General features: G+C 47.6%; 1 long non-coding RNA gene across 1 annotated transcript; it reads left to right on the top strand.

The window, feature by feature from the left end:
* Window positions 1-42,417: 42,417 nt before the first annotated feature.
* On the top strand, window positions 42,418-43,608 carry LOC129340593 (uncharacterized). The gene is made up of 3 exons (XR_008598037.1): window positions 42,418-42,657; window positions 42,980-43,031; window positions 43,392-43,608. It is a non-coding gene; the product is annotated as an uncharacterized LOC129340593 (long non-coding RNA).
* Window positions 43,609-72,089: the final 28,481 nt, after the last annotated feature.

The raw sequence follows: 72,089 nt of genomic DNA, 5'->3' as shown, positions 1-72,089 counted from the left end.
ATCACTACAAATGTATCTGACAGACCCCGTTCTGCTTCCCCGCCCCCTCCCTCCCCTCACTGTAACGTTAGGCAGAGGGTTGGGGCCGGGCATGTCTGCGGGGAGAGGGGAGCTACCAAGGGTGTTCAATCCCTGGTAGGGTGAGCAGCTGGCATCTGATAAGCCAGGGAGAGGGTTGCCAGGGGGCGCTGCCAGGGGGAGGAGATGGCAGGGGAAACGGTCTGCTCACTCGAACCCTAGCCCCATCAGCGAAGAAACTAGGGTGGGGGCAGGCGGATGCCATATCCCGGGCGCCCGGGGAGGTGGTCCCGCGCGCCCGGGGAGGGTCGCTCCCGTTGCAGCCGCAGCTGCAGCAACACAGTCCCATGAGCAGCCACCTCCCAGAGTGGGTCCGGCCCCTTGGGTGCCTGTGGCAGCCTCATTGGTCATTCCGACACCCTCCGCCCCACGGTGTACCGCCTCGGATCCAATCCTGTGGGGCAGTTGCCAGGCTCCCACGCCAACACGGCATGGTTGTTGGGAGGGGCGGGGTGTGTCCGAGGCTGTGAGTGGCTCCACCCTGGCCTAGTGCCGTCTCCTGCTTTCAGCATCTGGGGCCGCTTGTGTTGCCCTGCCGGGGCATGGGAGCCACTCCTAGGCTGCCGGCCCCACCAATCCTGCAGGGGAGGCCGCAGGCCCCGCACACAGGGGCAGCGGAGGAGCATGCCAACCACGCAAAGTGGCCGAAATGCGGGAGCCCAAGTCCCTCGGCTGGCAGCCACTGTGCGCCCCCCCCCCCCGCCCGGGCCATGCAGGCTGGGCGGCCAACCAAGACCCCAGGAGGGCTCCCCCCACTGGCAAGTTGCGCGACCACCCCAGATCAGGGCGGCATGCCAGGCGGGGCAGGTGCAGTAGGGCGGTTTCGAAGGCATGCCAGAGCAGCCCCTGGCCAGTCCTTGTGCATTCTTCACATCCCCCCCCTCTCGGAAGGGATGTGCTGTCAGCACGGGGCTGGTCATGTGCTCATGGTGCCAGGCCACAGACGGCAGGATATGGCTGGCAGATATCTGAATTATTGCAGGAAGACACGGGCCCATGGGCAGATGAGCTTTATTCCCAGACCCACGGCACGCCATAGGCACAGGCCCAAGGGGTTGGCATGTGGCAAGGATGTACCTGAGCAGCACAGCATCCTCGGAAGGGACAAGGGCCCAGGGTCCTGGGGTGGCCGGGGGCAGTGAAGCGGGGCTTGGCCGCGTGACCTGGTCGCCGCAGCCGGGAAGGCTGGGTGGAGGGGCAGCTGCTTGCTTCTGACCATGCACTCGCACAGGTGCCGGACGGCACAGGGGGCGAGCGGGGGGGGGCTGGCAAAGCAGCACCCAGGCCATCGTCAGGCCCCTGGCTGCCTGTCCTTCCAAATGGGCTCTCCCCGGGCATGCCTCCCCATGGCCCCTCGACGCCCTACTCCTCCTACACGCCTCCCCTTCCTCACATCTGCTGGGGGGTATAATAATAAAGACTGTTTTCTGTGCAATGGGTGTCTGTGGTCTTTGCTTTGGGATGGGGGCGGGGGCGGGCCCGCTGTGTCTGTCTGTTGGTGGCAACCTCAAGCCAACCCTCCCCTTCGGTGCCACTTGGTGGCTGTTCCCTGCTGCCGGGACCGCCTGCTGCCCTGGATTCCTCATGGCCTGCCCGTCCCATGCCAACATCTCTGGACGTGGCCACCATGGACTTGACGCTGCATTGGGCAAATGGGGGAGAGGCTCCTCAGACCATGCCCACCCCTCCCCTTCCCAACTGCGAGCCCCGCCCAATGCACGAGCCGAGGCGGTCTGCCGGCATGGGCGCAGTTTGCCTGCTGCTCTGGGGCCTGGCTGGGATCGCGTGCTGCCCATTGGCTGCGCCTTTCCTGGCCCCTCCCCCTGCCGCTTGTCAGGAACGGCACCCTTTGGCTGCGCCTGGTGGCCGCCACGCATTAGACCCACCCACAACACTTTCTGGTTCTCCTGATTTGCATCTCTGTGCTGCTGCCGCCAGCGCCGCCGCCACACTTTGCTGGCACAGGATCCGACCTGGCGCCGCCGCTGCTCCGCCTGTGCAGCCACACTGGTGTTGGGGCCGGCCATAGGATTGCGCTGTTAGATAGGTTTCCTGCAAGAAAAGCAAATCAGGATGGTGTTACCTTAGTGTCATTGATACCTTCTTACTCTTAACTTTGTTGTTGAGGCCTCTACAATTAAATGAAATTAATTTGTAAGACATAGTCCAAGAAAAATTAGCTTGGATCACAATTAGGTTTGCTGGATACTCAAACATAGGTAGATATATATATACAGATGTTGTTTCCAATAGCATAAAAAATTAGAAAATCTTGCTTTGTTTCTATTTACCACATTAGCCATCATTAATATAATTGAAAGTAAATTTACCGCTCAATCCTAAACCATGAGGCAGTGCTGTCGCTCGTGCATGGATGTAAATGCAGCGCCACCCCACTTCTCCCTATCGACTTGCTGGAGAGTTCTGCCACCGGCCAAGCTTAGTGAGGCAAGGCACAGCTGCAGCCAAGAGCACTCGCCCACCATTCCCCTGACAACCCCACCCACACCAGCCAATGGCTGCACTGCTCCCCTGATAAGTGGACGAGGGGCAAGCAGAGGTGCAGCCAATGGGACCAGCGCTATTCCTGCTGCTCACCCTCACCCCCTTGTCAGGGAGCAGACATCCCTGCCAGGGAGAGGGGGCAAAGGTAACACTGAAGGTGCGGATCGGACACCCACCCTCTTGCCCATCCAGCCACCATTTCTGATGAGGACCTGGCTGGTGGCTGCAGCTTGGCACATCAGCAAATCCCCTCATTTACACCTCCACCACCACCACCACAAGAAACAGGTTCCCCCTCCCTGAAAAGTAGGGCCAGATAGTAGGGAACTGATCTCTGTTGCCTGGAGATCAGTTGTAATTCTGGGAGATCTCCAGCTACCACCTGGAGAGTGGCAACCCTAATTAGTCCCCAAGTTCTGGAGAGACAGGTGGGGGGAGGCGAGTTCTTCAATGAGTGACAGGAATGCCCACTGGAAACCACGTGGGAGGCCAGAAGGCCCACTGGAAGCGAGGGGAATGAAAAGCTTCCACAAACTTGCTGTGGCGCCACTTGAACACATCACTGCATCTCTACGATGCAAGAACACAGGTTGGACCTGGACCTCGACAGCCATGCCCCCCCCACCAGTGTGGACTGACAGCTCCTCCCCACGCCAGATCTCCCAAGTCCATCCCTGCTTCCGCAAGTGGTGAAAAGGAGGGGGGCCCAGTAACTACACATCCCCTACCCCCTGGCAGCCACTTCCCACATGCAGCGACCATCTTCCTGGCTTATCAGATGCCAGCAGCTCAGACTAACAGAGAATGAAAGACCTCAGTGCCCCCCCCCGCAGACATTCATGGGCCACACCTCAATTCCCACCCCACTGCCTGCAGTTACACTGAGGAGGGGAAGTGGGCTGAGAGGCTGGACAGGGAGCCACTTGAAACATTTGCAGGGATGTGTGAGAGGACATTCCGACAGAGAGTTGAGGGGACAGTTACTGGCAATGTCAGGCAAGCATGCAACTACAGCAGTTTGTTGTTTTTCAACACATTTTATTAAACTGGATAAAGTGCCAATGTCCCTTGGCTGGAAAGGGAGCCAAGGCAGTTTGTGCAGCCCTCGTTCTGCGCTCCCAGGGGTGAGGCTGAGATGGGGACTGCCTTGGGAAACTGCTCCCTGGGCTGAATCTGAATGGCACTCATGGAGGATTACCGGGGGTGGGGGATGGGGCTGAAGCAGACATGCTCTGTCATCTCCCAGACGAGTCATGACGTGCCTGCAAGGAAAAGAGACACATGTGCTGCAAGTAACCCAGCCCAGTCCATGGCTGAGGCCAAGCCCCCACTCCACCATCTGGGAAGATGCACATAGTAGAGAGCAGCAGTGGCAGGCCCACAGGTGCAGCTAGCGACCAGATGATGCCTGACCCTCTGGTGAGGAAGTACTCTGCCTTGGGGTGATTTTACCTTTAAGGGAGAAAGTCAACAGATAGTTACAAACACCTGGTCAAGAGTAGTTTTCTGGGCAACTGCCTCTGGGGCAGGCAGGGGCTGCCGCCACCGTCCCTTCCACCGCCAAGCCTCATCTGAAGAGGCTAGTGGTCAGGCGAGTTCAGGTGATGGGGCAGCCAGCCAAATCAGTGAGCGAGGTTAGCTGCTGCCCCATCTTCTTACCTGTAAGTGCTCCCTTGCTCCTTACTGAGCTGGAACGTCAGAGTCAGATAACCTGCAAGGAGACTTGAGTGGTTATTGTTAGTTAGCCAGACAATCTGGACTTTGCCCTTCTTCCCTTGAGCAAGTGCAAAGTTCTCCCAGTTTTCCCACTAAATCCCCTCTAGTGCACTCTCCCACCTTGTGCACAAAGTTCCCATGGCAGAAGGCTGACAAGCAGAGCCTTCAGCCGTGTACTCACCAACCTGAGGTCATCAGCAGAGCAGCCAACATTTTGTAGGGTGCGTGAGCAGATGATTGGGTGCAGGGATGGGGCTCACCCACCCCAGAAGTGCACATGGATTGGCCCCCATGGTAGTTCCAATCCTATGCTCCTTTAGGCCACAGGGGTGGAGCTGGGCACCGGGAGAGGGGCCTGAGTTTTCCCTGCTCAATTGGCGCCTATGGGCTATGCCTCCCTTTTCGTGGTGTAACTTTCCGCCGCTGCAGGGGGCGTTCCTGGGTCTGGAGTGGCTTTGGAAGTGGACTAACTTATGCCCGCCCCCAGCCTAGGCTAATCTAGCACCTGTGCTAGCCAGTTTGCTAAGAATATGGCTAAGCTCATATTGCCCTCCACCATCTCTCCAAACCCTCTAAATTTGAAGTTATTAATTTTTGTTTTATTATCCAGTTTGATCAGTTTGATTCTGGCCCAGTTTTCACTAACTTGCAGGCTACAAATATCTTCCTGCGCTGTTAGGCTTAGCTCCATTGCTGTTTCACCCGTCTGAGAGACTTTCTGGAGTGAGTCTTTGATTTCAGATCATTGTTCATTCATTGGTTGTAGAAGTTTCTCTCTCCAGTTGATCGATTTTCAAGATTTCGTTGTCTAGTGCTTGAATTTCCGGTTTTTATCAGCTTTGTCAGCGACGTCATCAGCTCTGTCAGCGGCCATTTTAGTTGAGCTTCACCTTTCTGTGCTGCTTCTTCCCTGATGTCTCTGGGAGGGAAAAATGACTTTAACAAGGCCACAGTTTGTGCTGAGGGCTTGCTGCAGCTTGTGCTGGTTTTCCCCATTATTTGTGGGAGATTGGTCATCTTGAACACTTTATTTTTGCCTGGTTTGGGGGCACAGAGGTCAGATCTCTGGTTCTAAGCATCCACTATCATTCCACAAGGCACTCCATGACGATGACAACCATCTTCAAGTACTTGAAGGGCTGCCATACAGAGGATGGCCCGGAGTTGTTTTCTGCTGCCCCAGAAGGTTGGACCAGAACCAACGGCTTGAAATTAAATCAAAAGAGTTTTCAACTAAACATTAGGAAGAACTTCCTGACAGTTAGAGCGGTCCCTCAGTGGAACAGGCTTCCTCGGGAGGTGGTGGGCTCTCCTTCTTTGGAGGTTTTTAAGCAGAAGGTATATGGCCATCTGATAGCAATGCTTATTCTCTGAACCTGGGCAGATCATGAGAGGGAGGGTGGGAAGAGTTATATTAGTGCTTAGTTCTTGTAGCCTGTTCTTACATGCCCAGGGTAAGGTTGATTGCCACCTTGGGGTCAGGTAGCAGTTTTCCCCAGGCCAGTTTGGCTAGGGATCCTGATGGTCTTTTGCCATCTTCTGGGCATGGAGTAAGGGTCACTGGGGGTGTGTGAGGGGAGGTATTTGTGAATTTCCTGCATTGTGCAAGAGGTTGGACTAGATGATCCTAAAGGTCCTTTCCAACCCTATGATTGTATGATTCTAGAGGAGTGGATTCCAGCCAACAGAGAACATGCATTTTGCATCTTGTGATGTAGCTGGTGAAGTGGATTGCTTGCAAAAGGTCCTTAGCATGTAGAAAATGAGGTCATTGGGTGGGGGGGAAGGCTCTGTTGTTGATGCACGATGTGCTTCAGCACCAACTTCCTCTGCTTCTATCACAGTCCCCCTGCTCTTCCTCCTGCTCTGCCCTCTAGGCTCAGGTATTTGCTGCTTGCCTTGGATCTTGGCTTCCGCTCTGCCCCCAGGCTCTACTGGTCAGTGTTATTGCGCCATTACTAAAACGTAAAATGATTCTGAAGGCAATTCCCTTTTCATCTTTCCATGTGCCACTCTGAAACTGCCCAGAAGACACTGAGTTGGAAGGGGGCATTAATTTTTGCCAAGGGTACCCAAAATTTTGCATCTTCAGTCAGCCCTGAAAGCGGATCAAGGAGGGTGAGGGCAAAGGAGGAGTGTGGCAAGTTCAGTCTGTTCTTCAGGGAGCCTGTTTTTGCTTCAACAGCCCAGGAGAAGCCAGCAAGCAAAACACTAAGCAACGGAAGTGGGAAACACCCAGGAAAACACACCAAAAATGTCTACAATGCAAACAGTAATAATATATTCAAGCAACTCATACAATACATACACAGCCACTAATGTGCAACGTGCTTTTTTTTTTTTTTTAGAAAATTTTATTGGTGAGTATACTTTTCAAATTCAATACATACATTCCCTCAATATCTAATTAACCCTATCCCCCACCCTTTTCCTCCCCCCTCTCTATCGACTTCCAACAGCTTTCCAACCCTTACCCCCTCTTATTACTTGATAATTCCCTTAGTCTAAGCTCATTCAAATTTTTTTTCCAGGTATTCTATCATATATATCAAATACCCTATCAATATAGCATACTTCTATCAATTATACTATCAAATATTCTATCAGTATAATATACATCTATCAATTATACTATCAATATAGTATAAATCTTATACCCCTCGATATAGACCAGTATGATATAATATAATATATAACAAAAGTCTTAGTTTAAACATATTCTATTTCTTTTAAACATATATTATATCAAATATACTATTGTCATTATAATATGTATTAACACCCCTACTGTGCACCCTGCCACCAATGTGGCACCGCACATAGCACCATACTGCACATTCATTATATAATATACAATCTAATCTACCAACATAATAGTATATATAGTATGCCCCATCAGTATATTTGTTTAACTATTCCCTTATTCATATACTCTGATAAAGGTATTACTTATCATAACCTCCCTATCTTATTCTTTAAAAAATCAGTTCTAAATTTCATCCCTCTTCTGCTATATTATAATCCAAGCTTAGATTAAAATAGATATAAATTCTTAATGGTAAAGTCACTTCTCTCTTCTGTTTAAAATGTCTTGTTTCAAAAGTTCTCAAACTGCCACAGTTCTCCTTTCACATCCCATTTTTTTTCCAAAAATTGTTTCAGTTTCGCCCAGTCCGCCAAATACTGTCCCGGATCTAGGTCTTTAAGTTTTCTTGTCATTTTATCCATCTCTGCCATGTACAGCAATTTGTAAATCCAGTCCTCTACAGTAGGTACTTCTTGCACTTTCCATTTCTGCACATACAGTAATCTTGCTGCAGCTGTCATATAAAATAACAATGTTCTATTTTGCACTGGAACATTCTCCATTCCCAAATTTAGTAGCAGCAGTTCTGGGTTCTTATTTATTTGGGTTTGTAACACCTCATTAATTACTTCTATTATATCTCCCCAGTACTGCTTCGCTACTTCACAAGTCCACCACATATGGTATAATGATCCTTCGTGCTTTTTGCATTTCCAGCACTTATCTGACATTTTAGCGTTCCCCAGCGCAATTTTCTTTGGTGTTAGGTACCATCTGTATATCATCTTGTATACATTTTCTTTAATATTCGTACACGTTGTAATCTTAATTGTATTCTTCCACAAGTGCTCCCATGCCTCCATTGCTATTTCTTTATGAAAATTTATTGGCCACTTCACCATCTGTACTTTCACTGTTTCATCCTCAGTGTACCATTTTAGAAGTATCTTATAGATCTTTGAGATTTGTTTCTTGCCTTCTTGTAGCATTACTTCTTCCAATTCTGTATTTTCTTTTTTTTTTTAAAGTTTTTTATTGGGTTAGAATATTATTATTTTTACATTACATTCAATTTTCCCCAAATTTTTCATTTCTAACCCCCTCCCTTTCCCCCCCTTTTGTTGACTTCCAACAGCTTTCCCCCCCTCTGTCCCTTTTCCCTTACTTCTATTAAATTCCTCTGTCTAAAACAGATATACATTCTCCATTATATTAAGCAGTACATCTTTAACTCCTTTACTTATTATACACCCAAACTGTACGTCTTTGGATAAACAATTTATCCCATTTTCCAGTTTTGAATATTTCTATATATCATAAACCTATATATCATAAACCATAAAAATTTCCCACATTTAAATCAAACAAATCAAACAATTTGATTTGTTCTCTATATATTACTCATTTCATCTTTTTATGGTAATTCTATATAGCTCATCACATAGTCAATCAATTTAACTCTTCTGTACATTCAGTTTGGTGCATATAAATCTTATCAAAGAAAGAAAATATTGTTAGTTACTCAATCCTCATGTTTAAACCTTATCATTAATTATTCTCTATCAATGTTCTATCAGTTAACCTATACATATCTATATATATATCAATCTATTAATCTAACTGCTTATAAATTCACATTTCTCTTCCTCCCCCGGTAAAGTCACCCCTCTCTTTTATACTTTTATTATACTTCAGTAGTTCTCAAACTGCCACAGTTTTCCTCCCACCTCCCATTTCTTCTCCAGATATTGTTTCAGCTTCTCCCAGTCCGTGTTAAACTGCCCTGAGTCCAGATTTCTCAGTTTCCTTGTCATCTTGTCCATTTCAGCCATATACAGCAATTTGTAGATCCAATCTTCAATAGTTGGCACTTCTTGTACTTTCCATTTGTGCGCATACAAAAGTCTAGCTGCTGCTGTCATATAAAATATCAACGTCCTATGATGGGCTGGAATTCCCTCCATTCCCAAGTTTAGTAGTAGGAGTTCTGGGTTCTTATTTATTTGAAACTGTAAAATTTCACTCATTTCTCTTATTATTTCCCCCCAGTACTGCCTAGCTACCTCACACGACCACCACATGTGGTAGAGGGAGCCCTCATGTTTCTTACATTTCCAGCATTTATTAGAAGTATTCGAGTTCCCTAGCGCAATCTTCTTTGGTGTCATGTACCAACGATAAATCATTTTGTAAATGTTCTCTTTAATATTAGTACATGTCGTTATCTTCATTGTAGTTTTCCACAAGTATTCCCATGCCTCCATTGTTATTTCTTTATTGAAATTTATAGCCCATTTCACCATCTGTGTTTTAACTATCTCATCCTCAGTATACCATTTCAACAGTACTTGGTATACCTTAGATATTCTTTTCTTGTCTTCTTTAAGAAGGGTCTGCTCTAGTTCCGAGTTCTCTGTTCGTATGCCCCCTTTTGCAGAGTCCGAATTGTATAAGTCTCTAATCTGTCTATACTGGAACCAATCATAGTTAGGTGATAGTTCCTCTTGCGTCTTTATTCTAAGTTTAGATACTTCAGTTTTAGTTATTTCTTTGTACGTTAAACATTGTTGTTCATTATCAACAGCTCTCGGGTCTATCACCTCATATGGAACCACCCACAAGGGGGTTCCTTCTTGTAAGTAAATTCTATACTTCTTCCAGATTGTATATAAACTTCTCCTTACAAAATGATGCAGGAACATCGAGTTGACCTTTACTTTGTCATGCCATAGGTATGCGTGCCATCCAAAAAATTTTTTATATCCCTCTAGGGCTAATAGTTTCTTATTCTTTAATGTCATCCACTCTTTTAGCCAAACTAGGCAGATTGCATCATGATAAAGTCTCAGGTTGGGCAGTTGCATTCCGCCTCTTTCCTTTGCATCTTGTAAAACTTTTACTTTCACTCGAGGCTTCTTGCCTGCCCAAACAAAATCTGATATTTTCCTCTGCCATTTTTCAAATTGTTTAGAGTCTCTGATGATTGGTATTGTCTGTAGCAAAAACATTACTCTTGGTAACACATTCATCTTAACTGCTGCAATCCTGCCCAACCATGACAAGTTCAATCTATTCCATTTGATCAAGTCTCTCTCTATCTGAGTCCATAATTTTTCATAATTATTCTTGAACAAATCTATATTTTTTGCAGTCAGCTCAACTCCCAAGTATTTCACCTTACTGGTTACTTCACAATCCGTTGTTTCCATTAACAATTGTTGTTTCTGCTTAGTCATGTTTTTGCATAATATCTTTGACTTCTTTTTGTTAATGAAGAAACCTGCCAAGTCTCCAAACTCCTTGATCTTATCTATCACTTTTGGCATGTTCTCCAGTGGGTCTTCTACAATTAACATTATGTCATCTGCAAATGCTCTGACCTTATATGAATAGTCCTTTATTTTTATTCCTCGTATTTCCTCATCTTGTCGTATTTGTATCATCAGAATCTCCAATACTAAAATGAACAACAATGGAGATAACGGGCAACCTTGTCTTGTTCCTTTACTAATCGTCAATTTCTTGGTCAGTTCATCATTCACTACAATTGCTGCAGTCTGGTCTCTATAAATTTCCTTAATTGCTTTGACAAATCTTTCTCCCAGTTGTAGCTTTTCCATAGTGGCAAACATAAAGTCCCAGTTTAAATTGTCAAACGCTTTTTCAGCGTCTACAAAGAAGAAACCAACCTCTTTGTCACAACGCTTGTCATAATATTCAATAGCATTGATCACTGTCCTTAAATTGTCTCTTATTTGTCTGTCTGGCAAAAAGCCTGCTTGTTCCTCCTCTATAACTTCCGAGAGCCACCCCTTCAATCTCTCCGCCAATATCTTCGCAAAAATTTTATAGTCATTGTTAAGTAGTGATATAGGTCTGTAATTTTTCACGTTGGTCAGGTCTTGGCCCTCTTTTGGGATCAATGATATATTCGCTTCACTCCAAGTATCTGGAATCCTTTGATCCCTAAAAACTCCATTCATCACCTCTTTTAGGAATGGTGCCAGTTCATTGGCCATTGTCTTATAAAATTTAGCCGTAAGTCCATCTGGCCCTGGCGCCTTTCCTAGATTTGCGGATTGTATTGCCTTACTTATTTCCTCATCAGTTACTTCACTGTTCAACTTGTTTCTCCAAGCTTCCGAGATTTCTGGAAGTTTGGTTTTCTCCAGATATGATGCTATTGATTCTTTGTTTACTTCTTTTTTATTATACAGCTTAGCATAGAATTTATAAAAGGCTCTACTAATGGTAGTCTGCTCCAAGTACGTTTTATTTTCTTCACAGATTTTATTTATTATTTTCTTTTCCCTTTTCTTCTTCAATTGCCATGCCAAATATTTCCCAGGTTTATTAGCACCCTCAAACGCTTTTTGATTCAGTCTTTTAAGGTTCCACTCCAATTCTTTATTACTCATTGCTGTTACCTGTTCTTGAAGAATTTTGATTTCCTGGTATATTTTCTTTTTTCCTGGTCTCTTTTTTAACTGTGCTTCTTTGGCTTTTATTTTCTCCTCAATCTCTTGTCTTTTCTCCTCTTTCTTTTTCCTTGCTCTGCCATTTAAGTCCATTAGTATGCCCCTTACAACCGCCTTGTACGCATCCCAAACTTTGTTGGTTGGTACTTCTTTATTCACGTTGTATTGTATGAAAAACTTTGTCTCTCTTCTCAATATTTCCATATTCTCTCTTTCCTGTAACAAGTCCTCATTTATTCTCCAGGCTTTCCTTTTTCTCCTTTTTCCAAATTTCCACATAATTGGGTTGTGATCTGAGCCTACCATCGGCATTATTTCTACCTCCTTAGTCCATAACGCTAAGTCTTTTGAGGCCCAGATCATATCAATTCTTGATAATGTAAGATGCCTTGCAGAATAAAAAGTAAACTGTCTGGTTTTAGGATATTCTCTCCTCCATACATCTTCGAGAGTCTCTTGTTGAATCAACTCAAAAAAAAGCTTTGGCAACAGTCCTCTTTTCTTTTGTGCTGTTGTAGTCTTTTTGTCTAGTTCCAAATCTGTCACTCCATTGAAGTCTCCAGCAAGAATTATCTGGTCATATGCAAGATCGTCTAAATGCTTCCTTAAATCCTCAAAGAAGCTTTCCTTTGCACCGTTAGGTGCATAAAGTCCGACTACCAACACTCTCTTTAAATTCCAATTACATTCCACTGCTACAAATCTAGCTTCCACATCTCTCATAACAAATTTTGGCTGCAGCTCGTCTTTTATGTACAACACCACTCCTCTTTTTTTCTTGTTGGAGGCCGCTACAAATTCTTTGCCCAATTTTCCAGATTTTAAGTATTTTACATCCTGTTTTCTAATATGGGTCTCCTGCAAACAAACAATATCACATTTTTGTTTTAGTAACCAATGAAAAATATTTTTCCTCTTATTCGGTGAGTTTAGTCCATTTACATTCCAAGATAATACTTTACACTCCATATTCATAGTTTTGTTGGTAAGTCTTTTTCATTGTCCTTAATAAATCGCTCCATCTCCCGCTCAGATCTGATGCGTTTTTTTGCCCCTCCAAACTCAAAGGACACTCCTTCCGGTAGCTCCCATCTGTACCTAATATTCATGTCCTTCAAAGTCTGAATTAGCACTTTATATTTTTTCCGGTCCAATAACACTGATCTGGGCAGTTCCTTCATTATGATGATCGTCTTGCCATCAATCTCCAATGGATCTTGAAACTGTTTTGTCACAATCCTCTCTTTCATGTTTCTAGTTGTAAACTGCACAATCACATCCCTTGGTAATTTCCTCTGGGTTGCAATTCTCGAGTTCACACGGTACGCCACATCTAGGATAGCCACAACTTCCTCCTCCTCCTTCCCCAGGTATTCAGCCAACACCTCAGTCATCTGTTCTTGCGCTGACTTCCCTTCCACTTCTGGCAGACCACGAAAACGAAGCTGCTTCTCCATGTGTTTAGTTTCTGCAACTGACATCCTCCCCTTCACCAGTCTCATCTCCGTTTGTTGCGTGTCTATTAAATTCTCCATCGCGTCTTCTACTGTTTTAACTCTCTGCTGCGTTCCTTGTAATTCACTACTAATCGTTTCCATACCTTTTTTCACTTCTGACAGCTCCGACTTTACTGTCTGTGTAACCTCTTTAACCTCCTTAATAAGCTCCAATTTCGTGTCCTTAAGTTCTTTAATCATGTCTACAAGTTTTTTGTCCAGATTTTTATCCAGATTTTCTATTGCCGATTGCCACTCTTTTTTCGACATCGTGGGGCTTGCTTTAGCTCGCTCCCACGAATCTGCTCTCTTCCTTAACTCTGTGGCGTATAATTAAACGTTTTTCTTTTTTCAAATGTCCCGATCTTTGCCAAAATTAAATTTTAAAGTGTCCAAAATGTCGGGCGTCTTTTCTCTATGGTTTCTCTATGTTGTTGTAATCCAAAATGGCCTACTTCCTCTTCCGCTGAAGCCGCGACCCTTCCCCTTTCAAAAATGGCGATTCCCTACTTCCTGTCCTTCGGCAAGGGCCGCTTCTCTCCAGCCACTCTATTGTTGTTACGCACTTCCTGTCTCCCGTCTTCCCACAGCAGGTCTCGCGATGGTGTCTTTTTCCCACAGCTCCAAAACCACAGGTATTCAAAACAATTGTCCGATTTCTGTAATAACTTCTTTAAACTTAGTCTCTTTTAAAATACAACTCCTGCCGAGTCTTCACCTCCTTTTCACTAGTCTGTTGCAGTTTAAAAATCTACTTTCTTTCCTCTCTGTTTTTGTCAATCTGTCCCGTTTCAAAAGATAGCGATCTTTACCTTCTCTTCACCTTTCTCGGGTTGTAATCGCTGTTTCGATCTTAAATTCTCCTCTCAGCTTCCTTCCCCAATCGAAGCTTGGGTATGTAGGTCTTATGCCAGCCGAATTGGCCCCAAAACTGCCGCAGAGATTATAGCCGACCCGTCGCAAGGTGGGACCTCAAGGATCGGGGGGAGACTCGTTGGGTAGAGCCCCCCCTCGTCCGAGATCTAACTCACCCTAGGGTCTTGAGCGTTCTTTGCCTGCTCCCCGCCTGAGAGCAGTCGGCCGCGGGCTATTTTCACCCCTCCGGCCGGTTAAAACGGCAGTCCGGTCAGCTCCGCGAATGGAGCTGCGTTAGACCTCCATGAATCCCAAACCAGAAGTCCCAATTCTGTATTTTCCATTCTTATTCCTCCCCTTGAACAGTCCAATTTATAAAGATCCCTTATCTGTCTGTATTGAAACCAACTATAGCAAGGAGACAATTCTTCTTGTGACTTTATTCTTAATGTTGAATATTGTATTTGTGTTATCTCCTTATACGTTAAACGTTGCTGTTCATTCTCGACAGTTCTCGGGTCTATTACTTCATACGGGACCACCCAAGAGGGGATTTGATCTTCCAGATACATCTTATATTTCTTCCAGATTGTGAAGAGGCTTCTTCTAATATAGTGATGCAGAAACAGAGAGTCCGCTTTTATTTTATCGTACCATAGGTATGCATGCCATCCAAATATTTTCTTATAACCTTCCAATTCCAGAAGCTTGAGATTTTTCAACGTTATCCAATCCTTTATCCATGTCAAACAAATTGCTTCATAATACAGTCTTAAGTTGGGCAGTTGCAAGCCACCTCTTTCTTTCGCATCCTGTAACACTTTCATTTTAACACGTGGTTTCTTGCCTGCCCACACAAAATTCGAAATTTTTCTTTGCCATTTTTCAAATTGTTTAGAGTCTCGAATAATCGGAATCGTTTGTAACAGAAACATCACACGAGGTAGAACATTCATTTTTATTGTCGCGATTCTGCCCAGCCATGATAAATTCAACTTGTTCCACTTTATCAAATCTCTCTCTATTTGTATCCACAATTTCTCATAGTTGTTCTTAAATAAGTCTATATTTTTTGCGGTTAGTTCAATTCCCAAATACTTTACTTTGTTTGTTACCTCGCAGTCCGTTAATTCCATCAGTTCTTGTTGTTTCTGTTTGGTCATATTTTGCATAGTATCTTCGACTTCTTTTTATTTACAAAAAAAACCAGCCAGATCTCCAAATTCCTTTATCTTCTTTATTACCTTTGGCATATTGTCAATTGGATCCTCTACAATCAACATTATGTCGTCCGCAAATGCTCTGACCTTGTAGGTAAACTCTCTTATCTTTATACCTCGGATTGTGTCGTCCTCTCGTATCTGAATCATCAATATCTCCAAAATCAATATGAACAGCAATGGAGACAATGGGCAGCCTTGCCTTGTGCCTTTGCTTATTTTCAGTTTTTTTGTCAAATCGTCATTCACTACAATCGCTGCACTTTGGTCTTTATAAATTCCTTTAACTGCTTGTATGAACTTTTCTCCCATTTGCAGCTTTTCCATGGTGGCGAACATAAAGTCCCAGTTCAAATTGTCAAATGCTTTTTCTGCGTCTATGAAAAAGAAACCAACCTCCTTATCACGATGCTTATCATAATATTCAATAGCATTTATTAGTGTTCTCAGATTGTCTTTAATTTGTCTATTAGGTAAAAATCCCGCTTGTTCATCTGCAATAAATTCCGACATCCATCCTTTAATTCTTTCTGCCAAATATTTTATAATCATTGTTCAACAATGAAATTGGTCTATAATTTTTAACATTAGTCAAATCTTGTCCTTCTTTTGGAATCAATGATATGTTAGCCTCCTTCCAAGAATCAGGAATCTCTTGATCCTGCATAACACCATTCATCACCTCTTTCAGGAGAGGAGCCAATTCTTGGCCCATTATTTTATAAAATTTTGCCGTTAGTCCATCCGGGCCTGGCGCCTTCCCCAATTTCGTTGATTGAATAGCTTCTTTTATTTCTTCTTCTGTCACTTCCTTATTCGATTTCTCTTTCCATTCTTCAGAGTGTCGGAAGTTTCATCTTATCTAAATATTCCGCTATTGAATCTTTGTTCACCTCTTTTTTTTGGTATAATTTTGCATAAAATTTAAAAAAGACTCTACTAATAGCGACTTGGTCACTTAATAGCTTATCCTCTTCTCGTATCGTACTGATAATTTTCTTCTCCTTCCTCTTTTTTAGTTGCCATGCCAAATATTTCCCAGGTTTATGTGCACCTTCAAACGACCTCTGATTCATCCTCTTTAAATTCCACTCCAATTCTTTATTGTTCATTGCCGATAACTGTTCTTGCAATATTTTTATATCCTGATATATTTTCTTTTTGCCTGGTCTCTTTTTGAGCTGAATCTCTTTGGCTTTAATTTTTTCCATAATTTCTTGTCTTTTCTCCTCCTTTTTCCTCCTGTCTCTCGCATTCAAGTCCATTAGTATCCCTCTGATCACGGCCTTATATGTGTCCCAAACCTTATTTGTCGATACTTCTTTATTCAAATTATATTGCAAAAAGAACTTGGTCTGTCTTCGCAGCAACGCAATATTCTCTTCCATTTGTAACAGGTCTTCATTTATTCTCCATCCCCTTCTTTTAGTATTCTTACCAAATTTCCACACAATTGGATTATGATCTGAGCGCCTACCTTTGGCATTATTTCCACCTCTTTAGTCCAGAGCGACAGTTCTTTGGAGGCCCAGATCATATCAATTCTTGATAGTGTAGAGTGTCTTGCAGAGTAATATGTATATTGTCTATTCTTGGGATACTGTCTCCTCCATACATCCTCTAAACTTTCCAGTTTCATGATTGCAAAAAATGACTTTGGTGATAGTCCTCTTTTTTTGTGTGTAGTCTTAGATTTCTTGTCTTCCTCCAAGTTTGTAACTCCATTAAAATCGCCTGCCAATATTATTTGGTCATAAGACAGTTCATCTAACTGTTTTTGTAAGTCCGTAAAATTTTTTTCTTTTGCACCATTAGGCACATAAATTCCAATCACCAATGTCTTTTTTGAATTCCAAATTATTTCCACCGCCAAATATTGAGCTTCAACATCACTGAACACCACTTTAGGCTGTAGTTCCTCCTTTATATACAACACAACACCCCTCTTTTTCTGTTTGGAGGCAGCTATAAATTCTTTTCCAAGTTTTGCCATTTTCAAATATTTTACATCTTGCTTTCTAATATGTGTCTCTTGTAGGCATACAATTTTACATTTCTGTTTTACAAGCCAGTGGAAAATAACCTTACGTTTACAAGGTGAGTTCAGTCCATTTACATTCCAAGATATAATTTTACACTCCATGATCAAGGTTTTGTGGGTTTTGGTAAGTCCTTTTCATTTTTACTAATAAAATCCTCCATTTCCTGGCCAGATCTGATGCTCTTTCTTACTCCACCAAACTCAAATATCAGTCCCTCTGGTATTTCCCATCGGTATTTTACTTTCATTTCTTTTAACATCTGGACTAGCTCTCTGTATTTCTTTCTTTCCAACAACACCGATCTGGGCAGTTCCTTCATAATTCTTACCGCCTTTCCATCAACTTCTAATGGATCCTGAAACTGTTTGGTCACAATTAGTTCTCTTGTATTTCTTGTCGTAAATTGCACAATCATATCCCTTGGTAACTTCCTCTGAGACGCAAATTTTGAATTAATTCTGTACACCATGTCTAGGAGAGCTACAATTTCCTCTTCCTCCTTCCCCAGGTACTCTGCCAAAATTTCTGTAATCTGCTCTCGGGCGGTCTTTTCCTCTGTTTCCGGGATCGAACGAAATGTTAGCTATTTTTCCATTTGTTTACTTTCCGCGATGGTCACTCTCGCTTTCAGTCCTCTCATCTCTGTCCTCTGCAGATCCATCGTGTTTTCTACTACCTTCACTCTCTGCTGTGTATCTGATACGTCTTTTACCAGCTCTGCCATTTCCAATTTAAGTGTCTCTTTAAAGTCTCTAAAGTCTTTTGCCATCTCCTGTATCATACCTTTGAGCTCTTTATTGCCTTCTGTAACTTCAGAAACTTTTTTATCCAGATTCTTCATCGCAGCTTGCCACTCCTTCTTCGACATCGTGGGGCTAGATTTACCACGCTCCCACGAGTCTGCCCTTTTCCTTAAATCCATGGTGCTGATTTATTACTTCCAATTGCTTTAAAAAGTCCCAATTTACTCAGTTTTTGTTAAAAGTTGTTTTGCTCAGTCCAAAATGTCGGGCGTTTTTTCTCTATGGTTTTAACTTGAAGCAAACGCCCTTACCTTCTTCCAAGATGTCCTACTTCCTGTTTCCTTGAAGCCAAAACTTTGTGCCCTTCTCTGAAATGGCGAACTTCCACTTCCTGTATTAACACAGAATGCCTCTTGCCATTCTCTTTATGGTCCTGACGTACTTCCTATTTCTTTAATGTTTGCAGCAGTTCTTGCGATATTCAAGCTTTCCCACAGTCCAGTATCTCTTCCCACTTCAGGTATGTAAACAATATCCAATTTTCCGCCTTAACTACTGTTTAAAATGTCGCTTTTTAGATTTTCCCTTGCCGGAATCTTCCCCTTCACTTAATCAGTCTGTTGCAGTTTTTAAGTCCAGTTTTAAACTTTATTACTTGCTTAAATCTGTCCCGGTTTGAGAGATAGCAATCTTTACCTTCTTAAGCGTCTTTTCTTGGGTTGTAATCGCTGCTTCTTTTAATCAAACAAATCCGTTTCCCTTGCTGCTTAATGAAGCTTGGGCATGCAGGTCTTATGCCAATACAATTGACTCCAGAGCCGCTGCAGAGATCTTGGCAAACCTGTCTTCGGGTGGGATCTCCAGGGCGGGAGGGAGCTTGTTGCTTAGAGCCCCCCACCACCCGAGATCGACGCGCCCTCAGATGCAGTGCGTACTTGCCTGTTCTCCGCCTGAGAACAGGGGGCCGTGGGCAATCTGTGCCCCTCCAGCCTCCACAAACAGCAGCACGGACAGCTCAGCTCTTAGAGCTGCTTTAGACCTTCATGGATCCCGAACCGGAAGTCCAAGTGCAACGTGCTTTTTTACAGATATTTGTGCAACTCTACAAGCCTTCAATATACTTATGACCATGTATGTCAGTTTAAACATAACCAGGAGTTTATAGTCACTGTGAAAGCATGAGCCCCACTCAGAGAGACTCTGGGACAAGCTGAAGAACAGTTCTCAATTATTTCCAAGATAAGTGTCTTCTTTCCTTATCTTCCTCAGCTGAAACAACAAAGTGGAGACACAGCTGCTCTGCCCGAACTGGAACCTGGAATCGCCTTCCAGTCAGCGTCGTGCTCTGGGTTATGATTGGAGAAATATACAAATGGGTAAGCAGCATGCAAAGAAGAATTCTTTATTTTATTTAGGCACGTTTGGGTGCTGATTGTAACTTGTCATATTATAGTGGATCAACTGTGTGTGCTGAGGAAGTCCACAAGATGAAAAGCTGCGTGATTGATAACCGGTTCCAGTTCGGGCAGAGCAGCTGTGTCTCCACTTTGTTGTTTCAGCTGAGGAAGATAAGGAAAGAAGACGCTTATCTTAGAAATAATTGAGAACTGTTCTTCAGCTTGTCCCAGAGTCTCTCTGAGTGGGGCTCATGCTTTCACAGTGACTATAAACTCCTGGTTATGTTTAAACTGACATACATGGTCATAAGTATATTGAAGGATTGTAGAGTTGCACAAATATCTGTAAAAAAGCACGTTGCACTTTAGTGGCTGTGTATGTATTGTATGAGTTGCTTGAATATATTATTACTGTTTGCATTGTAGACATTTTTGGTGTGTTTTCCCGGGTGGTTCCCACTTCTGTTGCTTAGTTTGTACTGGGATTGGCCTTTTTGGTTACAGCAAGCAAAACACTGGCAGCAGGTCAGAGGAAGGCCTAATTATTAGTGCAAGATAATTCAATCCATCTGGAGGAAGGAGGCCTCAGTTGGCTGGCCTGGGCCAGGGCTGCTAACCCTTGCTTGGAAAATCTCTGGAGAATTGGAGTAGTGACTGGGGAGATTGTGGGGAGAGGGAGCACAGCCGGAAAGCACCCCCATAGAGTCTGCAGTCCTCCAGACCTCCCATTTCTGCCAGGAGAACTCAACTTTCTTTTCTAGTCTGGAAAGAGTTGGAATTTGGGGGAAGCGCCAGGCCCCAGCTCCTCTCCAGCCCCTGTATCCAAGAGGAGGGGCAGAGGATTGCCATTTGAGAGGGGAGAGGGCAAGACCTCTCTGCTGGTGAGAAGCGGCCCATGAAGTTTCTCCCAAGTCCCTTGGTGCTGTGAGGATCCCTGAACTACAGCCAGTGCCTGAATGAATCTCTTCTCTGTCCCCTTTGGGTTCCGGGGGCCTCTGGCAACTCAAACCTGGGAAACGAAAAGAATGTACCCATTTGCAGCCGAAACTTCAGGGCACCCAACCTGCTTGGCCCACAGCCTCTGCCAGCCTCGCCCCCGTGCTGCAGCTGATTCTAACAGGTATGACAGAAGTACAAATCAAGAGCTATGATTGTGTTTTTGCTTTTCCCTGCTGCTCAGTTTCTCTAGAAGCAGAAGCTCAAGCCACAGCTAACATGCTCTCTGTGTGTGCGTGCGCTTATGTGTGTGGTCAATTATTTGTGAATGCTGTGAAATTTTTATGAAAGATTGAATCAAAGCTATGATTGGTATGGCACTTGGTAATGACTTTGCAGTTTGCTTGAACAGGGTTTTAATGTTATGTTTATTATTTGGAGACTGGCTGAAGGAAGACACGGTATGGGCTGCACTTTGGCTTTGTGCTGAGAAGATGCAGGCAGTCAGCAAAATGCTGCAGGATGCCTTCTTAAAGGCGCATCGTCTCCCCAGGCTTTGCAGCAAAGAGTGAACTTAATTAAAATCGATGGAGAGAAAGGATTGGAAAAAATGTTACCAAATGAAGATTCCCACCGTCTTGCACACCAAGTAGGGGAGGAGACCTCCTCCCTGCAGCTGGTCTCCCTCCTCACAGAGGAGCTGCACTACTTGGAAGAGGGCCTGGTCCAGCCGTGGGCCCTTTCCTTCAGCAATGCATCAAGGAGGCTGAGGCCTGAGGCGAGGAGGCGTGGCATGCTGAGACCAGGGAAGTTGAGCCTTTGCCTGAGGCCTTGAGTGCCACTGCCAGGCTGGGCTTGCTGGACCAACAGCTGAACTCACAGCAATGCTCCGATGTGTGGAGACCAAACCCTGAAGCACTCAGAGAATCTCATTTGCAGAAGTGCCAACGGCCCATCATGCATTCCGCAGAAGAATCTCTGAGCAGTGAAACGTCTGTGGCTCACAGGCTCAGAATTGCTCCAAGTCAGCCTCAGTCCTGCACCTTCAGAGACTCATAGTCTGGGCCTGGCTCCCTGCCCAGCAAGAACAAGTCATAGGAATTCTTCTGGATATTAGGAAAAACTTTTTCATGGTCAGAGTAGTTCAAAGGTGGAATCAGCTGCCTAGGGAGGTGGTGAGCTCCCCTTCACTGGCAGTTTTCAAGAAGAGGCTGGATGAATATTCGTCAGGGATGCTTTAGGCTCATCCTGCATTGGGCAGTTGGTTGGACTAGAAGGTTCGTATGGCCCCTTCCAACTCTGGGATTCTGTGATTCTTGCACTCTCGGGAACCATATTTAGTCTGCTGTCCGGTGACGCCGGCCTTTTGTCCACCCTCACCACCAGCCCTGCAGCAGCAGGCACCCCCCTTAGGTCCTGCAGCACAGCCTCTGGCAGTACCTCAGTTGCAGGAGCCCCTACAGGCCTACAGGCCTCTCCCACCCTTAGGCCAGTTGCAGCCGACGCCCAGGCACCACTCTGGGGAACAGCCTGCAGCCACTCAGCAGACTCACCTGTCTCCTGCAGTTGCCCAGATGGCTACACTTCATCCAGGCTCGCAGGAGGTTGCCATCAGCACAAGGCAGGCAGGCGCAGGCCCCAAGATGCCAAGGGAGCCACTGGGGAAGGTTCAGAAGCAGCAGAGGCGAGCCAGGCAGAGAGCAGACCAAAGGACCCACCCTAGGTGGGGATGGAGTGGGTGGGGCCAGGAGACTACAGAGTCTACCCAGCCCTCCTATCAGATAGACTGGGAGCAGGGCCAGTCAGGGAGACGGGGTGACGATTGGGGGCAGAGCCAGGGAGGTGGGGCCAGGGGAGGCCTTTAAATTCAGGTTCCTGTGAAGGCCGAGGAGGATTTTGGAGGGAGAGACAGCTGGAGCACGCTGCTACTCCCAGGGCAGGAGAAGGAACAAGGTGGTGCAACCCCCTTCCCTGCCCGGCTGAGGCCGGAGCACACCTGCCTGGAGAGCTAGTAGGATGGCAGGCCATCAGGAGAGGGCGCCAGTGAGGGAGGATCCTCACATCTGCATGCATGTTAATGGTTCATTCACCAGGGGCTCAGTTATGTGAAGCACTGGGTGTCAGGCCTGGCTAGAGGATTCTCTCAGAATGTCCACTTCATCAAACGCAGTTGTAGAAGTTAAAGGTCTTTATTAGAGATTGCTCCCTAGAAGTGCACTTATACATCATAATTGCCTGGAATGCCAAAGCAAAGTCCTCCCAGAAAGGATGAAAGGATTAACTACCCCCCCCCCTCCATTATGCAGTCCATGCAGACTGAAGACTGAATCCCCCGGCCACCCATTGAATGCAGTCACCCTCACTGACAAATGCTCCAGCTCTCCCCTGTAAGCCACTGGAAGATTTTCCTAGGACAAAGGATGGAGGATCCAATTCAGCTGTGGTCACCAGACCGCAGTTGGGATTCCACAAAATGGAGTCTCCCCCCCCCCCAAAGAGCCTCTGCCTGTGACACTCCCACTTTTGTGCCTTTGCTAACCCTGTGGCAGTTCCAAAATGATCTCCGGCAATCTGGGGGATCAGAACTCCCAGGGGATTTGGCACGGGCATTTGCTCTGCTCCTTTTTCTAGCCAGCTGCTTACTTTCAGTTAGCTTCTCTTTTAACAGAACTTGTTCTTATCACAATCCCTGCTGAGGTCCTACAATAATGGAAAGGTTCTCTTCATTCCAGCCATTATCTTAGTGACAGACTTAAACTATGAACTTGTCCTCTGACCCTCCAGTCCTGCTGATGGGTCAGATAATGGTTCTGAGGCTCACTGGAGAGCAAAACTGCTTGAATGCATATTTGCCATTGTTAGGATCTGCCGGTTGAATCTCAGTGACTTCACTGCAAGAGTCCAAGACTGCATGAGTTAAAGATTTATTGATTATCCCAGTTCAGCATCCCAAAATGTTCTTTGTTAGGAATAAAGTCTGGTTCTCAATACCCAGCATATATAGACATTTAAACACAGCCCTGTTCCCCCCCCTTCTGTCTACAGCGGATCTATCTACAGTGAATAGGAAGGAATCTAGCTACAGTAGATATCCACAGGAATGCGAGCAAAGAGAATGTTTTATAAAGTCAAGGTTATGTCTCTATGGCAATGGCTCTTTTCTTGCAAAAAGTTCAGCATAGTCAGATAACATAGTCTCTGTCATGTCAGCTAACAGGATCCTTTACACACAAGAATTTACATAGCATGTCAACAAATATCGGAGATGTGGCCCAGTCTGGACTCGATGAGAGTGAGGACTCCTATGGAGGAGAGGAGCCTCGTGTAACCAGCCAGGACTCCTCAGGAGAAGCCAGTGATCAGGAACAACAGCTGCTGGCTGATCAGAGTTCACAGCCAGCAGCTGAGGCAGAGGTACCAGCACCCTCTGGCCCCAATACCACAGGGGAAGCTCAGCCAGGGACATCTGAGGCCACAGGTGAAGCCCAGCCAGGGACATCCGAGGCCACAGGTGAAGCCCAGCCAGGGACATCCGAGGCCACAGGTGAAGCCCAGCTGGGGCTTCCACCCCCCAAGTTCACCCACACTCAAAGAGCACTGCAGACAACAGCAGAGATGAGAACTGCAGGAGAGACGGCGCAGTGCTCATCTCCTGAGCCGACACCAGCTGCTGGAGTGTGATAATGAGTAAAGTCAGGGTGGAGCCCCAGCAGCTGATGATTGAGCCAAGGAATAGAAAATCTTGAACAATTTCAGTTCCCTCATTGTCAACTTTAAAATTGTGTAATTCCTCAGCAGTCATTACTTTTGTCTTCTTGATGTTCAGTTAAATAGTAAAGAGTCCAGTAGCAACTTTAAGACTAACCAACTTTATTGTAGCATAAGCTTTCGAGAACCACTGCTGTAGCTCTCGAAAGCTTATGCAACAATAAAGTTGGTTAGTCATAAAGGTGCTACTGGACTCTACTATTTTGCTACTACAGACTAACATGGCTAACTCCTCTGAATCGCTGTTCAGATGTAATCCTGTTTTGGCACTTTCTCCTATAACCTTTGTAAGTACTCATGCATATAACCCTCCTTATTTAGGCTTATTTTTCATTGATATCCCGCTTTTCTCCCTAATTGAGACCTAAAGTGGCTTATCACATTGTTCTCCCTTCCTCTACCTTATCCTCACAACAACCACCTTTTTTAAAGTTTATTTTTTACTAGTTTGATGCCCATGCTTTGCTACGGTATTTAACTACTTTAAATCCAGTTATAATATTTAAGTGTATGTAGCATTTTTTGGTTGGGGGTGGGGTGGTTGAGTTGGTTTTGTAGTTATAATAGCATAGTACCCAAGCTTCACAAAGGTGTTTGAATAAAGCAAAGCATGTTGATGCTGAAAACTGGTGAATTTTGAAATGTAACATTTATTGAAGAGATTTTTAAAAGATTGTAGTGCAATAAATAAAGTGAAAAATATGTACAACCTTTTTTTTCTACTGAAGGACCTCTTTGTAGACCTCATTGGTGGTTTTTCCACACTTTGGAGCCCCCACTTTGAAGAGAAGTTTGTGGGCTTGGAAGCCAGGAGGGTTGAGCATGTTGAGGAACTCCACAGGGTAGTGGACCGCATCCTCCATTTGCACCAAGTCCACAGATCTGTACTCCATTTTTGCCCCTTCAGGGGAGTTGTGTTTCATTAATGATGGCAGCCTTGTCTTTCTCGGGGGTCAGAGTGGCATGCTTGCACAGCCTGTCCTTGGACCTTTCCCTTGGACTTGGGACTTGCTGGTACTTGCCCAGTGCACTCCTGCTCAGTGCACTGCAGGAGTATGATGCGCATATTTCTTTGCTGCATCTCTAAGTTGCTTCCTCCTTTTAGCATTGGTATATCTTGCACAATCTCTGCCAGGATGCTTCTTGGGGGCAGTAAGAGGTGATGGCTGCAAGAGATGTGAGGTGGAGTTGGACTGAGGGAGGGGTGGAGCGGTAGTCCCTTTGGCAGGTTCATGTGAGAGGTTCACATTGAAATGACCCCTAGAAAGGACATGCACCATCTCCCCATGAATATTTAAAAACTCAGCTGCCATACTGACTTTTATATAAAATCCCTTTTCAGGAATTTTGTAATGTCTTTCTTCAACTGTCTGCGGTTTCCTTGACCTAATTTTGGGAGTCATTGAATGTGTCCTGAGTACTGCATGTGTCCTGCATACTGTTTAGAATGTTGGGATGATGACCAATCAAGGCCACATATACAAATGACCTCAGGGCAGAGTGGCTGAGTTGGCAGTTGGTGGGGGGAGGGGGATGAGCAGCCTCCCAGCCACACAGGGAAGCTGTATCCCTATGGGAAAATGCATTTGACCCCTTTTTTCCCCCTTAAGGGGCAAATTTCTTAAAATCCCTTCTTAGTGAGCCTCTACATCACAAAAGGAATGTTCTCCCCAAATTTCACGCTTCTAGGTCCAGGGGTTTGGGCTGGGCGTTGATGAGTTAGTCATATATATATATATATATATATATATATTTTTTTAAACAGACAATGTACAAATAACAAAACTTTTTTTTCATAATCATTTTTATTTTATTAATAAGCTTAAAAGCCCAATAAAGGGGCAGCGAAAAGAAAAATTTAAAAAGGGAATAAAAAGAGAAAGAAGAAAAAAGAAATGAAAATTAAAGGAAAAACGAAGAAAAATAATACATATTTTATTTTCCATTTCCTGCTACAATACCTATTGTATCTTTACACACATTATACTTGTAGTTTTAATACCTCTAAACTTTACCCTTTCAATACTGCCCCCTTCTATTTATTTTTCCCAAGTTTATCTTCTTAGAAATCAAATCCACAAATCAATTCATTTTTTCTCGTCTCACACAGAAAGTCAGTAAGAGGTTTCCAATTAACCGTAAAAGTAGACAGTGTTTTATCTCTAACCAGAGCTGTACGTTTAGCCATCTCTGCTAACTTCATCTTTTCACAATCCAGTCATCCATTGAAGGGAATACTGTATTTTCCCATTTTTGTGCATATAAAAGCCTAGCCACTGTTGTCATATATAGAAATAGAATACCATGTTTGTTTTCCAACTGTTTGTCCATTAGTCCCAATGAAAAGGCTTCTGGTTTACATTGTATATTGATCTTCAAAATTTTCTGTACCATCATATGCATTTGTGACCAATTTTTTTCCCCTTAAGACAAGTTCACCAAAGATGATAAAATGTTCCTTCATGTTGCTCACATTTCCAACATTTGTTTGACACACCTTTACTCATTTTTGCTAATATATCACCAATATATCATTTTATAAAAATTTTCTTTTAGTGTGGAACCCAAAGTGAATTTAAGCCCCTTTACCTACATATTTTCCCACCAGTCCATTTTTTATATTATACCCCAAAATTTTGACCCATTTTACCATACAGTCTTTCACTCATTCTTCTTCCATTTCAAATTTCAACAAAAGTTTGTACATTTTGGAAATAACGTGTCCATCATTTGTACAAAGCTCTTTTTCAAACTCTGTTTTATTGTAATCAAAGGCCTATATTTTTTATCTGATTTAAACCTTTCTAGCAACTGTGCATAGAAGAACCATTGACATTTATAACCTTTAGTTATTAGAGTTTCCCTTGACTTCAGTTTACACTCTCCTTTTGAAAACTTTAATAATTCTCCATATGGGTACCTCAAAATCAAGGGGGGAGTCACCCCATATTTATCTGATTTAAACCTAAATTGTGCATAGAAAAACCATTAACATTTATAGCCTTTAGCTATTAGATCTTCCCATGTCTTCAATTTACAGTCTCCTAATAATTCTCCATACGTCAACCATATCTGTTTAGTTATTCTTTCATCGCTATAGAAAGCTTCCCGTGTTGAAATCCAAAGCAATGTCTTCTGTGATAGTCTCAGTTTGTATTTATTCCAAATTCTCAAGATTGCTCTCCTAATATAATGATTTTTAAAGTCTGCATTGACCTTTGCTTTATCATACCACAAATAAGCATGCCATCCAAATCTCAGGTCATGACCTTCCAAAGTCAAGAGCCTAATATTTCTCAGAAGCATCAATTTCATCATCCACATTAGACATGAGGCAGTGAAATATAACTTCAAGTCCAAGAGATCTAAGCAACCTCTTTCCTTTGCATCTTGTACAATTTTGTATTTAATTCTTTTTTTTCCCCTTGCCATATAAATGTTGATATATCCTTTTGCCACTGTTTAAATGGTACTTCTGAGGTTAAAACAGGCATTGTCTGGAACAAAAATAGAATCCTAGTGTCAGGCTATGGATGACAGGATATGGTAGACAGATCCCTGGACCATTGCAGCAAGACACAGGTTCTTGGTTAAATGATTTTTATTCAGAAATCAGATCATTTCAATATATGTCCCATAGGACTACTCAGAAGCAAGGTAAGCATCTAAGCAGCAAGAGTAAAAGTTGATAGGAATGACATCATGTGAGAGAGACTTCTCTTTTAACATTCAAGTCTGCTCTCCCCCGCCCCCAATCATAAAAAAGATTTTGCCGTTTCTTGTGTGAGAACGTTTCACAATTTGTAATATCAAGTTGAGTCACTAGGAAGCAAGACATAGCAAAGTCTGAGAGAAACTACAAGGTCATAAACACTGGAAGCTGTTACAGTCCACCTGTGGAAGCCTGTGAAAGAAATAGTTGACACTGGTAAAATGACACTGAGTTACAGCAGGATACAATGGTTCAGCACAGAAAGATCATTAACATTGGCATGGATGGGGCTCAGACATGACACCTAGGTAAAACATTCATATTGATAACTGATATTCTCCCCAACAAGGACAGCTGTACTTTATCCCATCTTAACATATCCTTTTTAATTTCTTTCCATGTCTTAACATAGTTAATGTTTTGTCGAAGGCTCTCATGGCTGGAGAACGATGGTTGTTGTGGATTTTCCGGGCTGAATAGCCGTGGTCTTGGCATTGTAGTTCCTGACGTTTCGCCAGCAGCTGGCATCTTCAGAGATCAGTCTGAGAGATATCTGTCTTTTGGTGTTACACCTCTGAAGATGCCAGTCACAGCTGCTGGCAAAACGTCAGGAACTACAATGCCAAGACCACGGCTATACAGCCCGGAAAATCCACAACAACCGTAGTTAATGTTTATGCCTCTAATTCTTTCCTCCTGTCGGTTTCTATTCAAACCTCCAAAACCAACATAAAGAGAAGGGGTTACTTTCCCTAAGATTTTCTCTCTCTCTCCTGACCAAAAATGCAGGATGTTTGAAGTTCTTCCCTCCGTGGAAGGGACCTGCCAGGTATTTCCCAAAACACTTCACTGCATCACTGAGGTGTATGAATTAAAGTTGTTTTTATTAGAGAAAAATGCCAGTATCAAGATGCTAGGACAGGATTATTGGCTGGAATGGCCCAAGGTAGCAAAGCAAGGTTAAAGTCCCCACCCCGTGGGAAAGAGAGTCCATTAGGATTTTGGCATGCAGAGCCTGGAAAGACAGGAGGAGGGGATGAGCTCTGTTCAGTCTCTTAGAAGCTTGGTGCAGTCTCTGCTGTAACTTCAAGGCCGAGTTCCCAAGCATGCCAGGAAGCTGTAACCAAAACACCTGCAAGATAAGCAGCTAGCAACCATTCAGCAAAACAGGTTTTACTCTGCATGTTCTCAGAGGCATAATACTCTGGAAAGAAACTCATAACACATGAAAGATATGCTGGAGGCTTATCTGACAGGTCCCTGTGAATATTGGTGGAGTTTATCCTGTAATTACCCCTCTGGCATAGCCTCCCTCCTTGCCACTAATTCCTCCATCTACTCACAAGTAGACCCATTCTTGATAAAATCAGAGTATATTCTTTCTCCCTTAATTCCAATAAAGCTAAATTATCTTGATGTATCTCCAAGTCTCTATCAAACACTGCTGTTCTGCTGTCCAGGATCTCCACTTGATTGTTCAACATCTTTATATCCTCAGAGGGTTTTTTTAACAGGTCCTTCAATACTTTTAATTTGGTCAGTTAAATCTGCCTTAAGTTTCATAAAATTGTCTTCCGTTTTCCTTTAAAATGAATCAAATTTGATACCTAATTGGTCAAAAAGGTTTTGCATCAATCTGTAGGTTTTCTTGTGCCTTGAGACATTTTCCACAAGATGGCTCTGTTTCTCTATAAATAGTCTGTAAAGCCTTTCATAGATGATTTTTATTCTTTTGTTTACATTCCTGCCAGAGTTTCAAGGCCAGTGTTTCACAAATTATAGAGATAGGAGGGCAGTATTGTAGGAAAAGGGTCCCAGATATTTTGCTAATGAGTAAGGAACCATAGACTTCACCATTATGTTGCCTTACATAATATCTGTTGCTTTAAATATGTACTCCTATATCCTACCTGTGCTTTATATTGTTCAATGTAAGTCCTAGAATTGATTATGCTCAGTTTAAGCAGTTCCTCAACCCCATATTGGATCCTTGCTAATTCTATGTCTTTGTAAACTTGTATTCATTTACCCTATGACATTGTTTTTGGAAATGTTCTTGACACTATATGGAAATGCCTGCCCTTGTCCTTGCTACTGATTGTACTAATCTCACACTATGTAATCTGCCTTGAGTCTCAGTAAGAAAGGCGGAATATATATGAAATAAATAAATAACAAATAAATAAATAAACCATAGTCTTTTGGTTTCCCTTAGTCTGTTAAACCTTTCTTATCACATATGTAGTTTAAAAGCTTTCTGCTAATGATGTATCATTAGTATGGGTATGCAAAAAAAAATTGGGTTTCCCACTTTAGGAAACCTGAAGCAGAAAAAAAGAGTCAGAAATAAGGGATTCCCAAAGTGGCAAGCCGCAATAAGCTGCAAGGGGGGAGTTCAAACACTGAGCAGATCAGCTGCTTGGCAAGGTTTGTGGCCGGCCCTTTAAACTCCATCTTGGTCAGGGGGAGGGGCCGGCAGTGTCAGAGTGAGGCAGCAAACTCTAAGGCTTGTCTCTAGAGGGAACTGAAACTGCCACATTGGGGGGGGGGTTACATACCCCTAATAGACACCTAGAGGGTGTCAAACAGCTGGGGACAAGCCTCTTGATTGTTCTAGTCAGTAGCACCAGACAGATCTGATCAAGGGAAAGTCCTCTAGCCAAGCATTTGGCAGAAGACTTCATTGAAGTTGAAACTCGGAATGCTAGAAAAGGAGTGGGGGCTTTTATCTTTCTGCTGCTGTGATTTACAACCTGCTGTGAACTGTGAGTTTAAAGCCAAGAATTGCCAGAATGATAAGAGCCCTTTCACTTTTTTTTTTCCTCGAGAAAGGACTAAAAAATGAGAGGGAAGATTAGCAACATTCCCTCCTCCACAGAACGGCTTTGGATTGTTTAGAGTCACATACTGTTTATCTGTGTTTGTTTTGCTTTTGTGGCTCTCTCCATGAATGGATTTATCTGGTTGGAAACTGAAGGTTTAGCAAGAGAATTAGAAGCTGTGACTTTTGTTATGTCTCCTATGCAACTTGCTTCTAATACTTAAACTATTAGCTGGAAACAAGGGAACAGTGAAGCTTCTTCTTCCTTTACTTTCTTAAGGGATGTATCATTTTTTGTGGATTATTATTTACTAATAGACTGGTAGGATCTGGGAAATTTTTCTGTTCTCGGTTTTTTGGGGGGCTTTTGAGTCCTTTTACTGGACATTAACTTTCACCTTACTGGACTACAATTTGTGATGCAGGAAAATTTCACTTTGGGAGAATATTGGACCTGAACTGAATGGAATATTGCCATCTACTGGACAATTTATGAATTGAGGAAAAATGAGTAAGCAAGGGAAGCAAGGAAAAACGGTAGGACCTACACCCCTACACGCCCCCCTCACCAGCTCAAGCCAAATCTATCATGCTGACCGTACAAGAAACAGGGGCAGAGATGCAAAAGGATTTGAGAGACCTGTTTCAGATGGGGATGGATAAAATTAATACCACATTATACCAGGTGGTGGAGCAAATGAAAAATTTAAATACAGAGATAACAGATCTTAAAGGGAAAATGGATGATTTTCAGGTACAATTGACAGAAAATAAACGTATGACTCAAGATATGGCAAACCAAATCCATACAATAGATGCAAAAGGTGAAGGAATTCACCAGAGAACAGAAGAAGTGGCCGCTAAACAGGATATTGCTTGGAATTTACTAATGGGACTGGAGATGGAACAAGCGGCCTTTATTATTCGATGCCAGGATGTAATAGAGGATAAAGATGAAGATTTGAGGGCTGAATTTGCAGAAGCTCTAGTGGAATTTTTGGAAGAAATCCAGGGGAGATGATAAAAGAGATTGATTTAATATACAGAGTTAATTCACTATATGCAAAGAAAAATAAGGTACTATAAGAAAAAGAGCTAGAAAAGAAGATGGTGCAGAGAAAGATGGAACCTTGACACAGGACTATTCAACAGCATCAGAAGAAGGACCCTCAAGGATTAAAACCCAAAGTCAGGAACCAAAACAGATGAGAACAACCAGAAGGAATAAGGAAGATATTAGTAAAGGGAAAATATAATGGAGAGGAAACCAATAAAAATCTTCTCAATGAACATTAATGGATTAAATTCACCAGAAAAAAGAAAAAAAGTTTAGGCAATTAAAAATGAATTGTGAATGCAGAGATTACTTGTCTACAAGAAACTCAGAAAGAAAGATCTGCACTATTTACAATGTAAAAAACTTGGAGATATCTTTGCCTCTTCAGACTTGATAAAAAAAGAGGGATAGTAGCATATATTTAAAAATAATTGAGTCCAAATTTGATATATGCGGCGGAAGATGGTAGGATACTGTTAGTCAAGATTCGTATGGAAGAGAAGATTTTACTGACAATGATATATGCACCAAATGATCACCAGGAAAAATTCAATAATAACTTAAATGAAATATTGGCAAGATTTAACTATATCGATATATGTTTGATTGGAGACTTTAATGCGGTATTTGATCAGGAACCAGACAGAAAGACAACCAAGAAGTCCAAAAATGCTAAAGGATCCTTACCAAGATCCTTTCTTAGACTGGCAGAGGAATATAAACTGATTGATGTGTGGAGAACAAGGAATCCAACAGTAAGAGACTATACATTCTACTCAGACTCATAAATCTTGATCGAGAATTGACATGTGTTGGACATCCTCAACTTTAGTACAAGAAGTAAGAGATGTGGATATACTACCGAGGACCTTCGCAGACAATAATCCCATATTGGTGAAAATGGCAGAAACAACAAGGAAATTTAGATGGAAATTGAACGTACAACTACTAAAGAATAAAAATTCTGGAACGATGTTGAAGAGGAAATGAAAAATTACTTCCAGCAAAATATGAATCATGAAGTACACATGAATATTGTCTGCGATGCTAGTAAAGCATATTTTAGAGGATTAGCTATAAGACATGCTGCAAAACGGAAAAGAGAGAAGCAATAACGTTACAAGGAAATGATGGGAAACCTGGAAAAAAAGGAGAAAGACTTAAAAAAAAGATCCTTCGAATGTAAGTTTAAAAAACAGCATTAAAATTCTACAGAATCAAATTAACTTACTGCTGACCGAAGAGATCGCACAAAATATTAAATTTGCTAAGCAAAATTATTTTGAACATGCAAATAAATCAGGGAGATGGTTAGCTTACAAACTTAGAAAGAAAAAGGAAAGAGATATATCCATTGCCTATATGATGAATTAAGAAAAGACAAGAAAAGAGGAAATGAGAAGGTTAGTGGAGGACTTTTACAAGCAACTATAAAAAAAGAGATCACAGTAGAAACTCAAAAGGAGTACTTACAAAAGCAGGAACTACCGAAATTATCAGATGAGGAAAGAAAAAAGCTAAATGAACCATTTACAGTGATGGAGATAGTAGAGGCAATACAGAAATAAAACAATGGGAAAACCCCTGGACCAGATGGATTGCCAGTAGAATATTATAAGGCTTTAGAAGATGTTATTATTGTACCATACAAGAAGATGATTACTACAGTATTGGAAGAAACATCCGTACCGGAGTCATGGACAGAAGCAACAATCTCCTTAATACACAAAGAAGAAACAGATGCAAAAGAGATTAAAAATTATAGACCCATCTCTACTCAACTGTGATATTTGCTACAATATCAACTACAAGATTTAAAAAAATACTATTGGACATAATACATCCAGACCAGACAGGTTTCCTTCCCAAAAGACAATTGAGAAACAGTATCAGAGTGGCTCTAAATTTATTAGAGTACTACGAGGCCCATCCTGAAAAACAGATGGCAATGATATTCCTTGACCCAGAGAAAGCTTTCGATAACATTAATTGGCAATTCTTTATTGAGCAGATGAACGAAATGGACTTTGGAACAGAGTTTATAAAAGCTATCAAAACTATATATAAGAAACAGAAAGCAAAAATAATCTTGAATCATGACTTTACAGAATCAATCCCAATAGAAAAAGGGACGAGACGAGACTGTCCATTCTCACTACTAATATTTATTCTGATGCAGAAAATATTAGCAAGAGCAACAATAAAGGATATTTGCAATATAAGGAACATTGGTGAAAGGACAGAGATATGAGCTGCAAGCATTTGCAGATGACCTGTTATTTATACTAGAAGAACCAAGGGAATCAATAGAACAGTTAATGAAACATCTTGTCAGAATGTCAGTTCGCAAGCCACAGCTAAGCCATGTTCTCCTGTTATAATCTGTAGTTATTTAGTTCTCTCCCTCCAGGCCCAGGTGCTGCCCAGGCCGCCTATATCCATGGGAACGAAGAATTCTTATCAGCCCGGCCGACCTTGATGTCCTCGCCTTCCCAGGCCTTCTAGACAGGACTAAGGGGGGAGGCTGGGAAGTGGTGTTTGAAGTGTTGTTACTTTCATTTTATGTGTCATTCTCAACAAAGCTTTGGTTCAGCCAAGGGCCTCAAGTCCTTGGATCATGGACCCCTGTATCCTGAGCATAATCTTCCAATAAACCTTTTGAAACCAAGAGACCTTGTGCTTCTTGCAGAAGGGGGGAGACGAACTCTAGATAACTGGGATTCCATAGTCTGACATTTTGTTGAGAATCCCCTTTTAACTCCCCGACCCCTCAACTGGAAGAGATGGATACCGGACCGCGTCCGACAGACCCATCTGACCCAGGCACAGAGGGCGAAGGGCAGTTTCTACAGCCTGACAGTGGTACCGATCAGGCACGAGCGAGCAGGGAAGGCGCCAGGCCCCGGACCAGCGTGGGAAGAGGAGTTACCCCCCTGATGTCCGTGTCTACACCCCGGCAGTGGGGCCTGCGGCCCCGGGAAACCAGAGAAAGACGTGCCAGCACTCTGTTCTCCCGCTCTATGATGAACCTCGTGCCAGTGTTGGAAGACCTGGGAGCAACCGGAGGCCCGGGGTGGGATACTGGCAGGAGGTCCGCACTCTCCGCCAGGGAAGTTCGGACCAGCACTCAGCTGTGGTATCAGTGGGATGAGGCGGCGTAATGCCTGGTGGAAGTGAACCCACCAGAAGAGACGACCAGCCTCCCAGATTGGACTACGCCACGCATGGAGCCCTTGAGCTGGGACTATGTGGATTTCGGTTTGGTCGGAACTTGAGAGAGTGATGTGGAAGTTCCTGAAAGACAGGGACGTTTGGCCGCTCTGCAGGGGCAGGCCCAAGTGCTACAGTATAGACTACTAGCAGTGACTGGAATTGCAAAGGGTTGGGTGGCTAGCACGACTGAGATGTCGGACCAAGTCCCTTCGGGGGCAACTGTGATGTCGGGTCCCCAAGCCCAGTTGCAAGGAGCCCAAGCCACGGAGGAAGCGGTGGAGAGAGCCGACCACCAGCAGAGGGCTTGGGAGGAGAGCTTGCTCCAGTAGCCCGGAGAGGAAGAGACGCAGCCAGACCTCAATGTAGAGGAGGAGAACCGCTGCCAAACCTTAGAAGCACAAATGGAGGTGATGCGAGTGGATTTAGTACAAGCCACCTATTTGATTGCGTTGCTAGTCCAAGGGGAGGAAAGTGCGGGACACACTGGTGCCAATGCCCCAGTGGGACTACACCAGTTGCTTGAATTAGTGGCGGCCAGGGGCAATGCAAGACTGGCCACCCCGCCCACGCAAGGCCCACCACTCCCATTGCCACCGCCACCGGGAGGAGTCGCACCTGCCACAAATGGTGCGCAAGGAGGGGTAGCGCCCCAGGGACCAGCAGCAGGAGTCCCTCCAGCAGGGCCCCCCGGCTCCTACCGATGGAGGAGCAGCCCCTACGGGGCCAGGGCCTGCCATTCCTGCAGCAGCAGTACCTCAACCTCGAAGGCCGGCGCCACTGCCGCAACCAGGACCAGGGGGAGTAGGGCCACCAGGGAGACTCCCTGTTCCACCTCCACCTCAGCCGCGTCCAGTTACTCCAGGAGCGCTACCAAGACCTGCGCTGGTTCAGCCGCGTCCCCAAGGTATACCTCCTGAGTCGCGACAACCACCTGCCCAACCGGTTGACTTGGGAGGAGCCGGTGAGGGCGAACTACTGATGGGATGGATTAAGCTGGAAGCTACCTTCGATGGTGACCCTCACAAATTGGGGTTCTTTGTCGTACAAGCCCTACAATTCTTCAATCAATGGGGCTACCTATTCCCCAATGAAGAAAGCTGAGTGATGCATCTTGCGGCCTGACTGGAAGGCATAGCAGCTCAGTGGTATGTAATCCTCTACTATACGGGGGGCCCAGAGCTGGGAAGTCTACAAGCCTTTATTGCTACGTTCAGAGCCCAATACGAAGACCCTCTAGAAGGGGAACAGGCCCACATGGAACTGCAAACCTTGTGGCAAGGGTCAGTGAGAGATTATGCAGCCAAGTTCCGTCAGTTGGCAGCCAAGTGCCCATCAAGAGGAAGGAACCAAAATTGTACTCTTTCAGAACGGGATGAACCCTAGGTTACTGGACAGGGCACTAATGCAAGATGATCCACCAACGCTTCTGGGGTGGATACAACTGGCTTGTGAAGTGGAGAATCGCACCCAAGTTGTTCGAATGGTGGAGCAACAACAGGCCACAGGGACCTGAAGAGCCCTGCCAAGTCAGCGGGGAGGACGGGGTGCTCCTGCTGCGAGAGGAGCCCGTGAGACGAGATGGAGACAAGGACTGTGCCTCCAATGCGGAAACAGCGGGCATTTTGCAGCCCAATGCCCTCTTCGGAGGCAAGCGCTGGCGCCCCTGGCACGTCCCACTCCAGCCCCACGATCCAGCAGAGGCTGGGGTTTACCTAAGAAGGGGCGCTCAGAAACCAGCTTGGAGGCAGAAGAAGTGTACATGGAGTTTGAAGCACAGGTCTCGGAGACCAATGACCTCAGCCCACCATTGGGAAACGAGATGGATCTGTCGTGAAGAGGCCCCAATGGCAGATCGAGGAGGTGAGAGAAAGAGGGGCCATATTATTCGTTCCCGTTATGCTAGTAAATCCTAAGAGGGGGACCCACATTCAAGTCCAAGCCTTAATTGACTCAGGATGCTCCTGGGATATTATAGCACCAGTGCTAGTAAACGGACTTGGTCTAGAAAAGCATGAACTGAAAGTCCCAATTGTCTTTGAACAAATGGACAGATCTAATATGAACCCAGCAGTTCTAGAAACAGAACAAGTGCCCACAGGCATGGGCAAACATTGGGAAGTGCGTCCATTTATTGTAAGCCAAGCAGCCAAATACCCACTCATCTTAGGCAGTAGGTGGTTGTGGGATCACAATCCGTACATCAACTGGGCCAAAGGAATGATAGTATTTGATCCGGAATATTGCCAAAAACACTGTTGGAAAGCAGAATGGGGTGCAGTAGCCCCCACAAATTCAGAGGTCGCTCTGTTAACCACTGAAGAGCTAAGTTTAATCCCTCCAGAGTATCAAGACCTGGCTCAAGCCTTTAGTGAGGAGGAGGCGGATAGCCTGCTGCCGCACTGGAACACAGACTGTGCTATTGAATTAATCCCAGGAGAGAAGCTCCCCAAAGGAAAGTTATATTCCATGAGTCCGGCAGAAAGACAAGAACTCAGAAAATTCATAGACAAGAATCTGGAGAGAGGATTCATTCAAACGGCTAGCTCCCCACATGCAGCTCTTGTGTTGTTCGTGAAGAAAAAGGATGGGGAGCTCCGACTGTGCACAGACTTTCAAGGCATCAATGCTGTGTCTATGACCAACGCCTATCCAATCCCGTTAATCCGTGACCTGCTAAGTGAAGTGGTGCAGGGTAAGATCTTCTCAAAATTGGATCTCAAAGATGCATATTTTCATGTTAGAATAAGGGAGGGGGATGAATGGAAAACCGCATTCAATACCCCCTTAGGCCAATATGAATATTTGGTCATGCCATTTGGCTTATCTGGGGCCCCTTCGGTTTACATGTTAATGATAAATGACGTCCTACATGAATTTTTGTACTAAGGAGTTGTTTACCTTGATGACGTGCTTATTTCTTCAGAAAATAAAGAAGCACATGTAAAATTAGTCCGGAAAGTCCTTGCCACCCTGATGCGCCACAAGCTCCCAATTAAGCTGTCCAAATGTGAATTTCACAAAAAAGAATTGGACTATTTAGGCTACCACATGTCAGGACAAGGACTAAAAATGGACCCAGCAAAGATCAAGGCAATGCAAGAGTGGCAAGCGCCCACCACACGCAAACAATTACAATCGTTCCTGGGCTTTGCTAATTTTTACAGACAGTTCATTGAAGGCTTTGCCCAGATAGCTCTCCCCCTTACGGAGTTACTTAAGACAAAAGGGAGGGGGGAGCAAATAGCCAAACCCACGGCCCGACTCCTTTGGACCCCAAGCTGTCAGCTGGCGTTCGAAACACTGAAGGATCGATTTACTACTGAGCCAGTTCTACAACACCCTGATGAGAATAAAGCATTCATAGTACAAGTGGATGCCAGTGACTCTGCCGTTGGAGCCGTCCTCATGCAAAAAGGAGAAAGTGGTCAGGTACAGCCCTGTGCATATTTGTCCAGAAAACTTACAGAAGCAGAGAGGAATTGAAGTGTGTGGGGAAAAGAAGCATTTGCGTTTAAAATTGCCCTTGATTCTTGGTGCCATTGGTTGGAGGGGGCACGACATCTCTTTCAGGTCTGGACTGATCACAAAAACTTAGAAGCGCTCAGAACGCCCCGACGCCTTAATGCTAAGCAACTCCGCTGGGTGAAATTCTTTTCTAAGTTTGATTTCACTCTGAATTTCTTACCGGGCAAATCTAACTTCCTGGCGGATGCCCTTTCACGCATGCCCCAACACCAGAGCAAGGAGGAGACTATTGACACAGTATTTCCCCCCACTCAGTTAGGGGGAGTGGTTACTACTCGCAGCCAGGCAACCAAACAGTCCGACGACCAAAAGGGGTGGAGAGCTAAAGTGAAAAGCGAAGTGGAAAAGGAGCGGGAACAAGCGTCCACAGGAAAAATGACATAAACGGCAGCTGGAGAGTGGTTTAAGGGAAATCGGTTGTATATCCCTGCTAGTTTGAGAAGGCTGGTGCTACAACGTCATGATGCTCAGACCGCCGGCCACTTTGGATACCTAAAAACCTTACATTTAATACAAAGACAGTTTTGGTGGCCCAGTATCTGAAGGGATGTGTCTCAATATGTAGCTTTCTGCCCTATGTGTGTCCTGGTGAAACCCAGAAGGGGGAAGCCCCCAGGACTACTACAACCCTTAGAGACCCCTAACAGACCCTGGGAAGTGATTTCTATGGACTTTATTACTGATCTTCCCCCATCCAAGGGTTGCACCTGTATTCTAGTCGTGGTGGATCTGTTCTCCAAACAAGCCCACTTCATCCCATGCTCCAGTATTCCGTCAGCAAAAAAGTTGGCCAGTCTGTTCATGAAACATATTGTAAGACTGCATTCTTTTCCTTCCAAGGTAATATCGGATTGCAGAGTTCAATTTGTTGCCAACTTCTGGCGGGAGCTTTTACAAGTGGCGGGCATCGAACAAGGAATAAGCTCCACCCACCATCCCCAGAGCGATGGGCAGTCCAAAATCAAGTACTAGAGCAGTTCCTTCAATGCTATATTAATTTTCAACAAGATAATCGGACCCAGCTCTTGCATCTTGCCGAGTATGCGTATAACAACGCGGTACACAGCTCAACATGAGAAACTCCCTTTAAAATCGTCCATGGCTACGATGGAGTAGTGTTCCCTTTCAAAGAACAACCTCCCAGCAACCGCTCAGGAGACTTGAGCGAATGGTGGACAGCCCTGGCAAAACAATGGGCGGAAATCCAAAAAACTTTGAACAAAGCCAAAGCTGACTACAAAAAGTATGCAGATCGTGTGGCACAATGGAAATTACACCCAGGAGTTAAGGTGTATGTCTCCACAAAAAATTTCAGAACAGAACAGCCTAGTAAAAAGTTGGGCCTGAAATACTTGGGACCCTTCCCAATAAAGAAAGTGATCAATGATGTGACTGTAGAACTAGACTTACCAAAAAATCTACGCCAGCTCCACCCAACTTTCCACATCAGCCTACTCAAGAAAGCACCTCCTCCTGATGAATGGCATCCCAGCAAATTGGTGCCACACCCAACCATGATAGACAACCAATCCACTATAAGGTTGAGGAAGTCTTGGATTCCAAACGCAAATACAATGAGCTCTTTTACCTAATTAGGTGGAAAGACTTTGAGGAGGGGTATCGTGAGTGGGTGGAAGCTTCTCATGTAAATGCTCCTAGACTGGTTGCTAAGTTCCATAAAAAGTACCCAGAAAAAGCAGGGGCAGAAAGGTGAGGTGAGGGGTCTTAAGGGAGGCAGAATGTCAGAATGTCAGTTCTCAAGCCACAGCTAAGCCATGTTCTCCTGTTATAATCTGTAGTTATTTAGTTCTCTCCCTCCAGGCCCAGGTGCTGCCCAGGCCGCCTATATCCATGGGAACGAAGAATTCTTATCAGCCCGGCCGACCTTGATGTCCTCGCCTTCCCAGGCCTTCTAGACAGGACTAAGGGGGGAGGCTGGGAAGTGGTGTTTGAAGTGTTGTTACTTTCATTTTATGTGTCATTCTCAACAAAGCTTTGGTTCAGCCAAGGGCCTCAAGTCCTTGGATCATGGACCCCTGTATCCTGAGCATAATCTTCCAATAAACCTTTTGAAACCAAGAGACCTTGTGCTTCTTGCAGAAGGGGGGAGACGAATTCTAGATAACTGGGATTCCATAGTCTGACACATCTAAAGGAATATGGAAAGATGGAGGGAATGAAAATTATCAAAAAACAAAAATGATAACTAAAAATATGACTATATAGCAAAAGATGTAATTGACTAGAATGACAGGATTTCAACTGGAAAAGAAAGTAAAATACCTTGGAATACAATTGACCTCGAGATGTAGCTCATTCATGAAAGAAAACTATATGAAGCTTCCACAAGAAATAAAAAGAGACCTAGAGAGATGGAAAGGATTACAACTCTCATTGATGGGAAGGATTGCAACTATTAAAATGAACATACTGCCATGTATAATATTTCTTGACCAAACTATTCCGATAAATATTAACATGTCATTCTTCGAAGAACTAAATAAAAATATAAGCAAATTTATTTGGCAAGGAAAGAAACCAAGAATTAAGCTGAAAACGCTTCCAAGTCTAAAAGAGAACGCAGGCCTGGCTTTACCTGGCTTTCAAGCGTGTTGCCTGGTTTGGATGAGAAAGTGGATTTTATTGGAAAATCCAAGACTTTTAGCTCTCGAAGATGATGATTTACAGTTAGGATGGTATGCGTTTATATGGTATGGAAAAGTTACTGGACACTAATACTTTAAAAACCACCTGATAAGAAAATCTCTTATAATTACATGGGAATACCGCGAATATAAGAGAAAATCCCACAATGGGTTTCCCCACTAGAAGCATTTACACAGCCGAATGTATTCTCTATGGATAAAGTTATTAAGGTATAAAGAACTCTTAGATGATAACGGAGTATTAAAAACAAACCAAGGTATTAATTTAGATTGGTGGTCAAGAGCACAAATTGAATCTAGATATAATAAAGACAAGAAATTGGGTGGCTTTTATCTAGAACAAAAAGACTTTGAAAAATTATTATGTGACTCAGATGAAAAATTAATTAAGAAAATGTATCTCTTTTTAATGCAAATGAAAAGGAATGAGGGGGTAGAAAAATGCAAAACTTTATGGATAAAGAATTTAGGAAACAACATTGATTCAGCACAATGGAGCAAAATATGGAAACTGAATATAAAAATAACTAAATCTGTTGCGTTTAAAGAGAATTTATATAAGATGTTCTACAGGTGGTATATAATACCAGATAGATCGGCCAAAATGTATAAAAATGTGTCAAATAAATGTTGGAAATGTGGGAAACATACAGGGACCTTTTTTCATATGTGGTGGTCCTATAAAGAGATGCATAAGTATTGGATAATGGTGCATACCTTGATACAAACTGTGTTACAAATTTCAATTGCTCTCAAATGAGAGAATTTTTTGTTAAATTGTATGCCGGACATAGACAAAGAACAGATGCATTTCACTATTCATGTAGTAACTGCAGCTAGAATTTTACTTGCGTCCTACTAGAAATGACAAGCAACACCTAAACAGGAGAAACTAATAGAGAAGATAATGGAAACTGCAGAAATGGACAAATTAACTTCCATATTGAATGGACAAGTGGAAGAAGACTTTTTTACACCTTGGAAGCCCTTTTACGAATGGTTAAATAATAAATTTACAGAATAGAATCCAACAAAAGGGCAATAATGTATGAAATAGCTGAACTTACAGTTATAATTGTATTGAAATTATTTAGGACGGGCAGCCCAATCCTAATAAGGGCACGGAAAGTGAACAGGAACCGAACTAAGGCTTGCGAGGGCGCATCTAGCCCGTACGCCCGCGTAAGTGGCCTTCCGCCCGCGCTGGGACGTGGCGCTGGCCCGCCGGCGGGCCAGCACCGGTGCAAGCCACAGGCGCCCGGGCGGCGGCGCAGAAGTGGCGTAGAGCCCTACGCCGACGCAGGGGGGGGGCGGGGAGCAAGGCGGGGTCAGAGTTAGTCCGCTCCCTAAGCTCCTCCAGAAGCGGGAACGCCCACAGCGGCGCAAAAAAGCTACGCCACGGAAAAAGAAGGCGTAGCCCATAGGCGTCCATGGAACGGCGAAAAATCAGCCCCCTCTCTGAGCGCCTCGCCCCGCCCCTATGGCCCGAAGGAGCATAGGATGAGAACTATCCCGGGGACCAATCAGCATGCGCGCCCGGCGTGGACGAGCCCCCCTCTCTGCACCCAATCACCTGCGACCGCGCCCTACAAAACATCCGGCCAGCGCCACCCAAACCCCCAGGTAAGTGAGCACTCGGCCGGAGGCTCTGCCCGTCTGCTGAGTGGCATTGCCCCTTTGAAAACCGAAACGGGCTGAGGGCATTCACATTGGCAGGCGCAGAATGCACTCCGGGGACTTTGCGAAAAACTGGGGGAACTTCGCATAAAGGGGAAGAGGTGCAAATGTCTGCCTAACTCTCTTTCTACCGTGATAGAAAGAATGACTCCACAGCTAACTGATGCATGCTAGTTGCTTCTAACTAAGCACAAACAAACTAACCCTTCCGTGGCAGAAGGGAATGACACTTTGCAAATTAACCGCATGCTCTCCCGTTTCCTTGCAGGTGCCCTGACTCTGGCGCTCCCACCTGGTGATGACCGACGGAGCGCTGACAGGTAAGGAGGAGGTGGGGGGGCATTCCGCAGATTAGCGCAAACCGCCCATTCACCTGAACCCACCCGCTCACTTGCCGCTTTGGGTGAGGCCCAGCAGGGGTGGGGGGCAACCATGGCCGCCCCTGGCTGCCTCAGAGGCAGGCGCCTCGAAAACCACATGTGGCCAGGTGTTTGTTGTGACCAGCTCATTCTCTCCCTTAAAGGTAAAGGCTTGCCAAGGCCGAGTGCATCCTCACCAGACCGTCATGCATCAGCTGCTGCCCTCGACCATGTGCAACCCCCCCCCCCGGATGGCGGAGTGTGGGGCTTGCCTTGCCAGTGGAATGAGGCAAAGCCCACACGTGTCTTTTTCCCCCACAGGCACATCCAGGGCATGGCTGCTCCCCCGCGCCCCGCCCTCCCCAAACATCTCTGACGGACGGTTGGCTGCAGCCCAGGAAGCACCGTCGCGCCGCGGCCTGCATCCCAGCCCCGCCCCTCCGAGCGGGAAGGAGGGCTGTGTGGAATGCTCCAGCTCCCTCGCCAGCCTAAACGCAAGCCCGCTCTTTCCAGTGCAATAAAACGAGATGTACAACAACTGTCTTCTGTGTCTGCGAGTCTGACTTCGTCCTCCGCCCCTCCTCCAACACTCCCGTCACATCTCCCCACCTGCACATTGCCACAAATGTATCCGACACACCCCGTCTTGCCTCCCCGCCCCCTCCCTCCCTCCTCCTCCCCCCCCCTCCTCCTCTGTATTTGACCAGTGTCTGTACCACCCATCTGCCGAAGAGAACTTGATTCTCAGAAGCCTGTGCCACAATAAAATTGGATAGTTGTAAAGGTGCTACGGGACCCTTTTTGAATTCGCTACCACAGGCTAACACGGCTAACCCCCCTGTATCTATGGCCAGGTAGAGGGTTGGGGCGGGGCATGTGAGCGGGGATCCCCGGTGGGGAGAGTAGCTGGCACACGATAAGCCAGGGAGAGGGTGGTGCGAGCTGCAGCTGCAAGGGGGCGGGAGATGGCAGGGCAAACGGTCCGCTCGCTGGAACCCTAGCCCCCACCAATGGAGAATCCAGGGTGGTGGCAGGTGGATGCCATATCCCGGGCAGGAGGTCTCGCGCGCCTGGGGAGGGTCGCCCCCATCGCAGCCGCAGCCCCAGCAACACAGTCCCATGAGCGGCCGCCTCCCAGAGTGGGTCCAGCCCCTCGGGCGTCTGCAGCAGCCCCATTGGTCATTCCAACACCTTCCACCCCAGGGCGTCCTGCCTCGCATCCAATCCCGTGGAGCAGTTGCCAGCCTCCCACGCCAACAGGCCATGGTTGTTGGGAGGGGTGGGGTGTGCCTCTCAAGTCCGTGCCGAAGCCCTGCTCGGGCGGCTCGTCGCCACCCTCGACCCTCCGGCCCCACCCGCTGCAGCAGCTCCACCCGCCCCAGAGGCACCCCTCCCTCGGGCCCAGTTGCGTGCGAGAGGCCGGGCCCGTGGACGGCCAAGGGGGTCCGGCCGCCGGCCTCGCCGGTGACCGCCGCTGCCGCCTTGGGGGTGGGGTGGGGTGTTTTGCTGCACAGGCGGCTCTCCTACACGCCTCCCCTTCCTCACGTCTGCTGGGGGAGGTGGGATGATATAATAGTAAAGGCTGATTTCTGTGCAATGGGTGTCTGTGTTCTTTGCCTTGGGATGGGGACGAGGGGGCAGGCCCGCTGTGTCTGCCTCTTGGTGGCGGCCTCAGGCCAGCCCTCCCCTTCGGCGCCACTGGGGGGCTGTCCCCTGCTGCCAGAGACTGGCTGCTGCCCTGGATTCCTCATGGCAAGGCGCCTGCCAGTCCCATGCCAACCTCTCTGGACGCGGCCGCCAGGGACTTGGTGCTACATTGGGCAAACGGGGGAAAGGCTTCTCAGACTACGCCCACCCCTCTCCTTCCCGACTGCGAGCCCCGCCCGACACACGAGCCGAGGCAGTCTGCCAGCATGGGCGCGGTTTGCCTGCTGCTCTGGGGCCTGGCCGGGATCGCGTGCTGCCCATAGGCTGCGCCTTTCCTGGCCCCTCCCCCTGACGCTTGTCAGGAACAGCGCCCTTTGGCTGCGCCTGGCGGCGGCCGTGGATCAGACCCGCCCACAACACTTTCTGGTTCTCCAAAATTGCATCTCTGTGCCGCTGCGGGCGCCGCTGCGGCCACACTTTGCTGGCACAGGATCCGGCCCGGCGGCGCCGCCACACCACCAGTGCAGCCGCGTCGGCGTTGGGGCCGGCCATAGGATTGCGCTGTTAGAGAACTATAATGTTGATATAAGCAAGCCTACTGAAATTGTACTGAAAACCTTTTTGTTCCTTTTTATCTTGTATCTATCTTCTTTTTTTATTTCAAAAAACAATAAAACATATATTTTTTTAAAAACTCCATCTGGGTCACGGGGGAAACCCCCGTGACCCCCGTGAAACATGGAAGGGCCCTTCCCAGCTGGCAGGAGGAAGGGGGGAGAGTTTGAAGGGAAGAAGGTTCCCCGCACCACTTGCAAACGGCGCAGGAAACTTTCTTCCCTTCAAACTCTCCCCCTTTCCAGCTGGCTAGAGGAAGGGGGGGGAGACTTGAAAGGGAAGAAAATTCCCCATGCCACTTGCAAACGGCACAGGAAACGTTCTTCCCTTCAAACGCTCCCCCTTTCCATGTGGCTGGAGAAAGGGGGGGAGAGTTTGAAGGGAAGAATGTTCCTGGCAGGCTGCACTCAAGCCGCTTGTCAGGGAAACCCCTGACAAGCGGCTGAGTCTGGGGTGAAATGCCCCTCTCCCTGCCACTGTGCAGCAGGGTACTGGGTCAGGGATTTAAATGTCCCTCTTTGTGCTGCTGTGCAGAAGCAACAGAGAGAGAATGTCATGTCTGTACCCCTACATCCATGGCATTGTTCTATGTGGTGAACTATTGCTGTACCTTAATATCATTTTGCAAATGTCTTAACCATCACTTTCATTTCACAAGCATCCTGAGAATGCAGCTGTCCTATCTCCTGCCTTTGAAGGTTCCGGAAGCAACCTCGCACTGTCTGAAATGTTACAGTTTAATCTTATGCCTTTTGTCCTGTCTAGGCTGATGTATAAACCCTCGAAGAAACTCCCAGACCCTTTCCCGTGCAAACCTGTGGTTTAGATGGGAGGGGGGAAATGGTTGGGTATTTAGAGATGTACTTTCTTCAAGTTTCTATTCCTGTCAAGGAATGTGTACTGCTTAGATGATTTCTTGCCTCTGAGTAATCCTATGGACATACATATGGAAATGATTTGATTTCTGATTAAAACTATTTCACCAAGAGCCTGGGTTTCTTGCTGCAATGGTGCAGGGACCCGTCTGCCACATCCTGTCATCCATAGCCTGACATTTTGATAGGAATCCTCGTCATTTTCCTCTGCACCTGCAACCCTTGGAGAATGGCTACCGGCTTTTCGTCGTCAGAGCCTGACCTGGGGCCAACAGCGCCAGAGGATCCCAATAACTGGGAGCGATCCCCAAAGCTGGGTCTACCTACTACCAATGGAATCTACCATCCATGCACGAGTGGGGCCCTCGCAGATCCATAACTGCAGAGGAGAGGATGCAACATCGTGGGACAATTCTTCCAAGAGTGGGGTCACACCCAGCCGAGTGTGGGCTTTCCAACTTTCATCTCTGGACCAGCCACGTACCTTTCCATCTTGGCTTTTGAAAAATTTGAAAAAAGAAAAAAGTTAAAGAAGACACGTTATTTTGAGTCTTTAAAGACTTTTCCTGCTGCATTGCCGTCACACCCTCAGGTCCTCTTGCAGAGGACTCTTGTTTCTGTGAATGATAAGATCGCTGAAAAATGTTGAAAAATGATATGAGAAATGATATGTAATATGATGTAATCATGTATTATTGTTAAAATCACTTGAAAAGATTTATAAACTGTTGCACTATAGTATTGTGAAATTTTCCTTCCCAATGGTCTTTTGACCACCTTTATTTAGTAACACATCCTCCTACGTCAGCAAAAGGCTGTTTCAGAGGAAAAAACACAACATTTCACAGGCTTCCTCAAGGTTGAACAGTCTTTTTAAAAAGGGATTGTCTAAATTTAGTTTTATTAGTCCCACACACACACACACACACACCCCAGGCCTCCCTTTTGGGTCCGAAAAGCAAAGTCACAAACCAACTAGTCTCTCTTGCTCACACACACACTTTTGATTTGATTTGAGCCTTAATTTGATCAGTTTGACAAAATAAATCGTCCTTATAAGCGGAGATCCGGCCACTCCCACCTGCCAAAGTTGTCCTTCCTTCTCCTTTGCCGCGCTGCAGAAACAGTCCATCTCTGGGAGGAGGCATTGCGGGCAAGACGAAAGAAGGCATTTTCACTCTGCCACAAGGAGCTGCGGTTTGGAAGGCAATTTGCATAAACAGACAGTTTGACTACAAACAATTTCAGCAGTAGCTTGTATTTACATATAGAGTAACTCACTCAAACTACAATTAAAGGCCTGGAGAGGTGGGAGGAGGAGCCCAGCCCCCATGGAGGGCTTCTTCAGAACCAGCCTTTCGTGTCCAGCTCCCTTGGAGAGGGGGGAGTCCTCCCGCTCCTTGCCCATCTGGCTTGCCTCCAATACCCAGGGCCGCCCCTCTTCACTGGCTAGGGGAGAAAGCACCTCCTGCAGCCAGTTTCCCTCAAGCTTCTTAAAACAAAGAGCCTGGAATGCTGGGCACTGGTATCCTCCAAGGACTCCCCTTCGGAACCCGGCCCAAATGCCATGTGGGGCAATGAGGGCTCTGTGGGGTTGGCTTCCCCGGGTTCTTGCCTCCCTGACACAGATCCCTCTGCATTCAGGAGCACTTTCCTGCGTGTCACAGAGCGGGAGAGAGTGCCGTCGTCTGGCCCGGGCAAGTTGAGCTGATGCCACTTTTGAGGTGGCCCACTGTTGGATTTTACCACCGAAGCGTGCCCTCCAGGATCCCTTCCTGACATCAGAGCCCTTCTTGGATCCTGTGCCTAGCTGAGTTTGACTAAGAGCCAAGCTACAAGTGACGCCTTACAGAGGTTGGACACTTGTCAGCTTCCCTCAAGTTTTGATGGGAAATGTAGGCGTCCTGGTTTTACAGCTTGGCTCTCCATTACAGCTGCAAGACCAGGATGCCTACATTTCCCATCAAAACTTGAGGGAAGCTGACAAGTGTCCAACCTGTGTCAGGCGTCACTTGTAGCTTGGCTCTGAGATAATCCTTCCCACATGCGCGCGCACACACCTCACAGCTGCTCAAAGCGAGGTGCTCTTTCCTGGAAGCAAGGGTTCACAGTATGGTACTGTGGGTGCCCTGACCATACCAGCCATGCCCTTGGGGCTGGGCCCTTCCCCACATGTGCCTCTCCTCAACTCAACCCCAGGCAGAGTATGTTGCCACGTCTCTGGTACACCTTCCCTCCTGGCTCTCCGGCCTCGCTTCGACTCCTCTTTCTTCTCTTCAAGGTCAAAGTCCTCAAGGGCTAGAAGCTGAATAATTTTATGTGTGTTCTAAAAATATGGCACTTTCTTCCAGCAGCAAAACACCTCGCCGAGGCCAGCGGCTCCATGTTAGGCTCTTCATTGTCACTTATCTCCAATCACTGCTATTGTGCTCTGTGTAAAGGTGCTGCAGCAGCCTTGGAGTTCTTTGAAGGAATGCATAGTGGAGATGGGGCTGTTGATCCAGGGAAGCTGTCAAGGTCTTCAAATGTCAGGATGCTCTGGGAGAAGCTTGGCTACTCTCTCAAATGCCACCACGCAGATAAAAAGCAAACCTCAATTCCAGTGGTGCTTAATGGCCCTGCAATGACCAAGCAGGCCAGGCCAGGGTTAGCTGCATCTGCTGCAGGCCAGCCACAGAGGGAGCCATTTCTGCCCCTGGAGAAAGCCTGGCATCTGCACGCGCCCACTGGCACGCCTCCCGGCATGGGGCACTGCACCTGCCAAAGACCCTCGGTCACACCGGCTTCTCACACAGCTGTCCCCACACCAAGGAAAGAGTCTAGACCATCTCCACAAGGGAGGCCCTGTGAGTCTGTGGCAGCCAAAACAACCAAGAGACTTCTAGTACCCTGTCTGCTAACCAATGAGAGAAATAAAACAACACGCTTAGCGAGGGGCAGATTTCCCCATTTCACGACTAGTCTGAGAAATAACTCAAGGCATTTAAACTTGGCGATTATAGAAGTAAAAGGTTTGTTTTGCAATAAGCCTTGATGCAGCCAGTTTTGGTAACTGAACGCGTACAGGGGAGCATCAACAGCACCTGTAATTCATACCTTTCAGTCAACACAGAAAAGATTGTATACAGTTCATAAGATTTCATACAGTTCTGTAACAAACAGCCAGTTCTTACAAGCAACCAAGTTGAAGTTCTGAACAGTGTCGACTGACACGCCATAGCCAGGAATGAAAAGAAACATAGTAAAAATAACATTCTTGGATGGCACCAGTAATTTCAAAACAGAACTGGGAAAGGGTACCCCAAGGCCAAAACTAAATATCTCCGGATATAAACAATGTTTAACCTTCAGTATATAGTGGAAGCAAACTCGCTTTGCCCTTTTTTCCTGGCCTCTAAGTTATAATGTTCTAAAAACAATTGCAGGAACAGAAATGCAAAACATAGGATGTAACAAAAATGTTCTCACAGGCTTTGGGTTTTGAATTGAAAGTCAGGGGGCCACCCAAGATTCCCTCACACTAACCCCTTCCCTGTAACACCCCCTCCCCCCGCAGCCTGGGGGTCCATCAGACCAAGAAAGGCGTGGCGTGCAAAGGCTGCTGCCCCCACGAGGGCAATTTCTTCCATCTGCTGCGACTACAGAAAGCGAACTGGTTTGAGTTTGGAGAAGTGCCAGAGAGCACCATGTGGAGGCAGCCGTCTCACGTTCCACCCCAAAGAGGCACGGAAGGGCCAGTCCTCCTCCTCCTCCTCCTCCTCTCTAAGACAACTCCACAGTGGGCCTTTGGCTGACCAGAAGGGAGCCATCAGAAGCGACGAGAAGAGCAGGAGGCAGCCTGGGGCCCATGAGGCAGACACAGTGTGCTGGTGGGGAAGCTGAGTCTCCCCCAGAGCCCAAGCCCCTGGCTCTGTCCCCCTGGCTAAGAACACTCCTCTGTGCACCAAGCGCGTCTGGGCCAAGGAGGTCCTTAAGCGGGGATCCTTTCCCTTCTCCTTGAACTGTTTTCCCATCAAAAGGGCCCCCCCCCCAAGTGTACCTCCAAAAAGTCACACCAGGTCTAGCAGCGGCCTCCGGGAAGGGGGAGGGGAGGGGAGGGCATCCACTTGCTGAGCAAGAGGCAGCACTTCAGGGCAAACGCCAGGAGACCAATCACAGACCTCCCACAGCCTGGCATGCAACATGGACCTCGGCTCCCGGGCAAAGAGGGGACTGGAACCAGGAATGGCACCTCCGAGCCAAGCCAAGCCCTGCCTCCTGCCCCCCCTTCCTCCCACCCCTCTGAAATCTGGGCTGAAACTCCAAGAGGGGAAGTTTCCTACGGCAGGGCAGCACTTCCAGCCCCGTGATCCCCACAGGTGGCATCTCCATCCCAGCCTGAGTTTGTTGGGCCCAAGGAGACAGGGAGAGCCCCACACACGTGCTCCTCATTCCCAGGTGTCTATGGTTCTCTTCTGGGAAGCAGAACGGAAGGGAAAAGCAGAGAGTAAGGCAGCAAAGTAGGGCGCTTGTAACCAAAAGGACATCCTGTTGTAAAGAGTTGTAGAGGCTGGAGGTCGCAAAGCAGGCGGGTGCCTCTGGGGCAGCCAGCCCTTCAGAGGCTTCATTTTGCACAGAGAATTAGGCACCTGCAGCAAGATGGAATTAGGGCACACCCAGCCAGCGCAACAGGGGAGAGACCAGCAGAATCCAGCCCCCACCCCCACCCCCTTCGAGTGTTCGGGGGTCTTCTCCAAATCAGCTCACGCAGCTACAGCCAAATTGGGGCTTGATTGTGCTTGGGAGGGGAAAGTAACCTGCGCTCTTCTGGAGAAACTTGGCAGAGCCAGGGGCCTGGCTCAGGTAGAACGTCTGTTTGGGGCCAGACTGTGTTGTTGTCTCACAAAGGGGCTGATGCTATCTTTTTGCATTTGAGGAAGGAGGCCTTGAAGTGGAATTTCTTTTTAATAGAAAATAAGGCAGGCCTTTCTGCAGCAGAATGCAAAATACAACTCCTGTCTCCCTGATATCATCCCCAAGTTATTAAAAGATAACAGGCCCTACCAAGAATCAATGGGAAATTATTTCATGTTTTTGGCATGGAAGGCAGAAATCACAGCCATGCAAATCCAGCCAATGATAGTGGATGATTCATGCTGGGGGTGGGTGGGGGGAGGCCTGCCTGGCCAGGATTTCGATCCCTGTAGATAGAATCTACGCGCACTATTTTGCCTTTATGGATTCTTGATGCTTAACCTACTCAAGGCTTTTTATTTGCATTGATCACACTTTATGGTATGATTAAATTTGTATGGAACAGAACCAATTACTTTTGTTTTACACTTATTGAATGTACTTTATGGGGAAACAAATTAACTTGCAGCAGTTAGTTTGATTAATCTGGCCATGTGAAGCCTGACAGGCTGCACTATCCACACACCCCTCCATCGGCAGCAATCCAGCCCCTCTCCTTCTCTTCGCTCCCCTTTCTCTACCCGCCCCCCCGCCCCCCCCCCCGCCAGGCTTCTTATAGGCCCTCAAGGCAGTCAGCCGCACACTCTGAGCCAGGTGCTGTGAGAGCCGTGGTGCCAGAATAGCGGTTTGCTCCTACTGAAATGGCCACTTTTCCTGGGCATTCCTCCTAGTCTCCACCCCTAAGCCTTCCCTGGTGAACCTCTAAAATCCTCTTCCCCAAACCAGCTTCGCAGGCCGTCTGCCCTCTGGCTTCACTCCCACACCTAGGGCCAGCCCCTGGGTTTTGCCCTGGCTCCAGGACTTGCAATTAGTGTCCGGGAGATGAAGAGGGACAATCAATGGCTCTGGGCAGAAAGCACCCAGTCGTGTTACTGACGATGATTTACCAAGGAAGAGGCACAGCAGGATTTGAGTCCAATGGCATCTTAGAGACCAACAAAACATTCTGGGTATATCATTTTGAGAGTCAAAGCTTACTTCTTCAGATACTCTGACTCTCAAAAGCTTACGCCTTGAAAATCCTGTTGGTCTCAGTGCCAATGGACAAATCCTGCTCTTCTACTATGGATCTATCTTCAGGGAGGGGAGGAGCACTTGCTTCCCTTTGTCATGCAAAGGAAGGAATCCCTCTTGAAATATGGACTGCAAGCACTCCTCGCCTCTCCAAGTAGGTGCTGCAACGTGTTTGATGTCCTCACGGTCTTGGGAAAGCAGGCAGGTGGGCAGGTAGGCAGCAGCATTCGCACACAAGGCAGGGAATCGATGTGGTTTAGAAAGGGGACATCCATCTCTGCTGCAGGAATTGCCTCTGCATGTCACCACCAGGCCTTTTCCGCGGGCGGTCAGTTCCAAGGCAGATCACAAACCTTGCCAGCTGGGTGCCCCACCCGATCAGAAGGTGCTTGCGGCCCCTTCCTTCTCTTCTCGTCCTGGGGAGAGGGGCTCTGCCTCCTGGGCTGCAGAAGGAGGCCTCTTCCTCCTTGCAAGTGATCTTGCCTTGCTTAACATTCCCCTCTCCTGCCTGGAAGGAGCCACGTGCCTGCAGCACTGGCTCGGCTGACAAGAGCAAGTCTCACGGGGAGATGTCTGTGCAAGCAGAGATCAAACCTCCCTATGTCTCACTCTGCTCCCTGCAGGAAAAAGATGTGGCGGCGGCTGCCAGGGAACAAAGGGAGGCGTGTCGGGTCAGCCAAGGCCTCTGTCTGCAGAAAGCTCCCTCCGGCTCTGCTCACAGGAGAACCACCTGCAGAAAAGGCCAGAGAGAACTTGGGTGCCTGTGCCCACCCCCACCCCGCAGTTAAGCCTCCACCTTTCGCTGGGGTAGCATAGTGATTAAGCGGCCGGACTGTGAATCAGCACTCTGCTGGTTCAAAGCCCACTCCGGCCATAAACTCAGCTGGTGGCCTTGGGCAAGCCTAACAACACCGACCTTGTTCACAGTTCTGAGGGGGACACGAATCTGTCTAGAAGAGTGGTATGTAAGTGCAGCCATTATTATTATGGGAGGGATATGGGAATCGACTCCTCCTTCCACCTTCGCCCAGAACGGGAGGCTGGAGGAGACCAGAAGGGCTGTCTGGCCGTCGGCCGTCGCGTCCTTAGGCGCAAACGCGCATTTGGGCCGGCTGTCCCCTCCCCTCCGCTCCCCTCCCGGCGTTGGAAATCTTCCCCCCTCCCCTCCCCCGGCCGCGTCTGAAACGCTCCAGCGCCTCGCCAAGAAGGGCGCCGCGTGGATTTAGGGAGATTTCGAGCGGAGGCCGCGACGGACGTGCTAACAAGATGAATGTCATTTGCGAAAGCGCGCCGGCTGCCTGTCAGGGCCTCGGCGGCAACCTTTCGGCTTACAAAGCAAAAAGGCCAATTAAGCGGGGGAAATAAATCTGCCGGCGCCTTTGGCTGCGCTGCGTTGCTGCAGGCCCGCGCCGGGCGCTGAGCGACAGGCCGCCTTGAGGGCAGGCCAGGTCGACGCCTTGGGATTCGGAAGCCCTGCCCTGCCCTGCCCTGCCCTGCCGGCGGGTGCTCGCTGGAAGCCCCCGGAGCAGCTGCGCATCGGCCCGGCCCCATCGCCGCGCGGCGGCGGCGGCGGCGGCGGCCGGCTGGTCCAGTGGGGGCTGGGCAGGCCAGCCGGTGGGGGCTGCAGCGCCCCCAGGCCCAGGGCGAAAGCAGGGCCGGGCAAGATACAGCGGAGCTTCTCGCGTGTGGAAAGGGCGATGCGCCTCGTCGGTTCTGCGGAAGAAACCGCGGAAACGCCCTTGCTGGCCCCGCATCCCGGAAGGCTCTCGAGAAGCCCCCCCCCTCCCCGCCCGCGTTGGCCCCAAGCGGGACTCCAGCCCTCCCCGGAACAGCTCGTGGCTGCGGAGCGCGTTTGCCTCGCAAGGGAAGCCGCTGCGGTCTGTTCGTTGAAAAGGCTCCTACGCGAAGGAGCGGCAGGACCGCCGTCCGGGGCACTTCAGAGGCCAACCAGATTTTCCGGGGAGGAGATCGAGCGAGCCGGAGCGCCCTCGTTCAGCGCAAGGGCAGGAGCCGGCGAGAGCGGCCTTGGCGCAGCTGAGCGGGCCGCGGGCCGGCGCCTGACGGGTGGGGTCGCCCTAAAGGCTAGGCGCAGAGGGAGCGCGCCCGCCCGCCCGCCGCGCGTCGCACCCGCGCATTGAACAAGCAGGGCGAGTTCTGCCCCTCGCTGCCTGCGGAAGGGCGCAGGAGACGCCACCGGGGGTGACGCCGCTGGATGGCAGAAACCCCCTCGGAGAGGGGAAATACCACGGGGTCCAAACAGACGGGCCGAGGGGGGCTTTTTTTTGCTAAGACGCGGCTTGCCTTGGGGCAAGAAGCACCTCCCCTGGGCTAGGGAATGACGGTTGTTGTGGAAGTTGTTGCTCTGCAACCCGGGACTAGTCCACCAGCTGCTTGGGTTTGCCTCTTACCGTAGGCATGTAAAGAGTGCCACCTCAATTGATCTTTCCTTAGTACTAAACTGATGTCTCTGCTAAGAATAATGTGCCAGCTGCAAAAAGGTTTTAAGCAAGACGAAGTTTTTATTTAAAAAGGCAAAGGAGAATATAAGCAGAGAAACAAGGCACCAGTTCAGGGCCTCACCTCTGCTGAACACTAGAACACTACAGAGATAGATACAGAGTACAAAATCATTAGTTAGACATAACAATAATACAAAACAATTAAGATATCTTCCCCCCCCCATCAAGGATCCTTGAGACCCCCCCCCCCCATTGCAGAGAGCAAGGACCGGTGAGGTCCCTATCCTCTAGCAAGAGAAGGGTCCTGAGTCTCTGGTTTGTCCCTCTTTTATAAGGAGGTGTCAAGGGCTTGCCTCATTAACATCCCAATCAATTACGTTGTCTTTGTTCTTGAAAGACAGTTTGTTGAGGGTCTTTCGTGTAAACACAAGTCTACGCATCCTTTACCTCTGTGATAGACTGCATCTTTGATATGCATTTGTAATTTGCAAAGGAATGTTCACACACCACTAGCTATCGGTTATCCCGTTCTTCTGAAGATAAGCTGTTTGCTGTTTGTCCTGGTGTCCTCTTAGTGATTTACATGCAATGGCCAGATGACCCTTCAAAGGTCTCCAACTATTAACAACTTTTATAGCCTTATCTGACACAGAGGGTGAAACCTTCTCAGGAAACGCAACTTTATTTTGCAGAGAGAGAGAGCCTTTGGAAGATTTCTTTTTCCAAACTATAGCTGGTTCTTTATTTCTAACATGGGCCAAAAAGGCCTGGTTCCAACCCACTAACAAAATTCTGACAACGGTCCCACCACAAGTTCCCAACAAACATTGCCGCGGCCTGGAGGAAGTGTCCTCCGCCACGGCCTGCCCGGGTGTGGGGGGCCTGCGAGGCTCCCCCTCCCTGCCCGCTCCACAAGAGCAAGGCTGGCGGCGGGAGAGGGCCAAACTGAGCAATCGTTTAGCCGCCCCCGCTGCAGGGCGCCGAAGGGAAGCAGCCAGGCGCCCCACGGCCCGGCCCCCGTTTTCCCAAGTCTCTTGCTGCGTCCCCACCACGCGCAGGACCGTCTGGCAGGTGGGCCCGGCTGGAGAAGGTGCCCGTCCTGTCTCTGGCCAGTCGAGAAGGGACGTCTCCTTGCTAACGGAAGCAGAGCTCCTCTGAGCCCGAGAGAGTCTGGCCAACGGGCTGTGCTGCCCCAAAGGGAGAGTTGCAACTCCCCAATTCCCCCTCCCGTGCAAGCAGCCAAAGCCAGAGGATTCCCGACCAGCCTAATCCAGCCCCCCCCCCTAAATAAAATGAAAATAAACCAAGGGAGTGAAGTGCTCTATGACCTTCTTGGCCTTCTTTTGCTTCCCTGGAAAAGCAACAGATTTCTATTTTTCAGCTTTTAAAAAATCCCTCCATTCTGATGCTCTCTGTGGGACACAATTCGGCCACTTCTCGGCAGGATGGCATCTGTGTTGTACCAGTCAACCCCCCTCTCAAGATTTCCATTGGAGAGGGACAGCGTCAGCCCACTGGAAACCTGTCCTTCCTATGGAGAGGGCCTAGGAAATGGTTCAATGGAAATTGACTGCAGCAATCAACAGGCTTTATCAGCAAAGTTCAGAGGATCAATTCACAGCACAGGAGGGTTACTGCTATGATGCACCCTGCAGGATGGCCCAGGAGAAGGTCAGCTCTCTCAGCTTGGCTCAGGCGGCACAAAGCTCTTTCTGCTAGAACGCTAGCTGAGCTGGAACAGGAAGTAAGGTCAGAAAGTTCTCTTGAGCAGCAAGGAGGAGGTTCGCACCCAAATGTGGAAGTAGGATGGAGACGGCTGCTCAAGGCCAGAACCGGATGGAGCCTCAGGGCCTGGCCTAGCAAAGAACCCCTGGTGATGTTGAATGGCAAGGACCACTCACCCGGGGATACGGCCACGCCCTGGTGTAACTTTAGCTTGGTTCATCAGTCAAGGGGCCTGACTAAACTGGCAGAGGAGCTCAGGATACCCTGGCTGCTGGGGGAACCAAAGCACCACTCAGTGTATTCCAGACCCAACACACCCAGGGCCCCTGGGCTATAGTCTGGCACAGGGATAACCAGCATCTGTCTGGTCGCTTGAGCATCTCTTCCTTGCTTCCTTGCTTGGTGGATCACCTCCATTCCTCTGCAGCCAAGGACGGATCCCTCAGAATAGGGCTCTCCTCGCTGCTTGGTCCCATCTTGAGTCTGGCACTTGGCCACTCCGGGTTGGGGGTGACAGGGAGTCTCTCGGGGCAGAGAGCTGTTCTCCATGGGGCTAGGTTGGGAAGAACCCCAGCATTGGTGGGGGAGCCCTGGGCAACTGAAGGCTGTTTGAGCCCAGCTTGAGGATGAGAGACTTCTGGGGACCCTGGTTCCCTTCCTCCATTCGACTGTTCCCAGGGCTAGGGTCTACATCCAAAGGGAAGCCCCTCATTCAGGTTATGCCTCTGCTGAAAACCCCTCGCCGGGACCCACCGGTGCATGCCATTCTGACTTTGACAAATGGGCTGGCTAGAGTTCGTCTCCATTATTTAGAAAGAGAAGTGAAAGATCCTTCCTGGTATCCAATGAGCTTCTCGCAGTGCTCTGCTTGTCCCTGTGGGGGCCCTGGGGGCCCCATGGTCATAGCAGTGGGTGCTCCTACACAGTGGACTTTGAGGCAGGGACCTCAGGTTTCAAGCCGCCTCGAGGCAGGGGTCAAATGAATGCCTCTTTCTTGGGAGGAAAACCCTTATCAGAGTAATGCCTGCACAAATAAAAACACACACACAGGAAGCCATGCCAGACTGGATCCTTTCTGCCTGCCAGAGAATAGGAAGCAGGCATTATGACAAGAGGTATATGGGGAGATTAATGGACCGTTCACACCACTGTTCCTTCCTACCTCATCCATTGTGCTAAATAAGTTTTCAGCAAAGGATAATTTAATGGTCAAGTGTAACCTGTTAGAACCATGCTGAGTAACTGTCTTGCCAGGGGCTTTATTTATGGTTTCACAGAAGAATTCAGTGTGTGTGTGTTGAGATGTATGCATAGCAACAGGGACTAATGCAGCCAGGAAGGGAACAGCTCATGATACGCCCCAAAACACATACAGCTGCTGCCTAGTCTTGGTGCTGGGCTGGTGCTGAGGGCACAGATGTGCTGCCAGAACAGCATCAAAGGAACAATGTGTAATACTTCAGATGCTGAGGGGGAAATTGGCTGCCTTGTGAAATTCATAATTAATTGGGTGGGTGGGTGGGTGGCCCTCCTACCCTGCTCCAAGCTTGCCATGGGAAGAACAAAGGAGAAGTCCACTTGTGGCCCCTCAGAAGTGGAAGGGACCCTCTTCTTCCTGTCAGCCTTGAGCACCAAAGCCTGGAAGCAGAAGAGGCACCTCCAGGCAAGTGATGTGCAGTGGGTGGGGTGGAGGGCATCTAAGGCACTGCCTCATTGCCTGGAGAGACCATCCATTGTTCCTTCCAAAGGAAGAACAGTTGCCAGCAGAAACCACGGAGCCTGGATCTGTTTTGCCTGCGGAGATGCCGTGAAGATGGACTCATTCCCACAAAGAGATGCTCTTAGGGCTGATGCAGGACAGAAAGGCAAGCCCCCAGCCCCCCACCCCACCCCAACAGCTTCACTTTTACTCTTGGTGTGAATCTCAGCTCTGTGGGCCTGCAGGGCAGAAAAGCCTTTCTCCAGCTCCTCACCGGCCTCCGTTTTGACAGACCGGTGCTGGCAGCCTGCCCTGCCCCTTGTTGTTCAATATATGCCGACCTCAGTAGACCCAAGTTCCTCCTGGCCCTGCGGCATCATGAAGCTTCCCAGAAGCCGCTTAAGAACCCTTCACGGCATCCATCCCTCCACCTCCCCTTGGCTGTCAGCCTCCTCCCAGACCCAGTAATGGTGGGACACATTTGCATGCTCAGACAATGGCTGTAATCAACAACACATTGAGTGGCTGGTGTGTGTGTGTGTGGGTGGGGCTATTAACTGTGAAAGATATCCTCCCTCATGGTTTTGATCTGGGGCTCTCTGCTGTCCCCCAGAGCCCAAAGGTGATAGAACTGAGAGGCAGGACTCTTCTTCCTCCTCTGCTGACTTGGGAAAGGGACTCATTTTTTCCCATGAGCCCCTTAATGATTTTATGCCCAGTGATGTTGCTGTGAGTTTAGTTGTACCCTGCAGTCATAGCATCATGCTGACATGTAACCCAGTCCTCCAGATGGGCAATCCAAGGACCCCCCCCAACCTTGTTTCTTGCAACAACGCTGAGCTTCCGCCCCCCCCCCCCACTCAACAGAGGACAGGACTCTGATCTGAGGCACTTCTGATCAACATATACATGGGGGTTGCACCTACTGATTCTTACACTTTTGCTGCTGCCTCCCTTTTAGTATGAGAAGCAGCACTTTGGGGGGGGGGGAACAGCCCCGGAACGCCCCAATGAGCTGGATTCTAGAGAGCCCCAGACACAGACTGCAAAGGCACCCTGCAGGCGTCTTCAGTCCTTTCGGCCCAGCAGACCTCAGACAAGGAGGACATCCTTCCTCTTGTTGTTTGCAGTTCACGGCAAACACGTGTTTCCTGGCCTCCCTAGACATGTCCAGAGCCTCTTGGGAAGAGGCATCTCTTGCCTTTGCCAGGTTTACAAATGACAGGCAATCATACCAACGGAAAAGGGCAGTTGTGGAGCAGCAGATCCAGACGCAGCACACTAAACTCTTATAATCTTGCCAACACATCAGTTCTACAGCCACAAATCGTGTAAGTACCGTGCTTGATGGGAGCCTTGGGCCCTGCTGTACTCTGGGACAGGCAATGAAGATACTTGGGGCAGCAGAGCAGAGCTCCTTTCCCTCCCTGGGCTCCCCTAGCATCTGTCCTCCAGCTGAGATAAACAGAGAGTGTTCTTTTTTGTCTCGATCCTGGCGGAAGAGATTTCCTCAGGATTCCAAGGACTTCCGCCCTCCCATCAACTAAGCCCGGATCTGCCCAGGCAACGAGTGCATTTTCTGGCTGGCAGCAGGATGAACAAGCAACAGCTTGGACCCCCCAGCTCCACTGACTGCGACCCAGATTTGCAAGCTTCCCACTTGCCATCCTGAGTGCCAAACAGTATCCTGTGCCAGCAATCCAGTTGTGTCTGCTCCAGTTCCCTGGGCAGGGCCTCACACCTGAAAGACTTACATCAGATACGTTGATCCAGAGGAGTTAGCCGTGTTAGTCTGTAGATGCAAAATAGTAAAGAGTCCAGAAGCATCTTTAAGACTAACCAACTCTATTGTAGCATAAGTGTTCGAGAACCAGTGTTACCTGAATTGGTCTCCTTGCAAGTAAGTGAGTGTGGAAGAATTAGCAGCGAGGAGTAAGGCTATGCAAGAGGGATAACTGCAAGAGAATCTACACCACTGTTTATGGGGTACTTTCTCCAAGATAGCAGACGAGACTGCTGCTTTAAGTTCAAAGAGCAACCATTTATTAAAAGAGAATGTATGCATTTTTATTTTTATTTATTTAAATTTATTTATTAAAAGAGGAAAATACACACGCACAGGAGCAAGTAATAAAATGGTCACACCCACAGAGAGCCCTAGGAAGCTAGGCAGAAGGTAGAATAGAGTGAGGAAGGGGAGGTACATTTACCGATCCTGGAGAAGAGAGTAGTCCGCAGAGGAAGAGAGCTTCAAACGTCCTGCGTTCTCAGCCAGGAGAGAAAGAGAGGCTCAGGGAAGTGTCCCCAAGGGTATGACACTCGGATCCGGAGGCGCGGCATGCACAGTTTGAATGGGGCCAGATCCCTGGTTCTTATAGGGCAAAACGTGTCCTGAGGCTGTGGGAGTCCCCTCAGCCATTGGAACAAAGACCATAAAGGTCAGTCTGGGAATTGCAAAGTATTTGATTACCTTGATTGCTTACTGCCAGGGTGTGTGAAAGAAAATACAAAGTCTTTTCTAGAGTTGCATAAAAGGGGCAGTTTCCTAATGGGTTCTACTGGAGCTGAGTTGATGAATTTAGATATGAGAAAATATAAGTTCCCAGAGAGAAATTAACTTATCAATTCTGATTTATTGCTCACGAGCTTGGGGTGGGGAAATGTAATCACGGGAAGAGGGCACTGGAATGTGCTAATGGGATGACACAGCAAAGCCCACTATTGTGATGATCTCATACCAGTTGCTGGGAAGATAGTAAATCCAATCACCCTAGTCCTTTGCATTCACATGCACATTCCAGGTACTCCTGAATCTCTTGGGCAAGGACAAGCAACATTTTGCCTAGCCGACTTGGAATTTCCCTTGATGCATACCAAGCTGCATTAATCCAGGGGGCCCGTGACCTTTTATATCAGAGGTCTGTATTAAAGGTATATCAAATATGGCTAAGGCCTGGGCCAACTGCTTACACAGCTCTCTGCATCTGATGAAAGTTAGTTAGTCTTAAAGATGCTACTGGACTCTCTACTATCAGGTATGTTGGGAACTCTGAGAGCTGTTCAGCAAAGGGAACATAGCCATCAAGCAAGACCAGGTTAGGACTGAGAAAAGCAGCCCCCCAAACCAGAGCAATAGAAGCCCAGCAGCTGCCCCCCAGCTTCAACCAGTTCAGTGTGCCCTCAGCGATTTGCAGGCAGCCCCTGAATCAAATCCAGCTCCTCAGGATACAGTGAAGCCTCCCTCCATTAGCATTCCACACCCTGGGAAACTCTTACAGGATGACTCAGCCCAACCCCAACCCTCCTGAGTAGATACAAATGACCTGCCAACATCTTTTCCACACTGTGACACTGAGAGATCTCTGTCTTTTGGTGCTACACCTCTGAAGATGCCAGCCACAGCTGCTGGCGAAACGTCAGGAACTACAATGCCAAGACCATGGCAATACAGCCTGGAAAACCCACAACAACCATCGTTCTCCGGCCGTGAAAGCCTTCAACAATATATCAAATCCAGCTCCTCTCTTACAACCAGCCCCACAGACATGTGCTAAGGCCCCAGGGCTGGAAGCAAAGGCTTTCTGAACCTTTCAACGGAATAGGTGTTCACTGAGGAATATCACCACCTGAGACAGCTCTGGCTTGCTTTCTGGTAACTGGTGTCCTTCTGCCCCCCCCAGGTAAAAAAAAAAAGTGGTGTTCACACACCACACACACACACACACACACACACACACACACACACACACACACGCTCATTGCTGAACACAGAAACAACATTCAGTGCGCAGAACCAGCTCCCCAGCATGTGGGTTATTTGTGTGCAGCTCCCACGTTTGTCTTCACCCTCCCAACGAGCACTTGAGAGACTGAAACGGCAGCACCAAGCGGAAGCAGCCCTCAGAGAGTGCAGAACTGGCAGTTCACCTCCCACCTTCTTAAGGCTGGCCCATTTAATTAATGGAGTAATTGGAGGCCTTGTTTTCAGCCATCAGGCAAATGCCGCCTTTTAGACATGATTTAATGCTTGCCTGGATTTCCCTTGGTCGATGCACTTCTAAGACCTGATTAATATACACGTCTTGCAGATGGGCTGTCACAGCTGAAAGTCTGCTGTTGCCTGCCCCAGGCCGAAGAACGCTGCCGTGGGCTGCCTGGCCATCTGGCCCAGAGGAACTGCTGAGCGGCTCCTGCCCAGTTGGAGGGAGGGGCGGAGCCAGGCTCTCCCCAGCAGCTGCCACTGATGACCCACTTCCTTGTGCAATGGGCTGTGATGTGTCAGGCACCCAAGGGATGGCGTTAGAGGAGAAAGAAATGGAGCAGGACACACGGCCTGCTGGGTCTCCTTCTCAGCCAGATTTGAGGTGATGGGAAAGCCCGGGGCGGGGGTCAGTTTATCTCCTGCTAGGTCATCTCTGAGCAAGGCTTCCTTGCTTCCTTCCGATGGAGACCCAAAGTGGCTTACATCCGCCTCCTCTCTTCCATTTTCCTCTCACAACAACTCTGTGAGGTAGGTCAGGCTCTGAGGATGTGGCAGGCCCAAGGTCATACAGCCAGCTTCCGTGGCAGAGCTGGGAATTGAACCTGGGTCACCTGGATACTAGTCCACCACTCTAGCCACTACACCACACTGGCTCTTCCCTCTGCAGCCTGGATCTTCCCAAACTGATCTGAAAGAACCTTTTCGAGTGACAGTAATTTACGCTGCTGCTGCTCCTCCTCCTCCTCTTCCTCCTGAGGCTTAGAAGGGCTTAATAGGAGTTGCAGAACTTGCTCCAAATCTGACATTTACCTTCTATTTAGCAATGAAAATAAAGCTGGGTGCACAAATCAGTCTCCATACTCTAAATGGCTTCATTCTTGCCTTTATTACTTTTTCCATTAAAGCGGCCACAATTTGGGCCACATGTGGTGTCTCCACAGTGGGCAGCTGGCAGAAGCTGTCATCTCAACGGGATGATTTGCCACACCCCACACCCCCGTCACTCTATTTGTGTTGGGGGAATTATTACGAGCTCCATTATTAATGCGGCTCCCTTGCCCTGAGGGTCATATGTCAGGAAGCTTAAGGCATCGACAAGCAACAACACATGCTTTGCAATTAAGCAGACACCTGGACCACTCACCTGGGGAAAGGACTTTGTGCCCCTGCCTTCACACAGCTCTCAGTGGGACCAGGCCCCGGCCCATGGCATCACTTCCACACATTCTACTTGTTTGTGTGCTTGAATAGTGTCAAAGGGGATTTTTCCTGGATCCCGCTGTTGCCATATGTGGCGGAACGGGTGCTGGCTCTTAGTCCGGGCAACTGAGCCGCCATCAATGGCCTGCTAGCCCCGCTATCCGCCTTCCACCATCCCTGGTGGGCGTGGCTCACACTCTTCGTCACTGCCACCACTCACTGAGGGGGAATGAGACCCCTCTGGCTGAATGTCCCTACTGGGAAGTGAATTCCCCAATCTTTGGGTGGGCCCTGGGGAATTGGCAACCCACCAAGGTCTGGCCTGATCAGTTTCTCCTGGGCTCCCTCCCTTCCTGTAGGGTGCCAAGTGGGGGAGCTTACGTAGTCAGAGCAACACAAGGTCCTTTATATTCCCAAAAAGTATAATTTAATAACTACATACAGAGCACTATATACAAAGCAGGTGAAGGCACAACACATAGGGGTAGACCCCCCCCCCCTGTTCAGAACTCATAGGGCAGAAAATCAAACTGAAGAGAACCACTGTCTGCTTTCCCTGCCACACTGTTCCCTACTCTACCTTAAGGTGGGTGGCGGTCTGAGGGAAGGTTCACCCTTTCTTTCCTTTCTGCTGCCTCCCAGGCCCTCCACACTTAGGGCCCAGGCACCCGGGTTTCCCCCAGCAGCAGGAGCCTCTCCTCCTTCAACCCAGAAGGCGACTCTCCTTCTCCTCTGGATCAGCTGGGTATATCTATTCAGGCTCCACCCCTTATTTTTCCCACACTTTCTTGGGCCCGGGGCAGCTGGGAGTTGTAGTCCAGGAAGAAGGGCATCCCAAACCAAGACTCCTGCGGGCCTCTCCCTGGCCCCACAGCCCATCAACCCTCAGGGGGAACATTTTTCTCTTTAAAACAGATTAACTGCAACCAGCACTCATCTCATCCCTGGTAACCATTTCGTTACACCATATGTGCTCCATTTCATGTGTTTGTATAGACACATGGGGACTCTCTAACTTGGGTTTGGGAACTCGGAGCCACTACCAATTTGGGGGAATTAAGCTCAGTGTGAGAGGAAGCCTCTTCCCACTTCCACAACCTGGCCAGCTTGGAAAACAGACACACTAGTCGGGGGGGGGGGAATGTGGTTAGGGATCTTTTACCTGGATAGTGGGCAAGCAAGTTCAAAGTGCCTCTAGGCTACCAGTCTCAACAAGATGACCAGGTCTTTTCCAAAGCAAGGTTTAGAATTTATTGAGTTTTTAGAGGAAAAAAGTGAACAGAGAAGGAGTTTACTTATCCTCAGTCTGCTGAACTTTTGTCTGCTTTGATGGTCCAGAGATGGAAAGAGGAGGACTTCAGGCAGGGCTTCTGAAGGTCCCAAGGAAAAGGCTGTGTCACGCTCAAGGCAAGGGGCGCCCATCCCAGGCACAGGGACACCAAGGTGGTTAATGGGTTGGTCTGGCAGCCCCACAGGGGGCAGGTAAGCAAGAGTCCTAAGCCAAGCCGAGGTCAAGAGCCAGGAGGTCAGTCCAACAGAGGTCAGGTGGTCAGTCCAACAGAGGAATGGGCAAACGAGAGTCCAAGAGCCAAGCCAATGTCAGGAGCCAAGAAGTCCATCCAACCGAGAGGCAGGCAAGCGGGAGTCCAAGATGAAGCCGAGGTCAGGAATCAAGAGTTCAGTCTGGGGAGGGCAAGGTACAAGGCAGGATCAAAGCTTCCAGGTGCAGAGTTGCTGGTCCCAGGGAGTAGTGAACAAAGTTGCTTTCTTTTTATGCTCAGGTTGGTGTAAGAGAGTGAGGGGCAGGTGTTCCCTCTTCACCTGATTGTGGCACCTCACTCTCAGAGATCAGCTCTGTCCGACACTGAGACTGTAAGCGCGCGCTCCTGCGCCTTTTCCAAGCAGCCTTCCTCACTCGGTTCCTTTGCCCCGTGGCCAGCTCAGGAGGCTCGGGTCTCTGGGGTGCCAGATCCTGCTCCTCTCTGCATGAGCCCTTGCCCCTGAAAGCTTCTCTGGAGTGCCCTGGCTGCTGCTCCGTTAATGGCTCCTCTGGTGCTGCAGGCAGCTCTGCTGCCAGTTCTGCTGGCTCCTCTAGCCCCTCATCTTCTGAAGAGGAGTCGCCAGCAGGTAGGGGGCCCACCTGAGGCTGGCCCATGACACCATCCCCCCTCCCAAGGCCCCCTTTTCAAGCAATCAGAGGGACCTGGCTTATCGGGATATGCCCGAAGAAAACGTTGGGTGCATGGAGGTTCTCAGCTAGTTCCCATGACCTGTCCTCTGGCCCATAGCCCTTCCATTCGACTAGGTACTGCAGTTGGCCCCTGTGCCACTGGGAATCCAGGAGCTGATCCACCTCATACTCTTCCTGGCCATCCACCAGGAACGGCGATGGCGGTGATGCTGGGTCATGGAGCAGGTGCGGGGGCGCTGCAGGGGTGAGCAGGGACTGGCGGAAGAGAGGGTGGATTTGAAGTGTCGGCAGGAGCTCCAAGTGGTAGGTGACGGGATTGACCTGCTCTGTGATTCAGTAGGGACCAACAACGTGATGTTCCAGGTTTCAGGATGGTCACTGGGACCAGATATTCTTGGTAGAGAGCCACACCGCATTGCTGGCTTTGAGGACCTCTCCCTCCCTTCAGTGCCGGTCCGCTGTTGCTTTGTAGGCTTCCTTCGCTTTGTCCAATTTCTCTCTCAACACCCAATGTAGAGCTTGTAGTTAAGTGCCTGGTGGTCATGGCACAGCCTGAGTTCCCCTCCCTTCTTCTCAAACAGGATTGGGGCCAACATGGGAGAGGTGGAGGGCTGGATGAAGCTTCATTTTAGGTTCTTTGACAGGAAGTCCTGGAGGGCCAGTTGGTCAGGTTTGGATAATGAGTAAAGGCGGACTATTGGTAGGGGTTTGTCGGGCATCAGGTTGATGGCACAGTCATAGGCCTGGTGCGGAGGTAGCTGGTCGACCCCTCTTTCCTCGAACACGTCCTCAAACGCGGTGTATTGTGGCAGAAGAGAAGGCTCTTGAAGGCTCGTGCTGGAGCTGGCAAGCAGTCTTGCAGCGGGGTCTGGAGAAGCTGGGGTAAACCGGACCACCTGGTGCATCCAGTCGATAGTGAGGTTGTTGGCCGCTAGCCAGGTCAGGCCTAGGATGACTGGGAAACGGGGCATGCCACCAGATGGAACTGGAGCTGATCCTGGTGGCCCTTGGTGATTATCCCCATGGTGTCAGTCTGATGGGTCACCAGACCTGATTTCAGGAGGTGATCATCGATGGCCTCCGCCAGGGAGCTGACTTGCTTCTCCCATGTGGGTATCTGGTGATGCAGTGCAAACTCTAGGTCCATGAAGCACCGGGAAGCACCGGGAGTTGACCATGGCATTTTCTTCCGAGGGCCTCTTGTCAGGTAATAGGAGTTCTAGGGGGAGGAAGAAGTGTCCACCCCCGACATCAAGGGCCCTGTTGGTGCAGATCTCTTGCCCTGATCCATGTGAGCTGCCATGAGCCGGGACCTGTCTTTTGCTGGTGCCTCTGGGTGGCATTTTTCAGGGCATGAGCTGGCATTGTGCCCAGTACCCCCATAATAAAGGCAGAGTCCCTGAGTATGCCACAGGCTCTTCTCTGCAGTCATCGGGGGTGGGGGGCATGCACCTCCCAGCTGCATAGGTTCACCCACCCCCTTAGCCCCAGGAGTGGCCAGAGCCTGTCTCTTCAGGACAAGAAGCAGGCGGGGAGGGTCTGTTCTCTGAATTGCCTCACCTTAGGATTGTTTGTGGGCCTCTAGGCACTGATATGTGTACTGGCATAGCACCACTAAGACTTGGAGCTTGGAGGGGTGTTCAGTCTGGGGCAGCTTGTTGAGGACCTCATTGGCAAGGCCTTCCACGAAGTGGTCCATTAATGCCACTTCATTCCAGGACAGGTCCTGGGCCAAGAGCTGGAACTCCACCACTTAGGTTGCCACTGTTCTGCGTGCCTGGCGGAGCCGATGGAGTCGCCTGTTGGCATTTTCAGTGCTGACTGGGTTGGCAAATGCCATCTGGAGCTGTTCCACAAACCCCGTGTAGTCCTGTAGCAGCTTGAGGAGAAGTAGGGTGGACCACTTGGCAGCCTGCCCTTTCAGCAGGCTCAAGATGAACCCCATTTTAGTCCGGTTATCCGGGAAACCTCGTGGACGCAGGCTGATGTACAGCTGATGTACTTTGAGCCAGGAAAAGAGGGAACTTCTCCACATTCCCAGCAAACATCCCAGGCGTGGGGATGCCAAGGTGGTTAAACAGTTGGTCTGGCAGCCCCACCGGGGGCAGGTAAGCCAGAGTCCTAAACCAAGCCAAGGTCAAGAGCCGGGAGGTCAGTCCAACAGAGGAGCAGGAGTCCAATACGAAGCCAAGGTCAGGAATCGAGATTTCAGTCCGGGGGAGAGCAAGGTACAAGGCGTGATCAAAGCTTCCGGGTGCAAAGCTGCTGGTGGCAGGGAATGGCGAACAAAGTTGCTCTTTTTATGGTCAGGTCAGTGTAAGAGAGCGAGGGGCAGGTGTTTCCTCTTCGCCTGATTGCGGCGCCTCACTCTCGGAGAGCCACTCCATCCGACGCTGAGCCCATGAACTAGGCTGGCCCACAACAGGCTGGTTCCAGAGGAGAAAAATGGAACAGGCGGCCTCTGAGCCAGCTTTTGGCTAGCTCAGCAATAGTTTTAGAAGCCCACACAAAAAGATATCAAAAAATAATTGTAATGTCCAGGAATTCAGGATGAGCCCTGGGTGCAAATCTATACGTATCCTGAGTTTGAATGAGCTAGGGATTTCCCAGAAAGGTAGCAAAAAGCGATCGCATCTAAGCAGAGCAGGGCTGTTAGGGTGGAGGCTTTGTCTATACCTGATCCAGACAGGGTCAGTACAAGTAAGCAAGCCCACCTGGTTGCTTGATAGTAATCAGATCTGTGCTCCGGAAGGCTTGTCCATGCTGATGAGATGGCATTGATAGGCCTAGGTGGGAGCAAGCCCCTGTGGCAATGGGTAGGCCTGCCGATGTCCCATCAGTTTTTCACCGAAAGTTATGGCCACTCATGAGTGTAGCCTGAGGAGACCCTTGGCCTTCTCCAGAGTATGGCATTGCTGGCTCCTAAAATGGCCCCTTCAATTAATCTAGCCAAAATGGAGTCAGAGCAGACAGCACATATCTGGGAAGGAGGGGCCTGGTAAGGCTACCTACAACCTCCTCTTATATCTGGCCATAAACAGGTGACCTAAAAAAGAGGTCAGGTTTCTCCTCACTCAGCAAGGTGGTGTTGGGCCTGTCAGGTAATACGAAAAGGCTTTGGCCAAGACCTAGCCGCCTTTGGACTGAGGCACAGGTGAGCATCACCTGTCCTGGCATGTGTAACCGTTCTGTGTGCTCTGCAGCTGTTGCATCCATCAGAGCAGATCAAGGCCTTGGGAGCTCCTTTGCTTGTTAAGGCTTCTTTTCTGTGAACAACAGGTTTGATCTCTGTGGAAATGTTTTCCTCCCATTGTTCTCAGCCCTCCCTTTCCCACGTTTCCACTTCCTAGGACATTCCACTGCTCTTCGCAAAGTTGCCACTTTCTGAGGAAAGGATTTCAGAGGAAGGCTCCCGCTTGGGACTGACTGCAGGGTTCAGATTCATCAAGAACACTGACAGTATCTCTCCCAAGGACACGTGCGTGTGCGTGTGTGTGCGTGCGTGCATGTGTGTGTGTGTGTTTTTGGCCATTACAGGACTTAATAAGCTTAGCAAAATGAAGAGATCTACTGCTATTGTCAAGGAGCTTTTCTTTATTATAGTTGCATTTACACAGTTATGTCTCACTCTCTACTTTCTGCATATTGTGGGTCAGAAGTGGGCTCTAGTTCATCCCAGGTGCTTACACTGGAATAAAATCTTGTTGGTCTTTAAAATGCCACCCGACTCCTGTTTGTTTTTGCTGCAGCAGAGCAATGAGTCACCTGGAACAGCTCTTGTACATTATTCTCCAAGGAAAGGTGTCTTGCAGCTGCCATGAGGAACCATACATCTGCAGAAGATCCAGGATTCTACTGTTGAATGAGAAATCAAAATGGGATTCCTCTAGGCCACCTGATGCCCTGAAATTGATTCTAGAGCCTGGGGGAGGTGAGATTCCCTCTGGCCATGCTTGCCCAGGCAGAGGAGCCCCTCCTGGAACTCATCTGTTTCTCTTGTTTTCCTTGTTAAATGGCAGCCTAAACCCTGGTTTGTTCTTTACACCTGATGACGCATGTCACAGAGCTGGCTGCAAGAGCCGAGGGTGATCAGGCCTCTGAGCCTCCTCAGACAGAATGGCTGAACTCCAGCCCATGGCAATTAAACTGGCAGTGCAAATCCAAGTGAAGGCATAGTGGGCGCTTGAAGGGTCATAAAATTATGCCCCACCTGAAATCACGGCATTGTAAATCGCAGTTGAGTGACTCATTCATTACAAATGAGAGTGGAAATCCTGCTTAGATCTCACTTGATGTTCCCCCAGGGCCGAGTCCCGCCTCTGCCAGCATGGGAAACTCAAAACAGCACACCTGAGCAACTGTGCTCTCCTCGTGAAGCCAATGGGGAGGAGAGAAGCATGGCTGCTACTGCTCCCTCCTCCAGCCACTGAGTGGCTCCCTTGTTCTCCTCGGCTGCCATGGGGATTGTGCCCAATGTGAGATGAGGAGTGTTTAGGTTCCATCTGGCTGTGGAGATGGCAAATGGCTGAGATGGGGGCGGGATGTCCCTGCAAAAGGGCTATTTAGCCTGATTTATCCTGGTCTGCCACCCCCCCTCATCAGCTTTCGTAGGGAATGCACTAGGTCCATTTTCATTGTCTTATAAAACTTTGCTGATATTCCATCCGGGCCCGGTGCTTTCCCCGCTTTGGTTGACTCTATGGCATCCAAAATTTCCTGTTCCGTAACTTGGCCATTTAAGGTCTCTTTCATTTCCTTTGTAATCTTTGGTAATTTAGCTTTTTTCAAGTATTCATTGATTTTCCCTTGTTCTATAGTTCTTTTCTGAAATAATTTGGCTTAATGATGGCTGTTGTGGGTTTTCCGGGCTTTATTGCCGTGGTCTTGGCATTGTAGTCCCTGACGTTTCGCCAGCAGCTGTGACTGGCATCTTCAGAAGAAAGGCCGTGAAAGCCTTCGACAATACATCAATTTGGCTTAATATTTATAAAAAGCTCTCTTTATGGCTTGATGGTTCATTAATTCTTTTCCATCTTCTATTATTTTATGAATTATTTTTTTCTCGTTCCTCTTTTTAAGTTGCCAAGCTAGATATTTCCCTGGCTTGTTTGTCCCTTCAAATGATTTCTGCTGTAACGTCCTCAACTTCCATTCTAGTTCTTTATTAGCAAAAGTCTTTAACTGTTCTTGCAATAACTTAATTTCTTGGATTATTACTTTCTTACCCGGTCTTTTCTTTAACTCTTGCTCTTTTTTGGAAATTTTCTCCTGAATTTCTTTAAATTTCTCATCCCTTTTTTTCTTTTCCTTGTTCAATGTAATCAAAATTCCTCTCATCACTGCTTTGTATGCATCCCACACCGTATGCATTGGTACCTCTTGGTCTACATTGTATTGGAAGAAGAATTTCGTTTCCTTTTGCATATATTCTACATTTTCTTGCTTCAGTAACAGATCTTCATTCATTCTCCATCTTACTTTCCTGTGTCTACTCGAGGCCTTCCACATTATGGGGTTGTGGTCTGAGCTCACTCTTGGCATTAACTCAATTTTCTTTGTCAAACCATTCAACTCTTTTGTTGTCCAAATCATATCAATTCTCGAAAATGATTGATGTCTTGCCGAGTAAAATGTAAAATCTTTAACTTTAGGATTCCAGCTTCTCCAAACGTCCACCAGCTTCTCCTGTTCTATCAGTTCAAAAAATGATTTTGGCAACTTCCCCAATTTTTGCTTTGTCAGCTTTGTTTTCCTGTCTACTTGCAGGTCCGCTACCCCATTAAAGTCTCCCATCAATATTATTTGGTCATATGAATGTCGGTCTAAATTTTGTATAATCTCCTTGAAAAATTCATGTTTTGCTCCATTTGGCGCGTATATTCTCAAAATCAAAGTCTTCCGGTTTGGGATTAATGGAGACCTGATGTGGTCCAGAAGCTGGGCTATCAAGAGTATCTGTTTTGGGCTTGCCAGGTGCCTGGATCGCTGGCAGCCGCCCCTCCTCAGGTAGAGGAGGGTCCTGAATGCTGCAAGACCCTGAGAGCATGTGATCTCGGTGGCGGGGGGTTCTGAATAAAGGATTTCCCCTACCACCTTGAGGTCCCCTCAGAGAAGGGCGAGCTAAAATCTCTACAGTGCTCTTTTGAGCCATTTGATTGGCATAAGGTCACCAGAAACCAAGCCTCGAGACCGGATTTGAACAATTGGAAACAAAAAGAAACAGCACGAAGATCCCACAAGGAACAAAAGAGGTAAAGATTGTTATCTTACTTTCTGGAACTGAAAATAGAAGAGAGACCCATTCAAATTTTAATACAGTGGATGATTGGGACATGAGAGGAAAAGAGAAAATAAATTTGGGACTAAAAAGAGTTTGAGAAATTTTAGAGCGCAAAAAAGAATGCAATTATTTTTTGTTTTTACATACCTGTGGTTGCGGCAAAGATAAGAACCCTGAGAAAAGGGAGGGGGTTGGAGTACAACTGCAGCAAATATCGCGAGAGGACAGAGAACATTGAGAGTTGCCTAGAGAGGCCCAATTTGATGAGAAGCAATAGGAACAAGGAAGCAGAGGAAGAGAGAAGATAGTGGAAGCAAAACAAAGCAAAAACCGCGCGAATAAGGAGTGAGAATTGAAATGGAAGAGATTGCCAGCCATT

The sequence above is a fragment of the Eublepharis macularius genome, chromosome 12, assembly GCF_028583425.1.
Source record: "Eublepharis macularius isolate TG4126 chromosome 12, MPM_Emac_v1.0, whole genome shotgun sequence".
Taxonomy (NCBI): Eukaryota; Metazoa; Chordata; class Lepidosauria; order Squamata; family Eublepharidae; genus Eublepharis; species Eublepharis macularius.
The sequence above is the reverse complement of the archived record's forward strand: the minus strand, read 5'-3'. Positions and strand labels throughout refer to the sequence as shown.